This window comes from Melospiza melodia, chromosome 3 (assembly GCF_035770615.1).
Source record: "Melospiza melodia melodia isolate bMelMel2 chromosome 3, bMelMel2.pri, whole genome shotgun sequence".
NCBI classification, from domain to species: domain Eukaryota; kingdom Metazoa; phylum Chordata; class Aves; order Passeriformes; family Passerellidae; genus Melospiza; species Melospiza melodia.
The window spans coordinates 66,359,988-66,432,076 of record NC_086196.1 but is presented as its reverse complement, the minus strand read 5'-3'; the positions used below and the strand labels follow the sequence as shown (position 1 = coordinate 66,432,076).

General features: G+C 39.3%; 1 long non-coding RNA gene across 1 annotated transcript; it reads right to left on the bottom strand.

Annotated features, from left to right (window-relative positions):
- Positions 1-26,361: 26,361 nt before the first annotated feature.
- LOC134416773 (uncharacterized) lies at positions 26,362-70,584 on the bottom strand. Its single transcript, XR_010027382.1, has 3 exons — positions 70,502-70,584; positions 62,039-62,146; positions 26,362-26,391 (listed from the first exon to the last, which is right to left on the bottom strand). It is a non-coding gene; the product is annotated as an uncharacterized LOC134416773 (long non-coding RNA).
- Between the last annotated feature and the right edge of the window lie 1,505 nt (positions 70,585-72,089).

The following is a 72,089-nucleotide window of genomic DNA, read 5'->3' as shown; positions in this document are numbered from 1 at the left end:
GAAGTGTAGGTTTAGGTATTATGTAGCTGCGTGTCAGTTTTATGGACATAATCCCTCAGTTTTAACTGAGCTTTTTAATTTCGCCTAAAAAAGAAGCCAGCTGAATTCTTCCAACCCCTTTTAATTCCCATCTCTGTGTGCAGTTTCACTTAGTGTTTCTTATAACAAAAGGCTTTTAAAGTTGATAAATGGCTGCAGAGATTTTGCTTTACTTTGTTGCTTTTCTATTTATTTAACCAAGAGCAGTTCTTTTAGTCCTGACCTCAGCCTTGTCAAATAGACTGTGTTTGTCAAACTGCTCATGCTCCCATTAACTCCTAGCTGTTTCAGTTGTCAAATTTGATGAATGGCTCAAATACTGTGAGCATCATTAAAAGCAGGGATACTGAGGAAAGTATTATGCTATACTGAGTCCAAATACATGCCATAAATAGGAAAATTCCAAGCAAAGAAAATCTTTTATTGCATAAAGGAAATTGCAAGTGGTTTAAACTAATCTCTTTTAATGCCATCTTTCATATGTGCAGGAGACAAGAAAAAGCCGCTCAGGTTTCATGGTTGGTATTATCTCTTCATAGTTAAAGAACATTAGTAGCTTTATAACCTTATTTATACAGAGTTCATGGCAGTGTTTGGGTCTGCTTGGGGGAACAGGCCTGCTCAGTGGGAATAAAAGCGCCAGAGCTGTTCCCACAGTGCTCTGTGGGTGCGGAGGGTCTGTCCCTTCCCAAAACAGAGCCTGCTGTTCCTGGAACTCTGGCTTTCCCCGAGTGAAATCACAGAGCGCAGCGGCTGCGGTTTGCCCCGCAGGACTGGCCGGGCACGGCACAGCTCTGGCCCGTCTGTGCCCAGGGCAGGGAGCGCCGGATCCCGGCTGTGCCCAGGAGAGGGAGCGCCGGGTCCCGGCTGTGCCCAGGGAAGGGAGAGCCGGATCCCGGCTGTGCCCAGGGAAGGGAGAGCCGGATCCCGGCTGTGCCCAGGGTAGGGAGCACAGCCCAGCTCTATCCCGGGAGCTGCCCGGGCAGGCAGCACAGGCCCCGACCCGGCCGGAGCGCGGCTCCGGTTCTGCTCCAGGAGCCTCGGAGCTGATCCCGCTCCGGTTCTGCTCCAGGAGCCTCGGAGCTGATCCCGCTCCGGTTCTGCTTCAGGAGCCTCGGAGCTGATCCCGCTCCGGTTCTGCTTCAGGAGCCTCGGAGCTGATCCCGCTCCGGTTCTGCTCCAGGAGCCTCGGAGCTGATCCCGGCCGCGGCTCCGTCTGCCCTTTGACGTACTTACAGCACAGCGAGGCTCAGCGTTAGTGCTGGGAAGTTGGGCAATGGCTTCAGCACAAAGAATAACTGTTGTTTTTGTGGGGGTTGTGGTGTTGTTCTAGATTCTGGGCTATTTTTAACTGTTGAAGTCCACCTAAAGGCCAAAGAACTGCTCTTTGACTTGTTGTTTTTTCTTTTTTGTTTGTTTGGTTTTTTTGCTTTCTTGAAGCAGATAAAATTCTTCAGATGAATATTTATACAGAGATACATATATATTTATATATTTAGATATGAAAGTTATACACTTCTAGACTGGTGACACTCTTCTTCTTATTAAGGTCAAGACAGAGTTACTGGGGTATTTTTTAAATTATTTTCGTTTTTAAAATTTGTAATCTAAGTGCATATGCATACAGGCTAGTTCTAATATTCCTGAGTGTTACTCATGTGGTATTTTCATCATGAAGAAGGACACTGCTGCAGTAGATTTTTCCTGGGCACTGGTACAAACCATTACAATAAGGAGAGCCGGCAAACCATTACAGCAATTCTGAAACAGAATCAGAAGTAGGTCATCAAAGTTTATATTTTCCTAAACTACAGCAGCATCAATTTTTTTTTTCTTATTATTAGAAGATAGAAATTATTTCTTGATCTCAGGTTTTTAGGAAACACAGGAAGCAAGTATTGCAGTTGTGAAACTGCATCAGCTAGGGTTTGCCTTCAGTGAGTGTAACTCTTCCTGGCTGCTTGAGTGCAAGCAATGGCAGAAATCCTCTCTCTGCTATTGCAGCTAACTCTATTGCATCTAACTCAAACTTTAGTTTTGATGCAGGATGTTGGTTACTGAACACAAGGCACCATTACTCTAAATCAAAGATTTGCATTACAGCCACAGCATAAATCCAAAGATGTTGAGGGAAGCATTGACAGTTAATCAGTTCATGTCAGTAATCTTTCCCTTGCCTTGATGCCATCAGTGGCAGAGTGCAGAGCTGAGCTCTGGGCTTCCATGACTGCCAGGGAGGGTGCACGGGTGGGCAGTGAGAAACCTTCTCCTGCCTGCTGTCTGCACCAGGGATATCCAGACTACCCCATGAACTCAGTGGCTGAGTGATGAGAGCATTTATTATTTCCTCCCAGGTGAAAAGGTGCTGCTTTTTGTTTGGACTAGATTTCTAGGTTTGCCTTTATTCAAATCACAGGAACTAGATGTGGAAAATATAAACTTAATTAATTTCATCCAGACAAGCCATGAAATGGTATCATTGTTTATAATCATGAATGTGTGTTACTATGCTAGGGTGTAGCTGCTGTTTGTTGCCTAGTGCCCTAAATATATATTTGGTTTTCTGAATAGTTCTGGGGTTTCTTTAAATCAATGGAGTTCAGAGTTCTTTTGTTATTCACTGGGTGGTAATACTATTAGCAAGCAAAGTACTTTCATTAGGACAAATGCTTTTTTTAAGCCTCAACTTATTCTTATTTCTGCCTGTAGCAGAAATTAAATATTTATTAGGCAAAACAAAGTAGGAAAGCTGCAATCATTCCCTACTGAGGCTTCCTGCACTTTTAATCATGATTTGTTGGTGTCTCTGGATTTCTGTTACTCTCAGGAGTACTGACTTTATATGATTAGCCACATTCAAAGTGAGTCTATAGCAACAGGCTCTGTATTTATTATTGCATTCTATTGGACAGAATTATAACCATCAGGATAGCTGCATCTCTGAATTGTATATAAATATGTACATACACACATGGGTACCAAGCCCCCAGCTCACACATGCTCTCCCACTGAGATCAGTGAGACCAGCATTTATGAGAAAATAGAGTTCTGCAGGTTCCGGTGGTCTCTAATGAAACATGACCTTGACCTGGGAAAGTGGGATTGGAGATGTCAGTATCTACACACTTGTTAAAGCAGTGAAATGAGGAATTCATAGTTCACTGAAAAGGCATCAGCAAGGTTAAAGCAAAACATAAGGAAAAAGCTTGTTTGCTGTGCCCCCTTGTTCAGCAAATAAATGATACTGTCAGGAGTTTTGAAGCAGCCTGTTTCTGGAAAGCACTGCTAGCGAGAAAAATAATTTTCAGTAGAACTCAAGAACTGCAAGGAAAACCATTGTATAAATCAGTAACTAGTTGGCCCCCCAGGCAGCCAAGCTAGAGAGGACTCATTTCCTAGGGATTTCTGCCTCTCCTGCCCCACTGTCTGCTTCCCAGCTCTCATCCACCATCAGCCCTGTCCTTGGTGCCTGCAGCACCTGGCAGGGAGCTCTGTGCCCATGGCCAGGGTGGCACTGCTGTGTGTGCAGCCATCAGCTGTCCCCTGCTTGCACAGGACTTGTCACAACCTGACTCACTGAGACCTCTGCCCTTCTGTAAAAGGGAGTTAAAACTGGGGGGAAAGAGCAAGCAGATGACAGGCAAACATTCACATGACACAATTATGTTGAAACCTCGTTTCCCTGAGGAACTGTGTACTTTTTAGTAGTCAGTATTTTTAGAGATTGGATATTTTGCTTATTTTGGAAAGCAAGTAGAAAGATGCATAGAAACAATCACAGAGATGGCACCATGTTTTCTCTGAGTAAATACCCACAAAGATGTTCCAGATTATCATATTCCACCACACGTATCCTAAGCCTGCTGCTTATACCCCTTGGATTAAGCTGCACCCCAGACACTGAGGACGTGAGGTGCAGAAGCCCCATATCAAACCAGCCTGCCCCCCTTGTTTGGCAGTGTCCTACATTTATGTCATCTAGATATGTTAAGGTTTGGAAGAGAATTGGAACTTTAGCAAACGACTCCTACTCAACAGAACAAAAGAACAACACCAATTTCTCCTTGACAGTGATGGTGGTGGTGTCAGTAGGATTGCAGGATGTTAATTTATCCCAGCATTTCTGAGTTGGGGGTTTCTCTTTAATAATTGTCATTGTAATGATGGATTAATTGTAGGACTAACTCAATGCAGCTATGATACCCTCAGTACCCTGCAGTAGAATTGTCAGAGCAAGTGCACACTTTTCATTTTCTTTCCTCTGTTTTGTTTGCTTGCTTGTCACTTCAGTTTGCCTCTGAGTGTTTGTCTTGTGCTGTTGCCACTCAGAAAATGCTAGGGCTGGGCAGTAAATAAGGGACAAAGATAGTATCAATTTAGATAACAAGGAGGGTTTGTGGGGGGAGGGGGGGTTTAAGAAAGATACTTTGAAGAAATTTTGCATCACCTGAAATTTTCTAGCTTTTATTATGCAATAAAAATTGTATATTTTCATTTATATAATGATCAATTAAGCTATAACTAGGGGGGGATTTTTGCTTAGTTTTGAAATTCATAAAGGTGTGACAGAAAGGAATTATTTTCCCTGACATTAAAATATTAAATCATCATCAGAACTTGCCTCTGGACTCGCAGACAACAATTTATGTATCTCCTGTTCTTTATTTTACTTTTGTCTCTCAGGCATAATGTAAGAGCCCTAATTTTCTCACAGAATGTTCATCTCCAGTAGTTTGTATGTTGAACAAACCTAGCTAATAAGTTTGGGCAATATGGGCAACAAATCCTTGCTGGTTAGAGAGCTCTTGTTATTTCTCCTTTCATTCTCCCTATCCCATATATACATTCTACAAAGCTTGAAAGCTTTGGAAAGTACTAGATGTAACTTAATAATTAACTAATAATTTAGAAATGTTTACTTGGACCTAAATTTTGTTCATCCCTTTCTCTTTCTTTTTGTAATTTCAGGATGAAGAAAAGTATTTCTAGCAGTGGCAAAAATATTGGCATTGTCCTCCAGTGCCCAGAAACCATGTCACTGCAAATGGTAAATTAAGTTTAGTCATGTGGTATGATCTCCAGCTCCCTGAGTCTCTCACCAAAGTGAGTGAGGCTGAAATTCCCTTATGTTATATCTCTCTGTTATAAGTTGTGGTATTGTCTCTTTGCTACAGAAGTTTTAATTTTATTCTCTAACACTACTTCTTTCTTGTCTTTTAGGTTTGTTGTCCTTCTAGTTGTTTGAATTTTCAGCCCACCCAACACTTTTCTGAGGTACCTGGTACTTGCATCTTTTGCTTCAGCATCCTAGAAATTCAAGGATCTTCTTGACTTCTACATTATGGGAGTTATTGCACTCAGATAAACTGCAGTTCTAAGGAATAATCAGCTGCTTGCAAGAATATTTCAGCTGACATCCCTGTGATTGTGTGTTCTTGTTTTGTTTTACTATTTCTAAATATTCTGTTAGGTTTCAGCTCCTACAAACTATTCAGAAGCATCCTCCAGACTGGACCATTGTCCATATTTTAAAATGATAGTTTGCATGTGTTGCATGAGATCACTGCTTTTTAGGATGAAGACTCACTGAAGACTTAAGTGAGGCAGAGAACCTGACTAACTCACAAAGCTAAAGGTATCCAAATTGTTATGGTCTAACTCATAACTGTCCTAAGAAGGAGTTAAGTATAACAAAGAAGTGGGAATTTCCAGGCCTGAGTTCCACACCAGAGTTCCTAGACTCCAAATCATCATAAATGCTTGTTTTTCCCAAAACACAAACACCCTTCTGACCTCTCTGATTTTCTGACATAAACTAAGAAGCTTTTTCATGATAATCAGTCAAGTATCAGTTCCAAAAAGCCATTGCTGTGCATTATAGGCACTTATGCACATTAGAAAACAAAACAAAACAAGCAGTCTACCACTTTCCGGGATTAATGCTATGAAGGATCTTATGGGTGGTCCATAAGTGGACAGAATGTTGCACTAATGTGTGACTGCATGGCAATTAAGCTTAATTAGGGAAGGTTTTGAAAAAGACAAATGAAAGTAAATTATGGGAATGAAAGCAACTGTGCTTTTGGGGACCACACTCTGGCACACTGGTTCAGTGAAGTGTTGCTAAAAATGTCCCCCTTCTGTCAGGTTCTGACACACATCCAGCACTTTGTCAAACCAAGCCTTTTTCTGGGGAAGGGGGGATCTCTCAGGAGCACATTCTTTACCCAGTCTCTGCTGAACTCCAAGGTTTCATGAGGAGACAGCTGTGCTTCCAGAGTGAGAGCAGCAGCAGATGACCCTGAATCCATGGCCATCCGGGTTAGTTCAGCATTGCCTCTTTTCTGCATGGAGTAACAAAGGTAACCATCAATGTGGGGTTTCATGTGTGCTCTGGGGACATTTTTTACAATTTTCTGTTTTCAGTGCTTTCTCAGATTTACAGCTGAGCACCTCATATGGAACATCTGATGCTGGTTGAAGTGATTTTCTCTGGTGAGAAGCCCTCAGTAGGCAGACCTGGAGCAGTTTCCAGGCTTCCACAGTGCATGGTTTGAGGGCATTCCATAAAACAAGCTCTTTCAGAGCAGAGCACTTCAGGGTTTCTGTGCTTGCACTGTTTCAGAGCTAGTTGCCCTTCTTCAAGAAATTTTTAAAGGAAACAAAATTCAAAATGCTGAAATCCTCAATGGAATAGATTTGCTTTTTTCTGCTCTGGACTAAGTGGTTTTTACTGCAGGCACTGTTATAGTATTCTATGTTATATTGGATTTTATTAAATTATGGAAAATAATTAAATAGAAAAGCAGAGGGAAAGTGCTACAGAATCTGCAGGCAGATCTTTTTTTAGCTTGAATAGTGTCTGGTATTGCTTTCCACCAGGACATGGGGATGCTTTTTTTTCCCTAATGAACTTTTTACATCCGAAATGAAATACTGATTCTGTGGACAATTTATTAAGCAAAGCACCAGTTTCATGTGAGGAGTTTTCAGTCCAACAGGGAATTTATATGTGGAAATCATATATGGGTATAGGGAAACACCTCATAAAAAGAATGGCTACATGGTCAGCAGCTGTAATTTATGTTCATTCTCTTTTAATAAAAAAATATGTGTTCAGAATGATCTTTTATTTCTTTATTGCAGCTCAGCAAGGTACCCTCAACTGTAGCTGTTTAACCTCCTGACTTTCTTTGGTTTGTTTTTGCAAAAAACAAACTTAAACCTCGTAATTGTGTTTTCAGTTACCAAGTTTATTCATTTGTGAAAGGTGTGACAGGGACTCTTTACTCCACTGAAGAATATTGAAGTAAGTGTTGATAGAAACATCACACATAAAAGAGTGTTAAAATGAAAACAGAGACAAGAGTATGCTAAATAGAGAAAAGAAGCTGGATCTGGGATTTGATGGCTGACCATGAACAGCTGTGCACAGGTAATCCAGATACATGTCCTAATGCCTAAGCTCTCCAGGTTAGGTGGATATTTACCTGAACTACTCAGATAAAAATTTGCAAATGAGATATGTGTCCATAAATCACAATCTTCTTCAGGTCAAATGTTGTGGAAATCTGTCAGATTAAAAATTATATTCCTAGAAAGGATGCTTCAACAAAACCTCTAGATGGGATCTAATATTTAGCATAGTGTTGTTTGTATCTGAAGAGAGATCCCCTTAGCTGCAGAACCCCTACCCCTCAGATCCCCTTCTTGCTTCTATCTCTGTGTCTGGAAAGTGAAGACACTTCTAAAGAGTTCCTGGCGTGTGAGGTAATGAGAAATTCCAGGGTCTGGCTTAGGATCTGTGGTGACACCACTTGTGAGGGGAGCTGGCCCAATCTCCTTGGCAGAGTTGTTACCCAGCTCTCCAAAGACTCACTCTGTAGTGGTGGTGATCAGATTTTGGTGGAAGTCTGATGCAGGCTGTGAAGCAGCAGGTGAAAAGCCATTTCTTCACTAAAAGCCTAAACCCAGCATTTATTACTTCCTCTTAGGTCACAGAAACATCACTCATCTTTCAGTTTGACAATAACCACACCCTTTTAATCTTCATCTGTCCTACATCTCTTTTGCACATGCTGTAAATGCCTCTCCTCCAGCAGTATTTCTGCTGTGCTCCTTGCTGGCACCTTCTGCAGCAGCCAGACCTCTGGGCATTCCCGGGACAGACTCAGAGGGAATTTTCTGAGTCAAATTAGCAAGGGCAAAGGTCAGTATTGCTCAGTTAATAACAAGAAAAATTCACTTGGATTAGTACTGGCTATTTAATAGGAACCAACAGAGCATCAAGATTTGGCCTTCTATGATTTGGATACTTTCTAAATTATATTTTTATGTCAGAATGCTGCCGTGTTGCTTGCTGGGAGACTAGGGAAAAGCAAATTTTTACAGTTTGAGGAGAGCTGCAACAGCAGCTGGAGCTATTCTGCCTCCTCCTTCTACACATTGCAAAGCTTTAAAGCCAGAGAAAGTGAGCTGCCAAAGAAAATACACTAACAAAGCAGATGAATCCATTATTCCCAGTTTTCTAGGAGATATGTTTCAGTCTGTGAGTTCTGTATTTCTGCAAGAAATGTTTAATATTTAGAGGTGAAGGAACTCAGGCTTGCTGGTATTTTCAGATTCCTTTCTAACCGGCTTTCATTTTTTTCTCCCCACCTCCTTCCCTTTTTTGTGGCTTTCCAGTGTAAGTGGCTGCAGCAAACCCCTGTTCAGGATCCAGGAGGAATCCTTCACTGCCAGCCTCAGGAGAATGTTGGTGACAGCCGCCGAAACGCCTTGATCACACACTCCCAGCACCCTGCCCTGCCAGCAGCAGAAGGAAAGGCCAGTTTCTGTTAATAAGGTGCAGAGAGTGGCCAAAATATTTTGTGAATTTTCTGGCTCAAAAGGGTAATGAAGCTACCTCTGTCTCAGTGTACTGGCACAGGAGAAAACTAAACAACTGGGAAACATGTTTCAGAGGAGAAATACAGAGCACATATTTCTTGGATTTCACACTTCCACTGGAGGCTGAGCTTTGCCTCTTTCTACCTATTTTCTACTTTTTTTCAGGCTGGCTGAACCCTTTTGCACAAAAAGTGGGAGGGATGGGGGAGGGCAAGCAGGCTTTTCTGCAGATTAGCTTCAGGCAGCTCTTGCCAGACTAAAAGTTACATTGGAAAGCATTTCTTAGTTTATACCAAAACAATTGATTGTTTAATATGTAAAGTAAAACCAGAAAGTTATTCCCATAAATTTGGTTTAAAATCTACCTTTCTATTAGCTTTGAGCAAAAGAAACCTCCACGCTGCTGGGAGCACAGTCAGATTCTTTGGGCTCTCTTCAAAAAGCTCTTTTTGTCATTCCTCTCTGACCTCCTCCCTGCTAGTCCCAGGATGAAAAGCAAGCCAGAGATCTGCTGAGAAATGGGCCGAGCCACTGCTGACCTTTGCAAATCCAATTTCTTCAAAGCGAGAGCTAATCGACGTGTTCCCACGCTGTGTATTGCTGAAACTTACGATGCAATTCAAGGAATGAATTCACCATGGTGCAATCTCATTTTGAATCCAGTTTTCTTGTTATGTGTCAGAGGGTGAAGGAGGCAGAGTGTGGTACAAGTTACAGAGAGCAGTCGCAACCAAGTTTCACAGAGTGTGTAAGTCTGCCTTTGAAAGATTTTGCACTTTGGATGGGCTCTTTCAGTTAAAATCTAAAATACATTGGTGTCCCCCCCACCTCCTCCTACCTTCCTCCCCCTCAAAAACAGAGAGGCATTTTGCAGTTATTTAAAACAAAAATAAGGTAATGAGAGTTTGCACTGAGCATTCTCCAAACAGAAAATAAATAGGCTGTGAGGGTACTATCTGATGTGTAACTGATGGGGAGATTTTTCTGGGGGGGAGATTTGTGTGCACAGGAGCTGTAGGTGAATGAGATTGTGCTACAGGAGAGCTTCAAAATTCATATTCAGAATTCATATTCTCTCACTTTGCATATCTGATCTGGTATGAGCACTATTCTGATTTTACAGCAGCCAAAGCGATCCACTCCGTGAGAAGTTTTGCAAACTCCCCTAGGTACCGCAGCTGTGCCGGCAGGATCCGTGCAGGAAAAAGCACATTGGCATTCTCAACCTAAATCTTATAATCTTGTTTCAACAGGTGCCTGGAGAGTTGCCCCCTCCCTGTTTCCCAGAAGGTGCTGCCGTTTGTTTCCCACTCCACTGGCCAAGCCTTGGCTGAGCACAGCCCTGGGCAGCCACTGGACCCAGCGGGAGCGGCGGCAGCGCTCCCATCCTGCTGGCACGCTCCGGGCAGGGCGGCTTTGCGCAACGCTGCAACTCCTTGTCTGGGGCAAAAGGGACACGAGGGGACTCTCATTCCTCGTTCAGCTACTGTGGGGCATATGTCATGGGTGGCACATCCCAAAGAGATGCTTTCAGCAGCCAAAGGGATCAGTTATGTCATTGCCAGCGGGGTTGGGCTTGGTGCGCCTCCCTGGGGATGTCACCTCGCCAGCTGGGAAGTCCTGGCATGGCAGGTAGCAGCCAAGCTGCTCCACTTTTGGTGCCTGACCACAGACCTTGGGGTTCCTGGCCAGTTTGGCCATCCAGTAGAACCAGAGATATCGTCATTTATTTTTTTAGCTCATTACCACCTTCATTGCACAAGTGTCATTCCACCATGGCTGATGTAATGGCAAGTCAAGTCCTTGGGCTAATGGACTGAACTGTGCCTTGGCTGTAAACTGCAGACTTCCAGAGGAGGCATCAAAGCTCTCATTTTGTATTTGTTCCCTGGGAAAGCAAATGAAAATATATCATTGTTCTCAAGATTGCTGAAAGAAGCAAGTCCTTTTTTTTAATTTTATTTCTGCAGCCATGAATAGTAAATTTCCTCCATTCATGACTGGTTTATAAAAGAGCTTGCGAACTAACCAGATCTGAAGAACTTTCTCTCTCACCAAGTATTGCAGTAATTGTTTGTGTTTTTTATTACTTTCTCAATATTTTTGTTATCCTCTTTTCCAGGACACTATTAGATTTTCCAGTCTTCTGGACATCAAAGATTTTGGAGAAGAGATTGTATAAACTGGATAGGTAACAGCTGTTACCAGATGGATTTACTGGTGGAAAGGGGAGAGAGCTAATTTGTTTTATGTGTTTCCTCCCGCTGCTGGCCCTTTTCACTGTGGCACACTGTTGCAGTCCTGTGACAGGGAGTGTCCTTGCACAGAGGGAGTCCTTGTCCACAGGATTGCACCTAACTTTGGGTTTCACTGTTGGTTATAAGTGACTTTTCCAAGTACCTTCTTCAGAGCTCTTTTAGCTGACTGTCCACATTGGCATGAATCCTCTTTAATTTTTCATCTAATATAAAATTCCTTGTGCAAGGAATTCCTCTTTTAGATTGCTGACTGTTTAAGAAAGGTCATAGAGGGGAAATGGTGATTTGTAATATTGCAAAGCGCCAACTGGTAAAGGAGACTGTGCATGTATAACATGATGTTTGCATATTGCTGTACCAACAATACCTGATCCCATTCAGTAAAGCAGCCTACAGCTTAGACCAGGTTCAAAGAAACTCACACTTCTGCCTGTTCTTTTCTTTCTTATTTTAGTTTTGATCTACTTGCTTTCACATTTGCATGTTGTGTTTTGAAGCACCTACCCTCATGTTTTTCAAGCTTCAGCAAGGGAGAGCACTTTCAATATATATCATCTGCAAAAGTGTCCCATGTACTATGAATATGCTGACATTCAATGTGATCAAAAATTTGAGAGGGACTGGCATTTTCTCAATCTAGTTTCTTTCTTCCTGAGGTAGCCTAGATTAATACTTTGATCCTTTCCTTCTCTGAGCAACTTCAGAATCCATTGCCATTGCAGCAGAGGAGACTCTGTCTTCATCCAGTGTGTGAGGATCCTTGGACCTTTGCAAAATGCTCAAATTCTCGCAGATTTTAACTCTTCTCTGCAGGTGACCTGGGAGTTAGCTGGGAGAATATCACTGGAGCAGATAGTCCATGTCAATGGCTGCTGGATTGCTGTCGGGAGAATGGATCCTGTCTGGAGAGGGACAGAACAGAATCCATATCCAGAAAATCATCTCTAATCTGATTTTAGGCTTTAGGCCTTAATTAATTTCAAACTGTTTTCCTGCATCTCTTTCATTCACTCCTTAAGTTCTGCTCCATATAGTTAAAGCAAATGAGCAAGAAAAGAGAGGGAGTTTATCTAAAAGAGCAACTGAGCATCTCTGTAACTCTCAGAGTATTTTTCTTCTGCATAACTAGTGGAGAAATTGGAACAGCTCTGCCAGTTTCAAGACAAAAGTTTCAAGTTCATCTTTAGTGACCATTTGGATGCCAAAAATGATCAAACTACAAAGCCAATAACAAAAATGTGGAGGAGGCTCAAGAGTAGCTCAGTAATTTGCTGCATGGTGAAGTCCTTGATTTTTCTTTGAAGATAACAAGTTTTCTGTGTGCAGTTCATACAAACAGGGAGAGAAAGAGGTGTCTGACTAATAGTGAGAGGTATGGTGAAATCCAGGTTGTGGTCCCTGTTTTACAGACAGCCCTTTCTGTATGCCAAGGCAGGAGCCATGCAGGTGAATTAATGTCACCCTGTTATCTCTGGGTCCCTGGGCTGGGTGCAAGCATATATGGAATTAATGTAATGGAATTACATTTAATGTTCATGCAGTGACAAAAACTGGTGTCAATCACAGCCTTTTAAAGGAGTGTTTAACAGGACAGTCTCTCTCATCCAGAAGAGGGGATCTTCCTGGCAAGTCTAAGAATCAGCAGGAGCTTGTACAAGTGGTCATAACAAATGGTTGCCAAGCTATGAAAGCAACGGCTAATTCAGGTGTGGTATCTCACAGCCTGCTGTTATCTTTAAAGTGAGATTTGTGAGCCTGTGTGCAGGCTTGTGCAGGTATCCCATGCCAAGTTAAAGCTACATTTCAATAAATCACAGAATCACAGAATGATTTCTGCTGGAAGGGACCTTAAATATCAACTTGTTCCAATGCCCCTGCCATGTGCAGGGACACCTTCCACTAGACCAGGTTTCTCAAAGCCCCTTGCAGGGATGGAGCACAGGGTTTTTTTACTTTTCTCCACACGCTGTTTGCACAGGATCTGAAGGGCTGTTTTCAGTGCACTATGGATAGACACTGCTGTTGTTATTTTTACTACTTCCTTATCATGTATTTCAGGCTCTGCAGTGACTGTGAGGGTTAAATAAAAAATAAGAAATCATTAGCTTGACTAAGTATTTTCCACAAAGGAACATTTATTTATGGTGACAGAGAAATATCATAGCAATGCTCTGAAGCAGTACAGAAACTGTGAATTTTAATGTATGTAGCCAACAGGAGATTAAAGGTCTTTGGCTCAAGAGCTTTTACTATGAAGACATAACAATACTTTTCTCTTCATGTAGTTGCATCTTCATAAAAATCTGTTAAACTGCAGCTTGCAGAGGAAGTGTAAAGCACAAGGCAAATTAAAGTACAATAACCCGAAAGGACAAAGTGATCCAAGCAGTAATGTAGTACTTACAGGAAAAAGAATTGAGATTACTGATGGCTCAGTGCACAGAAGCAGCATTTATTATGATAGAAAAGTGTATACTGTGAATTAATTCTGTCAGTTTTGTGCTGGCCTGTTTCTCATTTTACATGGCAAATACTTTGATCCACGTTATAATGTAGGTACTTTTTACAACCCTGGGAAATTTGCTGCCCCAATCTACAGATGAAATAATTGAATCATAAGTATTTCACCAGACATTTTTCAAAACAATTTAATTAGGTTTCATTGTTTACAGACTTTGAGTATAGCATCCAGAGATAATTTAGGAGCACAACCTGCTTGTCAACTTGAAAGAAAATGAAAAATTGGTTAGCTGTTATTATTTAAAACTCCAAAGTGTTCAAGCTGGAATATCTACAGGTTTTTTTCCTTTGAAATAATTTTTAAATTGATTTCTCTCTGTAATCTTGCCATTCCTGAGTCTGTAAATACATATATTCTCTTGTAGTTTAGGAAGGAATTATGGCATTGCAGTGATTTTGGATGGATTTTGAGCTCTGCTATATTCCTATAACATTTCAGAATTTCCAGGGGCCTCAGAAGGGTTGTTCCAGATTTATGGTTGTATAACACCAGCAGAATTCTATCCCTTTTTATTTGCATTCAGAACTAATGCATTAGTCATCCAGGTCCCTAAACAGGTTAATTATCCAGTCCAGTTCTTCAGTACTGTTTTAACTGTTGCATTTATAACTTTTAATAATTTCATATAACATTAGATGATGGTAAATAGGTTCAAAGATAAGCTGAACTTTTAAAGATGTAAACTGCTGATATTTTTTACTAATTTCTAGATCTGTTGTATTACCAGTACTCTTTGGGAAAGTTCTGATTCACAAAATATGACCTCACGGGATGTTTTATCTTATTGGCTGCTTGCCATGTTGCCAGAATGCAGTGTATTCAGTCAGAGGCACCCAAAGTGCATGCTTCAGCAGGCAGAGAAAGAGTGCAAAGCTGGCTTTCATTTTCTACAAACAGATCCTAGGAACAGTGCTCCTCCTGCTGAATGGCTTTTTATTGTTGATTTTATGCTTTTGATTGAGTTATGTGAGTTTATGTTTTTGAGACATGTACCATATATTCACAGGAAAAGTCCAAGTTTCAGAAGTTTTCTTAAAGTGGATTCAATGCTTTTGAAACCTTTACTGAAAACCATCATTCTCTGCCTGTTCTCAAATACAGCATTTATCTATAGCTCTGCCTGCACAACTCAGGAGAGATCCCTTACAAAACATACCTTTCCACCCTTTCTTAGAAGGTGCTACTCTAGAATAGAAAAGATAACTGGTTTGGTATTATACTGAGTTTTTAAAATTGCCAAAAAATCTATTTAAGAAAGTTCATCTTAAGAAATGCTATCTTGAAAATACTAACCTAGGAAATAACACCTTCTCAGTAACCCCTATGAAGAATTTTTGGTTTTCAAGCATCTGTGTTGTCCAGTTGAACTGTTCATTCCCCTTCCATTAGTAATTTAATATCTGTGTTTTTCATAGAGCAGCTCAGCAGTGTGCCAAATGTTATTAGCAGAAGGGCAAAGCAAAAAAAGATTCTGATCAGAAATCAGAACTGCTTCAGTAAAAGCCTGGTTCAAATATGCACTGAATGGAGATCAAGTTGGCAGTTTCACTTGTGGACAGTTCATGTGAGATCATTTAAAATGATCAGGGAAAAGGTCTAAAGATCAGCTCCTCAGTGATCTCTGCTTGTATCTTGTGCAATAATGTATTTTTCTCCTCGTCTTCTTTTCATCTTTATTCATGTAGCTGTATCTATAAAATTAATAATTAGTAATACATGAATACAGATGCAATAATTTCTTTTTCCCACTCCCCTTTCCTTTATATTTTTGTTCTCTTTCTCTCCCATAGCTTACTTGATTAGTATTTTAGCTTTGTTGGAGGAACATAAATACTGTTCCACTTACTTGGATAATTTTTCAAACCAACAACGTTTGAATGACTATAAATTTAAAACCTATTTTTGTCGAACTTCTGGTGAGGCACATTCTTCTTATTTGCATTTAGGTCCCTGTGATAATATTATGGTAAGATCTGAGATAGAATTGTCATTGCCAAGGACTAGGCAGGTTTCTGAAACTGACAGTGGAACACCCAGTACAACTTGGGTGACAAGGTAGCACTCAGTGAAATAGCAAGCAGCATTTAACAGCTTTGCAGAAAGGATTATTTCCATGAAAGTGTTCAACCCAGATAGAACCAGGGAGTTTAGAAATTGTGTAGAAAGTCATGCCCTCACAAGATTTGGTCACTGTCTAGGTCAAGAGTTAGATGAGTTTTAGACAATGTTCATGTCCTGATGCTTTGCCATCCATAGTGAAAAACTTTATATGAATTTGAACATCTGATTATGCAGCTGGTGCCCAATTAATTTGTTGTTATCCTCTTTAAGTACTGCATTTTAGAAATCTCATATTTTTCAGCTTGAATGGTGTTTCTCTGGTGTTTCTCACTTTTTATGGGATTTTGGAGCTGTGACCAACAAATAGTTTTGTTCTTGTTTCTGTAACATTTTCTGCATTTTCTGCCAAGGCATTGACATATGTGAAGAATTGTGCATTTTTTTAAAACTCTGTGGTTATTTTAATTTTGTAGGATTTATTCAATAACCATCAAGTACTGAGATAAAGTGATATTCCCTGGAAGAAGCACAGTATAGTCAAGTGCATTGGAAGATGAAAAGATGATATACAGAAATTCTCTAGGGAATTCTAGCAGTGTCAGTTTTGGAGTTCTTTCACAAGCTGGCATAGGAGGTGGTTTGCTTTATGTAACAGGTTCAATGCTCAGTCTTACCTCAGGAGTGATTCCCCTGAGCGCAGCTGACTCCACTTAATTTGAGGACAGTGATGGGGGTGTTATGCATGTAGAGCACACCAGCAAAGCAGTCTCTGCACCCACACAAAGTTTAGCAGAAAGAGGCTGAATCTGGCAACTTGTGTCCATCCCTCTAACTTTCATTTATAAAACCATTTAATAAAAAATACTTAGGTCCCCTCAGTTTGATAGTGATGGTTAACCTCCTAAACAGCTTGCCTTCAATGATAATATCCCATTTAGAGTCTAATTCGTTCAGTACTCAGGCAATGTATGTTTCATGAACTGCCCTGCTGTCTGAGGAAGTTTCAGCTATTTTTTCTTCCAAAAAGATATTTAGCCTTACTTCCTCAGCTGGACAAAGCCAGTGATGAATAATCACTCTTATCACTTTTCTGAAATATCAAAGTTGTCTCTCCTCATGGCAGAGAATTCCAAACTGTCCTGGAGAAAGCAGGTCGTGTGAATATCCTTGCTGTATCCCTAATTGTTTGCTCTGGCAGTTCCCAGTGAAGCAACTGGTTGTCTTTGGAAAGCTATGCTTGTTGTTTTGGGTTTGAACATCATGTGTCTTTAATTTTCAGCACTAGCCACAGGGATAAGTATCACAAATATCTGCTTGAAGGCCTTTTGCCCTTGGGAACCCAATATATACTTGGCAGCCTCTCTGACAGTGGGACTGAGGGGAGAATCAAAGTTGACTCATTGCCTTATATCCCCTCAGGGTAAAGAAAGAATAAAAATGGCAATTGCTGCTTCATTCAGTTGCCTGAGGCAAGTCTTTCCTGTTTTGTAGAGAATAAACTGTAATTTCTAAAGAAATCTTCCTTCCCCCTGTATGAAAAAATAATTCCATGCAGTATCATACAGTAATTCTGAGGCTTGGCTTCCTCACATCCCACTGTGGTCCTGAGTGGATTTCAGAATTCCATAAACCTGCACATAACCAGAAATGGACATTCACATCTTCCATCCAGTGCCTACCTCCAACAGAATCTACTGTCATGTTCTTCAGCTCAGCATACAGTAAGCTCTAATGAAAATGGGTTTGTACAATGCTGAAAATGGTGCTGCACAGTGAAAATGGGTTGAAGCCTGCAGGTGGAGAGAAGGTGGATTGTGCTTTATTTATTGTGCCCAAGCTGTTCACAGACTCTGATTTCCTACTGCACTATCATGACCAGCCTGAATGAGCATCTTTACTCTGCCTGTGGATAGAACTTCCCAAGTATTCCCCACTTTCTATGCCACACTGAAGTGGAACAACCATTAGTGTTGGTAACATCATGTTGCAAAGGGGAAGCCTGAGCTCCAGTGTGTGCATTAGCTAAAGATTACACAGGGTGCCAGTTGAGCTCTGATTCTGTGAAATGTGGCTCGGCAGAGCTCCAGGCTCACACCAAGTGATGCCAAGACATTTGCTCATGTCTCCATTGCCCCTTATCTCAATTCCTGAAACTGCCAGAAATAATTTTCCTTAATGGAAAAACAACATGCATTTTGCATGTTGCTCTTTTTCAAGTGAAACTGATTAGTTTATGATTTCAATTTGAAAATAGAATTCAACTCTTGTATTTTCGATCTGAAAAAAATCATCTTTCTTTAGGACGGCTTTTCCATCTTTCTAGGAAACTCATTCCTTTTATTTTATAATCAGCTCAACTCAGCGCAAGAATCTTATGGAAGATGGTGGCAATTATCATCTCTGCAAGTCAAGCATTTTATTTTCCAGTCTCCAAGTTTTGTTGTTAGTCCTGAAATTCAGCGCTATTCTAGGGAATATGTTTTTGAGTTCATGAGGGATTTGTGATACTACTTAAAAACAAAAGAGAATTTTAGCCGGGGAAGAAACTCTCAACGATGAATGGATGTATTAGCTTAACATGGATCTGAACTTTGTCTTGCAAAACACTGCACAGGCTTTCAGGGATACAGATCCCATTGGAATCAGCTGTTGTCTAACAGCTGAAAATAATAGGGCTCAAAATGGTTCCAATTATTCCTGATTTGAAAGGTAAGTTGGTATGGCTTTTTTGATGCTTCATTTGAAATATGCTTGTATATTGCTTAATTATATCAATATATGTATTTAATCACAGTGTCCAACACAGGGAATATGAACTTGATCTGTAAGCAAGACCCTGTCTTCACACTTGCAGGAGTGTGTGCCTGGAACTGATTGTACAATTAGCATTGGTTTTGCTTTGTAACAATTTCCTTAGGTTATAAGCACTTTAATTTTCATTAAAGCATTTTTTATGTCTGCTTCCAGTAATTTATTGGCATGCAAGAAGCAAAGCTCCTAAATCAGTGTTGTGTATTTTATACAGAAGAGCCAGACAGAGGTGTGGCACAAGGTAAAGTTCTTCTATTTCTCCTTCCTTCTTCCTTTTAGCTCTGCTGTACACTGGGGTATGGAAACCATCTTGCACAACATTACACAGACGTAAGAAGGCACCCTGTACTTGAGAAAGGACTGAAGTGAGAAAAACAAGTGTGATGTTAAGAGCAAAGCACAGCAGAAAATACTTTAGGAGGATCTATAAAAAGTTTAAATTGGTAAAGCATGTATGTGGGTGGGTTAGAAAGAATAAAGCATAATTAAGTTACTGAAGCCTCAGCAGGACTCTGAACATTGTTCAGAGTGCATTGCAGTTTGCTTTAAAGAAATGTCAAGAATACCCACAACCTTAGAATGGGGACTTTTTTTGTAGTGCAGCATTATTTTCACCAAATGCAGGAGGGCTGCCCTTTCCTGGGCTTTGCGTCACTGTGCTGCAGGGTACTGAGCATGTTACAGGAACACGTGAAGGCAAAAGTGCCACCTTCTGCAGGCTGTGACAGAGCAGAGCTGTCCATATTAGGCACAGCTGAAAGTCAGGGGAAACTTTGCCATCCTGCATGACAAAGGGTGCTGGGTCCCATCTTCTCCCCACAGTGGGTATAGCCCCATCTGGGTGCTCCTGCCTGCACACTGGTACCAGGAGAAGGGTGGATGGATGAGAAAGTATCTTTGCCCTCTCTCCCTCTGAAGTATCAGGGAGCAGAGAATAGCGTGACAAGCACAGAAAAGTCTCCTTGCAGCTGCTGAATGGCATTTCTAATTGCTCTGTGATGTGAGCCGCTTAGGCCCGATGCCCTTGTGCCATGAGTGACACAGACACTGCTCTCTTCTGCTCCTCACCCATTCCTGCTTGCCCTTCTCTTTCCCTGGAGCTTCCTGGGGTGACCCTCAGTGGCCACCATGACAGAAGATCCAGGCTTCTTCTTTTCCAAAGCCTGTGTTGTGCCTGAGGCTGACAGAAGAAAGCACCACCATGGGCTTCATAAAGCGTTTTGTTGGATGACAGCACTTCTGGAGACCTTGGAGCAGATCAGATCTGAGCCCAACCATGTGAGTGGCCTGAGGCACACAGTGCAGGACAGGTGGGTATCAAAACTGAAGCCAGATGGAGACTTTGGTCCCCAATTCAATAGGTAGCCTTTCATTAACACTTCTTCTCACAGTTCCCAAAGCCTCTGGGAGTTGGTTCTGCCCCTTGTCCAGGCCCATGTCCTCCCCAAAACACCCTCACAGGAACACTCAGCAGGCCCTGTCGTGGTGGGAGACTCCTGCACTGGCAGATTAGTGCAGCATTGTGGCTGGAAAGGTCATGTACAGCAGCCATAATTGTGAAATCATGAAGAGTAATGAGGATTTTAGCTGTTATTTTGCTCATAAATACACATTCTAATGTGCAGAAAAAACCACAGTGTTGAATGAAAGTATTGTGATCTTCAGGGAAAAAAAAGATATTAGCCAGAAGGGTTGTGCCTTTCCATATGGTCCACCTAAAAAAAAAAAAACGACCTTTTTTAAGGTGGCTGCCAGCCAACATTTCAGAAATATTTTCTTTGTGTTTCTGTTCAAAGTGATTTATGTCCAAGTAGTCTCTAGCTGGTTCTCAAATTGCAGTAATGATTTTGATTGTTTGTTTATAGTTGTATGTGAACATTTCAGCCTGCCATGTCATCTGTTCTGACCAGCATCAGTGTCATTTATAGGCAACTGCTGTGCCCATGTGGAGTCCATTGTTCTGTCTTGTTTCTGACTGTTGACATGTACTGGATATAAGTTTTTGGAAAGAAGAGAGAGAAAAAGGACAGTGTTCTCACCTTGTTGCCCAAGAAAACAAGCTTTTAAGGAAATTTTTCTGACAGATGCGTAGGGAAGTCAGGATACTTGGGCCAAGTGGCATTTTTTTCCACAGGAAAAGTTGAAATACTTTCTCATGAAAGAGGTGAGTCCAGAGCTGCGTGTCATCAACCCAGAAGCTGTGAGGCAATTGGACTGTGAGGGAAATGCAGTTGGGCCCAGCTGTGGAAAACAAGGTCATTGTGTAGGACACTGCATGGGGAACGTGCTCCAAGACTCCAGGATTGCCTACACGATGTCACAGAGGAGATTTAGCTGAGATGTTTGAGCTGAAAAGTCCGTCTGCACACCAGGCAGCTTGCTCTGCTCAGTTGAGACCCACGTGCACATTAATGGCTTGGATGTCCTTTAGGCAATTTTGCATGGCAACAGAGGGAAGGGAGAACAAATTTAAAGCAGGAAAAGAAAAGGGGGAGAAAGAGGAATTGACAGTATAGCAAAGCAGTATATTTATTGAATCAAAATTCAAGAACACAATGTATTTCCTATCAATATAAACATCCATATGACAAATTCAGCTGTCTGTTTCAGTGAAACAACACTTTTTTTTTTTTTTATAAAAAGCTCCAACACATACTCCAGTGTTTTGAGAGAAACTGAAAATGTCCACCATCATTATGATAAAACAAAATAGTTATCTATGTGGGTAGTCTTTTGCTTCTGTTTTTACCTTGTGGAAACAAGAGAAAAGCAGTTAAGGGACAATGAAGAAATTTTATGGTTCAAAGAGAAAAACACATAGTATGCAAAGACTTTGGTTGTTGGTTTGGGGTTATTTTCTGCAGAAAGTACCTTTTCTTTAAGTGCAGCTATTTATCTTTTTGAAAGACATCAGAGAGATTAAAACTAAAAAATATCTTATTCTTTTCTTTAGCTGGGATTCCTACAGATTCATACACATTACCCAACATTCTGTTGTGATCACTGTCTCATCTGACTCAAATAAATCAGCTTCTATAATTTCACTCAGCAATTCCTTTACCAAGCTTATAACAAGATACAATTAAAAGGTTGTGATCTGATAGTGTTTCCACTTATGCTGAGTTCCAATAACTTTAAAAGAATTAATTGCACCCACATTAGAGATTAAAACATCACATTAAACTGTAATGATACCAAAATTATGATGAACCTACTGCTGTCACACATTCTGAGTAAGGAATCCACCTTTTTGTGGAAGTTTTTGTGCTGGAAGGAGGGTTTTGGAGGTGAAGGCATGGTTCTTTGCTTCCCCCCTTCTGCAGCCCTCAGTCTGCCAATAGACAGCCCTCAGGAGATCCCCACAGGTTGTTGCACAGAGAATTGTGTAACATGGAGTGTGTGGCTTTTAAACTTAGCATCTTTGGTTTTCTTGCAAGTAATTTACCAGACATTGGAGATGCATCATGGTGAGAGAAAGAATGTGGGGGTTTTTCCGAACAACTGTCATCCTTCATCTTCCAGACAGCTTCTCCTTTCCAACATTACTCTGCTAAATGAAAGTCCCAAAAGCAGTTTTGCTGCTGAAGGCAGGTGTGCTCAGTGGTAAATCAAAGCCTGCACACAGCTCCAGTCCAACTTGTCTCACAAACAGAGCTCAGGAACGAGCAGGTTCAAGGAGCACCCCAGCTATCAGCAGTCAAACTCTGTATCCCACATGCTAATGTTAATTTTAACAACACAGCCCTAAAATGAAATTTTTAGAAGGCACAAAGAGTACTGGGAGTGGAAAGAACAGAAGTTTTTGATGGGAGGAAGTAACATTCACACTTTGATAAGCTCCAAAAATGCCTTTTCCAAACAGAGGTGCTTTGTATTACACCATTCCTCCTGGCTGTTTGGGGGTTTTCCATTAGATGTAGAAACTTCTTGCCACAGTAATAAAGGTCAGGCACTATTGTGCCTCTTTTATGATACTGACTAGCACAAATCATGTATACAAACTCAGGAAGTATTTATTTATGTGGAATACATACTTAAATAGTGGACTACAAATCATTTAAAGATGCCTGTGATATGAATCATGCTTCAATTTCATGGATAAGTGGAAACATTATGCAACTTAGGAGTTTTTAAAGCACTAACGAATCTGAACTATACAGCAGACTGGAGCTGGACCTTTTCACCCCTTCTAATATAAGCTGTGGCTATTTAATATTCCTCACTAGGGAATAATGCTGACCTACAAGTCAGCAATATATTAGGCACCAGAGCCATGAACCTAGTGAGAACATAAACTAAACTGATTTTCAATTTTGGTACATTACAAAAAGGGCCATTATTGTGAGGTTAGAGATGTCAAAGTTGGTGACCTGGTATAATGAAGTATTCCCTGCCACATAGTCACGCATGAAAAGTAATTGGAAGCAGTATAAACTTTTAGAGGCTTAGGACTTTTTCCCTCTTAAATTAAATATTCTTTTCCACACATTTTTTTTTAATTAAAAATACAATTTTTTTTGTGAAGCATCATAAAAGAAGAAATGATGTTCCTGTAAAGTTTGCAGTTGATGGAGAAATATGTTTAGGAATGAGGTCACATCTTAACGCTTGGGTTACTTCCATAAGGCACTGATGAAAAGCAAGTTGCTACCTGCCAGCTAGGAATGACATTAAAATATTATGGCAGCATGTGACCAGCTTTAGAGCTTAAAATCCTGAAAGGACAGAGACAATGTCCCCTTTGAAGAACATTCCTGAAGATCGCTTTACAGTTTCTGCTAAGCTTTCAAACAGAAAGTAAACTCCTTTATGTCTAAGCAGCAATGATTAAAGTTGTGCCTTCTTAGCTGCAAAGTCCACATCTGAAAACCCACCCCTAGAGTGTACACAGGTCTTTCAGCTTGTCCATCAGACATGTGTCCTAGCACTTTGTCTAGGGAATGGTCTTTTGATACTGTGGACCCCATGCTTCAGGAGTTCATTTATGGCTCCAAATCCCGACTTTCTGTGCTGGATTTGACCAACTTATTTCTGATTCCCTCTACAGCATCATGTGAGTGGGCACAGCATTTGTCCCCAGGAACTAGACTGCAGAGGGCACTCCTATATAAGAAGGAATTGCAGTTTCCAGGCTCATTTACTTTTTGCCTTGATGATTCCTTGTAATTTTTTTCTCTTTTAATAATTAATGACACTATTATTGCACTAAAAGGAAAATCTTATTATTCTTGACAATTGGTTTTGTTATGATTATTTAATTTCCCCCTCTCCCCAAGTTTATACAATTACAACAGCTGTCACTGCTCATATCATGTTCGGGTCATCAGCCTCAGAAATTAAACATACACAGAAATACAACCTATAATATTCCATCTCTAGGCATAACTTGAGCACAGCAGCACAGGGAGTGCACCGATGAGATGACCTTTGCCAGGTGCCTGGGAAGCAGGAGAAATGCTGTCTGAGGCAGATCATCCATGGAGCAATATGAAAACACCTTTCTCCTTGCCTCATCTCCAGGGCAGTTTGTTGGAAGCATTACTTTGGTCTGGATTTCACCTTTGACTGTGAGAACAGAGGCAGCCTGAGCTTCCTGAGCTCAGGGGTGGATTTCTGAGCTCAACAGCTTGAGCTCAACAGCTCCTGAGCTTCCTGCGGTGGATTTCTGCCCCCTGAACTTATTGGGAGATGGGGCTGGACAAACAGGCTTCAACTCTGCAGTTTGCTGGCACAGCGGTAGGAGTGTGTTGGATGGGAACGCTGAGTAGCAAACAGCTGAGTTAAGGCAGCCAAAATGCAAACTCCTCTCCAGAGCTGTGATACTGGGCAACTGAAACCCTGAGAAGCCCCAAGATTAGGAAGCAGTGTAGTTCCTGACAACTTCAAACACACACATACACACACGTACACACATTCCCCCCATCTTTATCAGCTAAAGCTAATATCTGCAGTGGCATCATCCAGCAACTCTGTCTTAAGGCTGAATATCTTAAACCTAACAGAAGAAACTCTAGAAGTTCAGATGGAGTCTATGGAGCTCCTACATTGCAGTTTAAATGTCCTTCCAACTTTTAGCTTTGTTTAATGAGAACAAGTCTGCACAGGCCTTGGCTCCTGCAGGGGATACAGCTCACGTATCACCCAGCTGACAGCAGAAGGGTCATTTTGTTTCCTGTGGGTAGTGGAAAGTGATCTTCCTTTTCACACTTGCTTCTGGAAGCCTGTCCCAGGGAAAGTGTAAGATCAGGCTAATGCTATGCAAAAGGCTGCCTGAGCAAGGAGAGTGGGCCCTGGCTGTGGGAGCAGCACACACTTCCCAGCTGAGCCTTGAATCATGCTTATCTTCAAGCCAAAGGCCTCAAGTTTCAAGTGAGAGGTTTGCTCAGTAAAATGGATGCATTTCATATTTCATTACCACATGCTGTATGTCTCATACAGTGGTTAAGAAATGAAAGAGTGTGGAAAGGACAGTTATTCAGGGGGGCTGTAACCTTAAAGATTCCATTGAATGGGATTTTCCCTTGTTCCAAACTGTTATCTCACTAGATAAAAACATTGTGCTTTATGATTAAGCTGATTGTGTTGGACAAGCCAGTCTAGCCCTAGATGCCTGGATTTTCAAATGTGCTGAGCACTGGCAGCTACAACCAAAATCAGAGGGGACATTTAAAGTGCAAATAATGCAGAGTTCTTTAAAAATCCAGGCCGAGGCTGTCTGTGAAATGGCAGTAGAGATGCTACCTTGCCTCACAGGGGTGCTGTGAACATTTGTGGCCCAGCTGCTTACACTAGTGAGAAATTACACTGAAAAGTCCAATGAAAAAAGCATTTGTTTTTTCAGATCAGGATTTGATTATAAATATTAAATGGGGCCTCAAGCCACAGAGTGAAGAGGAAACAAATAGGTAGATTGAATGGATAATAGATCATACCCCTCCCTCCCAAAATAGGTCAAAAATAGTGACTGAATTGAATTGAACTGAATTACTGTCATGTAGGCCTAACTCTAGAATTCCCTACAGAATTCCTCCTGAAGTAGGTATGTGGTACTTCTTTAAAACGTGCAATATAAGTATAATAAACTGCATAAACAATGTGCATTTGAGTAAAAAATCTTCATAGATAGTCCAGTAAGGAGAAAGGAAGATGGTTAAGGAACTGATGCATCTGACATGCAAAGGGAGCCTGAGAGAGGTGGGACTGCTGAGCCTGGACAAGAGCCTGGTGGGAATCCCATCAATGTGTGCAAAGCGAGGGTGTACAGGAGACGAACTCTTCTCAGTGCTATCCATTGAAAGGAAAAGAGGTGAAAGGCACAAACTGAAACACAGGAAATTCTATTTCATTTCTATCTAAAAAGCATTTAAGTAAAAGATAATTTTACTACGAGTGTGATCCAGCACTAGACAAAGCTGCCTGGTGAGATTCTGGAGATATCCCCAGAGATGTTCAAAATTCAACTGGACACAGTCTTAAGCAACCTGTTCTATTGACTCTTCTTTTAGCAGGAGGCTGGACTAGATAATCTCCAGAGGTGCTGTCCAAACTCATCCACTTTGCGATAAGTGAGGAAATGTTTTTTTTAATTTCTTCTTCATTCAATTTCTTTGCAGAATTGACAGAATAGATTAAGTTGCCTTCTGGTTTGGGTTGGGGGTTCTGCTTTCTTTTCTCCTTTATCAGCTTTATTTTTTTCTTCTTGAGGATGCTGCCCTCTAATTTTAGAGGTCATTGTAATCTTCTGCCAGGTCTGCTGATGTTGGAACCTTTATTTTTTGCACATGAAGTTTCAGAACATTACCGAGTGCCTCACTGACAAATTCAAAACAAAAAATAGACATGGATTGTAGCAGAAACTGAAAAGAAAATATTCTCCCTAATGTCACTACAGAAACTGAATTTATTTCAATGTACTTTTCAACTGAATAGGGAAAATACTTGTAACAGGTAAGGACTAATTGGCCCATAACTACCTATAAACTGAAGAACTGACCAAGAATGAGATCTGACATCCTAATTATAGTGGTAGGGTGAAATTATTATATAAGATTGGAAATTTGTAATTTAAATCTTCTGGGGGTGTGGTTTTAAGGAAATGGAAATACCAAAGTTGATTACCCATAAAAACAATAATTAGAATTATCAGTAAATATTGCCCTGCAGCCTGCTGTTACAGCTGAGACAGTTTTGTAATGTCTTAGATGCCATGAAAGTGATTTATATGCTTCTCTTCCTAAATGTTAGGGAAAACTATATTCTGTTGCAGTAACATATTTCCTGCCTTTCCATGGATGATTGTGACTGACCTATGTAGCACTTAATATTCATTTTTGCTAGGTTTTCAAATCAGTATCTGACCATATAATGACTGGCATGACATAAACTCAGCAATGTACCTTGCCAGAGTGATGGGAGCACTTCTAAATACTGCTATATAAAGGATGGAAATACAGCAAACCATTTAAATGCTTAACACAGTTACTATTACACAGACTGGAAGAAAATTAGCGAGTCCTTCACAATGTTTTGTTACTGTAATAGTTACTTGTGTTTGGATTGTGGTAACATTCAAAAATTGTTCAACACAGCTGCAAAAAAACCCTATCAAAATCTATAATATTCACAGGCAAGCAGAGACAGTGCTGTGTCACATTGCACGAGTTAGTTATGGATGATCTTCAAATCAGATATCAATTTTTTTTTGTCACAATTTCTTCTTTTTCTCCTCTTTAACATTAGCTTTTTAACTATTTGTTCCAGTTGGCCTGCACAGCTATTTCTTTGCTGGTTTTGTTTGAGGTTTTTTTCCCTTGTAGTACTCTGAAAAATGCAACTGTCTGGTATATTTATATCATGTGAGCATGTAATGTATGATATTAGATCATCTTTTTCCTCATCCAAAAATCTAAGTAGAATGGCTCTTCTGTGCCTTATCTGTCTAGTTTAAACAATGCCCCAAGCACTGAATTTTTTATAGTGGTATCCAGGCTGATTTCCAGATTGACCAAGTTATGGTTAATGGTTGGGCTCAATATCAGAGGCCTCTTCCAACCATAATGATTCCATGGCTCTATGCTGACTGGAATCCCTCACAACTTTATTGTGCCTGTTGACCACATTATTACCTGTTGAATAAGATGAGAATGAATAAAAGTGAGGATTTCTTTAAGTGCTTTGAAGGTGGAAGACAAAATGGGGCACTGGCAGTGGAAAAGAAAGACAAAGACATCCCTTAGGGCCCAACAGAGAGACCAAGAAGCTTGAACCAATATTTTCTTCCTTTGAAGGAATCCACTGACAAGTGTTATAAACCTCATTTTCTGAATTTCCTGAGCTATAGCAAGGCTTATTGGTTTTAGTTAAAGACTGTTTCACAAACTTGTAGGAGTCACTGAGATGTTTCGCTGACTCCTTCCTGTGCCATGCTTGGCAACCCAAAACAGGATGAAAATGGCTTTTTTAGGAACAGCAGTTAAAGGATCCAAAAGACAGTTTCCATCAAACATTAGTTATTTTTATGCTCAGTTGGGGGTGTTTGAGCTATTTATGAAGTCCAGATAGCGAAATTAACATTTCTGAAATAATCTTAGAATAAATTATGAGTGGCACCATGCTGAGTTGTATACCATTTTCTTCTATAAAAATATTTTCCATTATATTTTTGGGACATTTCTAACCCAAAGGATTAATGCAAAAAGTCCAGACTATTATTACAACAGTATAGAGGGAAATGGCACAGAGCTGAATGATAACTGCATACAATAAAGTATGGATTAAAATGTAGGTAATGCCTTTGCTTGCTTCTAATTTTTGAATGAAGGCATGTAATACCACAGGGCTTATACAGTGCAAGCAAAACTGTCCAATATTTCTGTCTCTTTTCCTACTATTTTTTAAACTCACATGAGTTATAGTCAGAATGCTAAACCTGAGAGGCAGAAAATGAAGAATATATCTCTCTGTCAAAAATATGCATTCTTCTAGGTGACATTGGGGGGCACAGAGATAATATTTTCATCAACATCATCATTTGTGCTGCAAACACACTGGAGACAATGGCTGGAAGAGGGAACCTCGGGCACTGTGTAATCACATAATAAAAAGTAGTGCTTGTTCTAAAGTTTGTATTTAAAGTACCATCAGACAGCAAGGAGAAGGAGCAGGAACACCAGGATGTGGCTTGAAAGGGAGGCAGGAGAGGCTGAATACCTGGCTCAGAAAGCTGAAGCAGCAGCAGGAACTGCTCTCTCCTAAATCTTAGCCAGACCTTCCATAGCAGTCTCAAGTGAAAAGGAGAGCTGGAAGACAAATAAATTTACTAACTTTTAATCTTCCTTCCATGGCAGCTTTAACTGCTTCAATTTGAAGTTCAGATGAAGGTTGAGTCTTGTTTTATTTTATCTAAATGAGTTCATCTGTCTCATATCATGGCTTTACTCTGTTACGCATTTTAGCCTTCTGCTCTTTTTCATGTGAAGTAGTAAATACTGGCTCTTTTCAACAGCTGAAATGTCAGGACACGATCATTTTGTATGTGCTAGATAAAATCTGTGAAATGCTGCATTTCTTTTCCAGTGACCTCTGGAATGAAATCCCAGTTTGCAGGGCCAGAGGACTGGAAGTGACATCCAGGGTCACCAAACCCTGACAGAGAGCTCAGTCCAGCACGCAGGCATCACATTTATCATCTCTCTCACATAACCACAGACTGCTGAGGGTCTTTTGGGTTGGTTTGTTTTGCTTTATTTTTGAAAAGTTTGAACACTTCACTGCAAGCAGCCGCTAGATTAGGAAACAAGCTAATGCTCTTTGGTGGGGACTGAAGCCAGGATCCTCAAACAGAAAAGAGCTTGAGGGATCAATCATATTTTACATAGGTGATCTGGTGTGGGGATATTGTTGCTGGATTCTGCCTCTCCCATGGGTGGATGTGGTGGGATCCTGACTCCATTATTACTCCTCATCTCAGGGACGCTGCCCACCTTATCTTTCTGTATTTCAGTTTCCCCACTTATCCCTAGGAACACCAAACGTGGAATGCCTACAAATCTGCTGGTGAGCAGCTTTATGTAAGAGCTGCATTCAGTCTGAGGCAGGCCAGAGCAATCCAGGCATTTTCAGCTTCTGTTATTTGTGAGTACTTTACCCTAAATTAAAAAATAATCTTGATCTTGTCTTACTTATTTTATGATCAGCAGTTTAAGTTGAAAGGGTCACTCCTTTCTCTACTAGGTCAAGTTCTGTGGGTTCAAGTATTTTCAGGATTTATCATGTCATAGGATGTCAGATGCAACATTCCTCTTCACTTTTTAAATCATTGCTTCTTTATATGAGAAAGTAAAACTTTGTTAGAAACCCATTCAGGTTTACTTTCCTTTGAAAAATATGAGGCTTTTATCTTAGAAAACATTTCTTCATCCAGAGCTTACTGATATCTACCAGATCAAGTTTTAGACAAAAAGGAAATTTTTTAATAGGAATTTAGCACTCATTAAATCTGAGATACAGTTTCTCTTTTTTGTTGGAATTATGATATATTTTTCAACATGAGATCCTTTTTGAATCCAACCAGGCTCTTTTGAATGTAATGGAATAATACATAACCTTCACTATAACTTCTCAAATTCTACAATATAATGCATTTGCTTAAGTCTGGGAGAAGGAAACCAAACCAATTTATTATAGCCTGTTGATTCACACTCACATGCTGTGCAGTTCGTGTGAAGGTCCCATTTACTTTTTCACATGAACTGCCACAGCATGGTTTAAATGGATATTTCTCTAGCAGTAGTGTTAAGGTTTCTCATTAACATCATTTCTGGAGTCACTGGGCCAAGTATATCCCTAGTGCAATTCCACTGATCTCAGTGGGGTTATCCTTGAGATATATTTGGTCCATTGTTTCTACAGAATCTCTTTGTTCTTTTCTGATCTCTTAAAGAATTTTGTTACTTTGAACGTTTCTCACAAAACAAGCCATTATGCTGAAAATTTGCAACATTTCTAAGTAACTTCTCAGGTTTTCTACCTATTTTTACACAGAATTGCAACATCCTGTCCAATAACATATTGATTTTTTTTATTTTATAGCATGCACATATATCCTGTTTTCCAGGAATAACAACAAATTTTCTACAAGGTTTTTTTTTGTTTATATTTTTTTTTTTTTAGATTCCAAAATTTCATGTGACTCCCAAAAATAACCTGAGACAGGCTACAGGGATAGTTGTCATTATTTTCTGACCAACTCTGCCACCTGCAAATTTTTTAAGCAAGTAATGAGTGAATAGTGACAGTCTCATACCAATATATTTTCACACTGAAAACTGAGCTAGTCTGATGTTCTGTCTGAATACTGAATGTACCTAACTTCACTGGGGTTTTGGGGGAGTGTTATTTCTATTAGGAAAAAATGTATACAACATTAAAAAAAGTTTAATTCCATCTTTACACAAAATTTTGTATGAATTAGATTTGAAGTTAATGTCTATTCTGTACATTATATCTGTGATTTACATTAATTAACTTACACTTTTCTTCAGGAGAATAAAAGGCAGGGTTAGGGAGCACAGCATAACAAAATGTATTTCTCCCTGTCATAAATGGTTAGGTAAATGGAAAACAAATCTTCTTTTCTCAAATTCTCAAATATCTTATTCCTTGCTGTACATCACTGCAGTTTTGCACAGACATTTCGTGGCCTTAATAATGTTTATTAGTTTTCCCAGCAAATTATAAACTTAGTACAGGAACTTCTTCATTTGCCTTTGCATTCAAAAATTCTGTCAGCTATTTCAAGGATAATGCATATAATATATAAAAACTAAATCTGATTTTTGACAAATCCATAATCAGTCAGCAAAGTGACTTGAACAGGGACCCCTGGTTCCCTGAGCTCATACTTAACTTAATGTCAAGGTATTTTATTTCTCCAAACTCTTAAAATAATTAAATTCTAATTTGAGATTGAATTCTGCAGAGAACAGCCCACAGGCCTTAGAAAAATTAAACCAGTGCCAGTTAATTCGTGCTTGCACAAATAACTTTTGCATCTGATGATAACAAACAGAAGTGGAAATGCTGGCGTGGGAAGCTCTGCTGCTAACATGGCCCTTGCTCTACACACAGACACACTCCTTCAGGAAAGTGCTGCAAGAGAAGTGCACCTGGGACTGGAGCTGCTGATATTTTGCAAAATTTTCAGTCCCCTTGAATATGTTATAATTAACATTCAAAGCAGAAATGATACTGCTTCTAAGGATGTGAAAAACTCTCATTTAAAGCAAATGAGTTTGTGCTCGAAGTGCCCGCACAGGATTGGTTTATGTTTATAGAGATTCATATGTGAGACAAAATGGAAAAATGTAATTTAGTTTTATTTAATATCTCTCTCAAAATCCTAAAGACAACGTTCAGATGAATTAGGTGCTGGTGAGCACAGTGACTGTGTAGGCAAACATTAGCAGCCAAGCTTCAGTCAGTAACAGCCCTGCATGTTATATGATGTGTTAAGAAAGTGAATGTTAGCTAGAAACCTGGGGTTGTACCTGAGCTCTTCCCAAAAGTGCAGCGTGATCATTTATCTCCAAAATGCAAGAGCTCAGATAAAGAGCTGAGGGTCTCATCTGAAAGCTGAAGCCTTCAGGCAGCACCTGGTACATCACTGGAGTGTTTGTACAATTAAACGGCTCCAATCTCAGTGTGTTCCTCATGTCTTCCTGGTCTGCAGGTCACTGAGACCAAATGACAACCTGCTGAACCATATTGTAACTCTGATCTTTGCACAGAGCGGTCCATCAACAGAATAGTCAGAAAATGAGGCAATAACCTGTATTTTCTTGAGCAACTCCTTTCATTTCATTTCCTTGTATTAGCATCAATTGTTTTCACAGAGCATACATGAAGTCATGACTTTGTATCACCTAACAGCTCATCTTGTGCAACACAGCAGATCCTCCTGAGGCTCAAACACAAGAAACAGGACACAGAGTTGTGTGTGAAGGAAACACTGCTGAGTACCACACCATCCTTGGGATGTGCATCCTGCCAAGTGCAGCGGAGTCACAGAGTGGAGGTGCCATTTCGGCATTCTCAGAGTGCTCTAGGGGCCTGACTGCACCTCTTCTTCCACTGAGCCTCACTGCCAGCATGTCCTGGTTGGAGCTGTGGGACTTTTCACAGATATTAACCTTGCATGCACATCCTGGAGGGGCCCTTCCAGCTGGCAGCCATCCTTGGGTCTGTATTCTGCTCCAAAATCACTGCTAGGGGCCCTCCTTCTGAGAGCTGTGCAGCTTGGAGCTCTTCATCCCTGCTGTCACTGCAGGCTTTCAGGGAGCTCCTGAGTGCCACAGGGCCTTCACATTCCCACTGCCCTTTGGCACAAGCAGGGAACAATCCTTTGAAAGGCTTTTTAGAATCCAGGGTACTGACTTTTGTTGGTTCCCAAGATCTTCATTGCAAGGGCAAAACCAAAGTTTTAACCAAGGGAGAGCTTAAGACATGAACGACTTTCTTATAGTGGGAGCATAAGAAAACCCTATAACACCTTTTTTTCCACTCTTTCTTAGCTCAAGGGCCTGCCCTCAGAGTATAAAGCCTTGGTCAAGCCAGCTTTGTGAAGAGAAAAAACTCAAGGACTTAGGATCTCAAGGTGTATAGATGTGTACTGTGTTGTAACAAACCCATTCAGAGCACTGATAAAATCTACTTCCCCAATAAATCAAACAAAAATTAAATTAAAAGTACTTCATTGGGTTTTGTTTTTAATTTCATTTCATTTTAAAAATGCTTCAATTTGCAGAATCATGCACGACCATTTTAATAGCACTGTTAGTTGAAAGACCCAGTTCCTTGGATTATTTTGGTATTTTCAGTCAGAATCACTAACAGTGATGAGTAACTTCCTGGATAATAAGTGCATCAGGCAATGCATGTTTTTCCTCAACCCATTAAACTCATAACAGGGCAGTTCCCTTCTCTAGGGCTGCTGCTGTGCCCCAGGTTTTCATCTCTTCATGCAGATCTGTATAGTCTAGAGTCAAACTTTGAGCAATCAGTACCACCAGGGCAGTGTTTTTAATGAGAAAAGCAGTTAAATAAATGGAATGTCATTAAGACATACGACTGTTTTGGAGATGATGCCAAGAATATAACAGAAAGTTAGTTTAAAATATTACTTGCTACACATTTATTTTTAATGCATATGAAATTATAGAAACAAAGCACTTTAACTAGCCAAAGAAATAGAAACTTTCTGCACACAGTTTCAAATCCCAGTAGTATTTCAGCCTCTTAGACTTGTCTCTTGGACTGTAAAAGAGGGATCTGGACAGTCTCTTAAAGTCTCTGACTCTTAAATCCTCAAGTGACATGTATATATGCTTAAGAAATGGGTCAGCTTGCAGACAGAAATGTCCCAAACTTACCAAAAAAAAAAAAGAAAAGAAAGAGAAAAAAAAGAAATAAACAGATTGGTGGTTAGAACAGAGCTGTGAAAGCCTTTCCCCTCAGCTGGCTGTGTTTGTGCCAAGATTCAGTGTTCACTTACACATGATGTGAAAAAAAGTGATGTGGTTGAATATTCTTGTCACATGCCTCGGCTTTTTTTTCTGTTTTTGGAGAGTACTTTGTTCTCTGACTATTTAGTTCAATGCATTGAACTTGCACTTCCAAACCTGCCATGCCATTTCAGCTGCAGCAGCTAGAAGTTTAAAGATCTGTCAACCTAAGAAGAGACTGTGTTTTCCTTGGGTTTTCTCCACAGTGAACATTTCCCATTTAGAAAGGATAATTTTATAATGCCATTGAACATAGATGAAGATACAGCTGGCTTTAGCTAGTTAGGGACTTCATGCAGAACAACCCTCTTTGGGTCTTGTACCCATCCTCCTCATCTACCACCCCTTTCTTCTTTGTTGCAAATTTCCCATGTAATCAGCAGCTCAAAGCAGAGTCACAGTTTACTGAGCCAGAGGGGTTTTTAAAATCCAAGCTGTTGTTATATTCTTTCCCAGGTGAAATGCAGACCAGCCCTTTGCCTGGAAATCAACCTTTAAGGGCTAGCAGTGCACAGTTCTAAGACCACAGCTCTGCAAAACACAAGTTAGTGGTGACTGGGAGAATCACTGGAGGAACAGGAAAGTAAAAAGGGGGTTTGAACATTGGAGTCCTTAGACCTGCTCTGTTGGATTTTTCTTTGTTTCCCTGCTCTCAAGTAGGGAAGTAATTGGGCTCTGGTTTTCACAGCATGAACACCACTTACATATTTCATTTACTTCTGGAAATTTTGGAAAATGTTTTGTAAGCAGGGTAACACAGGCAACAGGACAGAATATGTTATGAGTCATCACTTTCATTCTCAGTCAAAGTTCTTTATTTTTCAGCTTCGTGGCATTCTATAAGTACCCCCCATAGGAACCACACTGATGATATAATAATTACTGTTTTCACCCAAGAAATTTATTACCCTTCTTTGAGGGGGAACCAAAAACCTTGGCAAGCAGAAACTTTACAGATATCCAAATTGTCCAAACTGTTTGGCTTTATGCAGCTGCAAGGAAGACCAGCTTCAGAGAAAGACAAAATTATTATATGACAGGTAACTTCTTATTGCATTGTAATTAAATGGAACATCTCAACCTGGAAGCAGCTCTATAAACTAGGTAATAATGGATGAAAAATATCAAATTATTATTTTCAGCCTAAATAACTAAATTCTTCAGTATCAGATTCCCATGAGGTGCTAAATGAAGTCATGTGTTAATTCATACTCATATCCTCTTCAGTTTTTGCAGTAAGTTTAAAATAACTCTACAGAGACATTTCAGAGTAAGATGGGTACAAATTTAACATTTTGCAAACACCTTCTACCTGTCCACAATAATAATTTTTGAAGGAAGAGACTTGTAGAGGCTTTCAGCCAGAATATCTTTTGGAGACTGAGGATATCTGGTGCTGAATGATTTTGCATGTTATGACACCTGCATTTAAAACAACAGTGTTCACATTAGCAGTGTCATCCACTGCAATGTAATCTATTTCTCTTTTTTAATATCAAAGATTAACCCATCATCTTATAGACCTTTGAGGAGAAAAAAAATGAAAACAATCTTCAGTGCTTTTTAACTATGAACCTGTTGAGAATATAAATGGTTCCCTGCCTTAGGGGAAAAAAAAAAAAAAGAAGAAAAACTTATTTATAGTTTTACTAGAAGATGTCTACCCAAATTCTTTGCCTCTGGAAAAATTCTTGAAGATGATAGTATGAAGGTTATTTCAGTAATCAGAAAACACCAGGAAAAAATGTAAATGGATTTTCTATATCCTGAATTTGAATCACCTCAAAGAGTGTGACTGACAAACATTGACAGGGGCAAGAATTAAATGCAGCTAAGAGTCCTGCAGAAGGTATCACACCAATTCCAATCCATAGATATACAGAGTTACAGCAAAATGTTTTCCATGTCTTGCTACAATTAGCAGAAGGATTTATTTTTCATTGAATAGGAATTAGATAAAGAATAAGAAAATAATTATAAATTAAATGCACAGAAGAAACTTCCAAATATCCCAATTCACCAGACCCTAATTAAATGCCAAGGCACATAAGACTAAGCTTTGCAAAGTCTGACACAGTGTTTAGGGAGGCACCATAGCCAGGCAACAGGAAATGCTGAGCACAAAATTCCAGGTTTCCCTAGACTTATACTGCATTCATACCCCCCACCTAAGTTTGGGTGGCACATAAAAAAACAAGCAAAGAAATGTGTGAATAGGACTTTAAAGTAAGGCTTAATTGGAAGGAAAATGCTAAAGGTCTTTTCCCTGCTTGGTTTAACATAAAATACTGAGCTATGAATCAGAGCAGTCCAAAATATTCATTTCTCCCCTTCCAAGCAAGTTCTCTAACCTCAAGGCCAACAGCTTAGCAAGTATTTAATTATTTCATTCAAAATGGAACAGTTTCCACTGAAATATTCAGAGGCTCCTCTGATTCCAGATTTCCCCAAGGCACCCTCCAGAATCTTTTGGAGAGAGATTTTTAAGCCAGAATTGTGTTGGACAAAGGGAGGGAAAAAACCCCAGGTTTTTCAAATCCCAAAGGGATGATCCAACTGCTGAGGTGCTGGGCAAAAGCACAAACACAAGAACAAAAGCCAGTGTGCTAAAAACACTCAAGAACTCCATGAATCTTCAGTTCTAAATTTTTCATGAAACACATAACTGACTGAAATATGGGGACCACAGTCCCAAAGGCTCCACTGAGACTTGTTGTGGAACAGAATTTTGAATAGAGATTGTTTTAGCTCTGCTTCCTCTTTTTTGAGGGGGAACAGGAGGGGTTGGGATTTTTTTTTGGTTTTTTGTTACTCTTTAACCATTTTTGTTTGTATCTAAGACTCTCGTCCATCACTTTGTTTTCTTCTCAGATCTTCATTTGTTACTGAACATGATTAGCATCAGATTTGTGAGTGATAATTTCCAAAATTCCTTTTAGCCTCCTGTAATGATGTTGTCTACTTTTTGAATTGTTATTTATGAATTTTTTTATGATTTGGAGACATTCTTTAAAATGTGAAAAACGGTAAAGAAATTGAGGAAAGGATTTGTGAGGGAGTTCTTGCAATACTCTTAGAGAAAAAGACAGAAGTCTTGACGTGAAAACTACCAGTGGAATTGTTTATATCCAGAACACTCCCAGCAAGTCTTTGCTTCAACTGTGTTTTAAAAATTTCTCCTGAAAGACAGTCCACAACCTGTCCAGAAGATTGCCCGAGTGACAGGGAGACTAAAAAATATGGATACTTAGGGTGTGGTTTCCAGAAGATACATATTCAGGCTTCTATAAAAATCACAGGCTTTGTTTCAGGTCCCCCTCAGCAAGAAAGTGGTTTTACAGAATTACTGGCTTTTAAATCCCAGCTGTAAAAGAGGTTCCTGCAGCAAAGATCCTTCTGTTGAGTTAGATTGCATACAGGCTACAGATGGAAAAACCACTTGTGCAAGCACCAAGTGGCAAGCAGGTGAACTGAGGGTTTGGAGCTGGCAATCAGTGTCTTCATTCCTATGATTTCTCTCTCCAGTTTCTGGCTTTTGTCAGGGCCTCATGGTGGGGCTGAAGAGGTTTCCCTCTTTCTGGCCTTTTTCAGTGGTCTTCTTGTGGTTTGATGGGAATGTCACCGAAAAAAAGGTACATTTTGAGGAGGAGGCCATGGAAGAATTCTCAGCAAAACTATAATGGATGAAAATAATGGCATCTGTGTGGCAGTAGGAGACAGGGCTTTTTTTTTTTTTTAACAGGGCACTGAAGAAGCATAGTGAAGACAAATGGACCTCAGCTGTAATCTCCATATGGCCTATAACATCCCAGCAATTGCATCACATTGCTAACCACTGTTTAACCTTTCTACCACTTATCTTCTGGCATTAGAGCAGGCACCCAATGCACCAGGAAGAGGGGAAGGCTGGAAGGAGAAGTACACAGCCAGTTCCCCTTAGTGCAGAGGGAAGTATGCCCCAGCCCCACTACTGGGGAGAGAGGAAAGGGAAGTTCTCAAAGAATCTCTTCTGGTTTTAGGTCCTTTTTTTAGGGAAAAAGAAGAATTTCTGGGAGCAGGATGCTCTCCTGAGACCAGTAAGGATCAGCAGATGCAGGTTTATGGAAAGAGGAATGAGACACAGAATTGGCAGCTTTATAAATGTAAAAAAAAAAAATAAGATTAGTAGCATGCACAAAGTAAATGGCAAAGTATGTGGAAAAGATGGAAAGGGCTTAAGAGGTCTCACAAAGCACAGGAGACTGAGTAGAGATAAAGCAGTATTGTAGGGTTCAACATGTTGTACCAAGCCCTATAAAAAATAAAAGACACAAATCTAACGGAGAAGTAGAAAGGACAGGAATTTCTAGAGCAGCTGATTTGTGTCATGGAGAAGATCAAGATCACTGGATTTCAGTTTAGGTGGTCTGGAGGTGCCTGTATTGTTACACACAGGATGATCAGCAAAGATGCTGCTGTGTGACAGCACGTGTGACAGTATTTTTGCAAGAACCATTTTCATCCTGGGTAATTTCTTATTCAGATCTTTTAAAAATCTGAGGGGAGTTACCTCATGTGTTCTTGCCTCAGTCCATGGACTTCTACAGACAACAAAAGGAGCTGCTGTAACTTGTGGGTACCAAGACAAAAATTTGGTAACTTTTTTTTTGTTTTTTTACATTGTTATGTGACAGCTTCAAGCATATGTAAAGGGCTACAGGCTGTTGTCCAGCTGGAAATTTGCTCTTCTCAGCCAAAATAAAACACCTGCTCTGCCATAGCTTGACTGTGACTTTCATGGGCTGGCAACTGGGGCAACTTGCCAGGTGCAAACAGTGTGAAAGGAAAAAACATTGTCTGCAAAAAGCATAATGTGAATTCAGTATTGTTGCTCATGGGCTCATGTTTTGAGGGAAAAATTTGTTAATGTTAAATTTGGTTATGACTCAGCAGTTCAGAGCAGCGCCAATTGCCTCCTTCACTGCATTGATACATACACATAAAATGCAATGCTTTTATGTAAAATTTATTTCAATGTCATACTGAAGTTGGAGAAGGTGAGTCAACTGCAGTTTATTTGCAAGAGTGAAAAACTGTGTGTTCTCAAGGGTTGAACTACCTGAAAGTATCAAAGAATGTTAAATTATTAAGACCATTAAATAGCATCAAGTTCCCAATATTCAAAAGCAGACTTTCCAGATACAGAGGAATGCTGGACAAAGGAAAACAACAAATATCCTGACTGCTCAGTAAAACTGAAGCATGAAAGCCATTTTGGGTTGCCTAAGCAATTGTAGGAATCAAATAGTCTGGAAAATATCATTTCATGTCTGACAAAGTTGGACAAAAAGTTCCTGTCATCCAAAGTGCTAAATCTTCAAGTACTGCATTTTTGTATGTGAGAATTACAAATGAAGATTTCTAAATGAAAAACTGTTTCCTCCACCTTCTTCACCCCAAAGAAAAAAGAGAAACAAACACAAAAAATACCAACCAAAAATCACCAAATATTTTGTCTGATCAATATTCAGGAGTTTTGCATTAACAATCAGATAAAGCATAAATGTATTTGCGAAATGCTTCAGTTCACTATGTTTAAAAAAAAACAAGTTAAAAATGCTTTTCTGTATCTACTGAAGAGCACAGCCTGTCAAATCCAGCAGAACACTTGATCATACATTTAATTTGAAAGGTGTGAGAAGGCCTACTTATTTTATTAGTCCTTGCAATTAATCAGAAGTAATTCTTAAAGCTAACACTTCATACAAAACTAAATACTGGATCTTCATTTCAGACCTACTCATGCTGTTTTCCTCCATTCAAAAAATATAACTTATTGTGATTTTCATAAGCAATTCTTCTCTTCAGCAAACAAATCTGTGGATTAAAAAATGGAACCTTGTTTAAAAAAAAAAACTAAAAGCATTTTGCTAAAGAAATATCTTGAACTTGAAATTCAAGAATCTGGCATTTTTAATAACTTTAAGGTGATTTTTCTTGGGTAAACTTAAATTAAAATTTCCAGTGGGTTCTCGGAGACAGATTTCTTTTATTTGAAGTCTTTTTCATTGTAGAATTTCTTGTTCTTAGTAAACTTTATAAATTACTATTTCTTGAAGCGTGTTTTTCAAAATAGTATGGTTAACTACAGACCAGCAAGTTCCCTTCTCAGTCCTTCACGTTGTTCCTGATAGCTACAAGCAGTCGTTTCTTGGGTGTACAAAACACAAAGTCTGTTGCAACCACTCTTGAGCAACACAAGCCATACTAAAATTGGCACTAAATATACTGACAGCACAAAAATTAAAAAAAGAAATAGAAAGAATAAAAGGAAACCAGCCATTCACCAGTAGCTTAAATCTTAATCTAGTTGTCCAGAAGAAAAATAATTATTTTGATGGTAAGATTAGTAGCTTTGAATATTTTATGGCTCAAAATGGAACAAGAAAAAATGTTTAAAGGCACTCTCTTCTGTCATTGTTTAGCTTCATCTGTTTCTGACCCCCATGGCATAATATTATATTCCAGGAAAACAGTTGTTTTCACTCTTTCCACTTGCTCCAATATTCCCATACTTCTGATATTTTGTTTCCACTGATGCAAGAAAGAAAGAAAAAATAAAAGAGGGGGGAAAAACAATTACTCACATCTAAAATTATACCAGCAAGGAACTAACAATTGAACAAGAAAAGCCTTGGTTGCCCAGCATTGAACCCTTACCTTCAGGCTGCAGGACACTTATGAGGGGGAAAAGAAAGTCTTCTGCACCCCTCTCAGAATACTGGGAGGCAAATATTTGGTTTGACACATGCACTGCAAATTCCTCTGATCCCCTGAATGCTACCCAGGCTGTCAGTCAGGCTGTGCCTCCTCTTAGGGTCTTATCCCAACCTTTTTTTAGGACTGCCATAAACATTACAAGGAAAGAGTTCCCTTGGATCTGTCTTTGGTTCAGATAGATCACGGCACAGAGATCTTAAATTACTTTAATTGCTTTAATTTTTTGAAGGAGTTGGTAGCTGGTGCTCTTTGGAGACTAGTTGCCAATTCAGTTTTAATGAGATCAGCTTAAGCCTCAAAAAAAAAAAAAAAAAAAAAAAAAAAAAAAAAAAAAAAAAAAAAATTACTATAAGTGTAAGTTAATTCTCATGCCTCCACCTTCAAAAAAAAAACCACCAAAGGAAGAAACTGACTAGAAAAGGTAAGAACATGAACGAGTGGAGGAAAATATTTTATTTGACTTATGGATTCTGCATTTTAGAGGAGCATTCCACACTACCAAATTTTCCTGCAATCACAGAATCATGACATTTGCTTTTCCATTTTAAGGAAAAATGAGATCTTGATCATTGCAGCCTAAAAACAGTCATGAGACTCAGGTGAAGCAGAACCAGAGTCACATGTGTGATAAACAACCCTTCCTCAGACAAATGGAAACTCCCAAGATCCCCACTAGAGGAGAGACAAGAAGTCTGTGTGAGCTGTGGTCTGACTGGGGAATTTGGACACAAATAGTTTGCCTTATACGAGAGGTTAATCAGAAGCTTGTTTGGGACCCTGTCACTTAAAAAACTAAATCATACAACATTCAAGTTAAAAAAAAAATAAAAAGAAAAAGAAGAGCAAAATTATGAGAGAAGTACAGAAGATGAAAACTTGTACATCTGCTCTCAGAGAACACCACTTTCCCAAGAAGATTAAACGTGCTAAACTGGGATGTTTGCTTTTAGTTTAGCTTGGTGTTGTACTTGAGGAGTAGAAAGATCAAAGTACTCTCTCTGAAGATTTTTGGCTTTCTAAAGCCTGTGCTGACATGTGGAACACCTGGAACAAGGTTGTAGTTACATGTTCAAGTAGCCTGTTTGGAACTAGAGGTATTTCAGTGTGTAATCCAGTGCTCAGGGAATTTTCCTCCATGGATAAGGGGATTGGGTTGTGAGCCCCTGTGCACCTACAAGGTATCACACAAACATTTATCCTTTCCAAATTGGACGGGTTGTTCTTTAAATAAGGCAACACCATACCTCCATATCTGTACAAAACTAATTATTTCATCAAAAGAGAATTAAATCAATCCCCTTTGATACAGCTGTACAGACAAAGCTAGTTTTTATAGATCAGCCTTACTCAAAAAGAAGCAGGGCTGAAAACACTTCAACATTTTTCAAACCAGAAATCTTCTATTTGGATTTTTTTTCTTGGATTGATTTTTGTTTTGGAACTTCTCTAAACACTATTTAACTTCAAAAATATCCTGACCAAGCTGTACCATATGACATGTTGTGAACACAGAATCTACAAGAGCTGCTTTCATTCTAAAAGTCAGGCGCTTTTATTTAGCAGGGCAGACTTACAGATGTTTCAGTAGATCTAACACTAAGGAAAAAAAGATTAGACAATGTGAGCCATGGTAAATTCTAAATAGGCTTTCTGTTTGTACCACTAATGCATAAAGCCTTGAGTTCTCACACGGCATTGAGGTACTGCTGTGCTAACAGAAAATAAACTCTGGTTTATAAACTGCACAAAACAGTGAGTGGGTATCCCCTGAGGATGTTCTTTTTTAAAAAAAAAAAAAAACAGTATTAAGCAGTAACTAATCGTAGAACAGAATTTAAACAAGGACCTATTTTCCATAAAGAGCCCAAAGAATTTTTACAGTATCATCCCTTTGTGTGGTATCAAACAAGGCAGTTCTGTTATGGTTAGCAAACATTAACCTGTCCTCTTCATAATCCTATCCATGCTTCAAGTGAAAGGGGCCCCGTGTCAAAATCTTCCAGAGAATGGTTCTGGCTAATTGCAGATTTGGGTTTGCTCACTTCCAAGGTGCTGGCATTGCTGGCATCCCCTTAACCTGCCTATGGGCAGCATCACCAAGACCCAACTACTTTTGTCCAAACTGTGTTCCAAGGTGCAAGCTCAACTCCAGAGGCTGCAGTGTGAGTGGGGAGCTCAAGGAGCTGCCTTGGCCCTGGGAAGCCTTTCCTTACATGTGTACCTGAGGTCCTGGTGCACCTTGAGATTTTTCTGTGTGTGCCATACATGGGAGCACTGTGAGCCCAGCCAGCAGCCTCCAGGTTACAGCACAGGGATAAGGAGCTGCAGAGCATCCTCTACTTTTACTTTAACCAGAACTATTTACGGAGCCAATATGCTTTGTGAAAACAATAAACCCCATGGAAAACCTTACTTCTCTGCCCCCTGTGAAATATTTCCACAGTTAGTGTCTATCAATCACACACCAGTTTTATCCAGAGGTTAAAATGGGTGGCCAGGTAGGCGGTCTTGGTTTTGTGGTATTATGAAGTTTTCACCATGTATCCACAGTGACTGTATTTATATTTTTAGAGAGGTGTAAAAATTGTTTCAGATTACTGGGGGTTTTTTCAGCTCTTTATTCTTGTCACCTACAAAGCTTCCAAGGTAATGTAATTTCCATGTTGACCCTAATCCTTCTCAGAGACCATTTGGGCTATTGCTGCCGTGCCTCACTGTTTACTCATTTTACACCCTTCTTTTTTGGGGGGCAGGGGGAATGTAGGATTATTACCCATCAGAAATTCCAGTGGTCAGTTCCTTAGGAACCCCCTGGGTTTCAGCTCTGTAATTACAAGTAGAATAAAGTATCAGGGGTATCCTTGGGTGTCGCTGAATTCTCAAAACTCAGTCACATATTGGTATGTGTCATTGAACACTTAGACATAAATCTCTTTTCAAATTTTAAACAACCATCACTGCTTATGAAATTTCAGTGCAGTTGCTTGAAAAAAACAACTCCTACCCTCTTTATCACACCATAAAAGTAACAATATTAGCTTACATATTTTTGAATCCCTGGGATACTTTAGCCAGAAGGAATTTGCCTATTTCTCCTGTGGCAGATCCAGTATCAAATTGAACATCAAAGGATTCTATCAAAAGGCTTTATTTTGTCATAGAAGTTGTATAAAGAATCAGTGAAAAATTTTCACTCTTCCATATAAATTGATGTATTTCCACTCAGTGACAGATTATCCAGTTGCCAAAGTTTTAAGCATAAATAAAACCTTTCTGAAACTGGGACATCTCGGGACTAAAATACCTGACTGATAATGAATTCTTCTTTTTAAAACAGTAAAATAGGATTTTTAATGGAAAAACTCCATTCACTAGTGCTCAGGGAAATTATGAAACACCCCCATGTTTTCTTATCCACAGCTAGTTAGATGAATACAATGATATAAAGTGCATATTTACAAAATAATTGCATTGTAAGGAGTGGGTTTTCTAACCAGCTCTATTAAAAAACTTCACAAGTTAGAAAAGGACTAGATGGGGAATAAATGATATCACCAATTTATCCTTAAGAGAAAAGATTGTTTCCCAGGAAATCTTTGTTGGAAGTCTTTGTTGTTTGCTTCAGTGGAAAGTTTATGGAAAATAAAAAAAGACACTAGATAGAATTTCCTGGGCATTAAAACACCTGATAAAATTAATTAAACTGTCCTACTTATACTAAAACCTAATACAGTCCCCATCAAAGTAGTATAAAATATTTGGGGACTTGACATAAAATATGTTTTGCATAGTTTCTTTTCAAAGGTTCTTGGATGCTATCCAGCAGACACAGCCTTATCTTTTAAATCCTGTAGGACGGTTCAAAACTTCTGTATTTTTCATTGAGTGCTACAGGGTCTTCATGATCAATGTTATTGATTTGCATCATAAATGGCCAGGTCTATATAATTCTGGTTTAAAAGACATTTTTTCACTCCCACAGGCTGTGGGGTTATGCTGTTATTATACAGGCCCAGTGGTGCTGAGTACTTGGAGATTCTTCTGAATTAATTAAAGAAGTAGGTAGAATTGGCTCCAACAAGAGTTCCATGCAGGATGCCTTGTAAATACACCTGATTAAGTTCATGATAATTAATATGCTATTGCTGCATTTGCCTATATAACTAGCTGTGTTTCTTGTGTTATGTAAAAATACCACTGGCACTCATTGGGAACTCATTATGATTCAAGTAACAGAAAAATAAACACAAGTCAAACCACACTTCCAACCAGCACTTGGTTGCCAGCACAATGTTTCTCAGGAATGCAGAGAAAATAATTTTAATAGTTTTTATCATAACTTAAACACTATTCTTAGCAGTGCTGCTTTGTCTGTAACTGGTTAACAAGTTTACCTCAAGTTGAAAATGCCAGACAATCTGCTTAGTGAAAAAAACCTCAATTTTATTTTTTGCTATTGAGTCTTTATAGGAGTTGAAGCTCCTCTACTGAATGTACATATATTTATCCTGTAACTGCATGTTATAGGCAGATATAAGAGCCTAAGATGTCCATCATTGTTGTGGACATTGTGACGCATATCTGAGTTGCACAGGGGACCATGACACAGAAGGATTTGAACTTGCTAATTCCACATGGAAAAACAGTTTGGTAGTGACAGCAGAGAGTTGTACTAAAGCTAATTATAATATTTTAAAAGCTGCAAGAGCTCTCTCCCACTTCAAGGCAAATGTACTGGACGAACTCAACCAGATGGAAGCAGTGTTTCATACATATAAATCTGCTCTGTGAAGGAAGTCCACACAGTCTCCTTTCACACCACACCTATGGACAATCTTGGTTTACAAACAGAACTCCCAAAGAATGCTGGCTGTGTTAAAAATTATGGAAATTTTGTGTGTGGGAATTTAGAGCAAATGGGTCCAATGGAGTGTTTTGTCCCTTCCTCATTCAAACAGTACCCTGTCATCACTTCTTCTCACATATAAATTTAATTTAATTTCCACTGACTGCAGTGTGATAATAAAGATAGAATGTCATCCCACTGAATTTTCATAAACATGAAAATAAAAATATCCAGTAAAAAAAATTCTAAAGTAGATTTTATGTACCTTTTTTGCCCTTTTCAGCATAGTGTTTCACTCTATTTTTTCAGGCAGAAATGAAGCCCATATTTCTTTAGGATCACAAGTCCCAGAGCATGAGTGTGAGTAATCTTTTATCATTTCAGGTTAAGATGGTTTATCAGCTACTGGGTCTGCCACTTCTTCAGTCACCTTTTCAAGGACCAGTTACTGATCCCCTATCACATCAGTGAAATTTATGAGAGGAGGAGCAGAGAAGAGTAATGCCACATCTTGAGGGAAAGGAGATGACATTTGTCTGAAAGGCTGGCTTTATTTTGGAAATGGCAGCTGTTTGGAACTGTTGACAGATTGGGAGTGTTAGAAATTGTCCCAGGCCAGATGGATTACTGATCTGGGTCCAGGTGAATAGGTCAGAGGCACTTTATAAATGATGGCATCTATTCCCACGTAGCTATCACCACTACAGGGTAGTATAGGTAACAGTTATTTTTATAACATGTAATTGAGTTATTTTGGAGCAGTCCCACACAGGTCAGAGGTATGTACTTTCTTATCATCTTCCTCCCCTTTTGCTGCAGCAATTGCAGTAACTTGAGACATTTCTAGTACTGTTCCTAATTGAATTAGGATGGGCTGAAGGCAAGATATCTAGGGAGGGGTGGTAGAGAAATAGCTCCTTCAGTAAGGAAATCACATTCAATCTTTTTCTTTCTGTTATTTCCTGTGACCTGAATACATTGATCTGTTTCATAGTCATGTTGTAAGGGATTTTTCAAGCAACAGGAATGAATCAACAAAATAAGAACTTAAAAGGGTTAGAAAATAAGAATTTCATCTACTCGTGAGAACTTGAAACTTTCACTTCTTGCACTCTTTCTCATGCATTTTATTTGTATTGTCATGCATTTTTCCAGAGAACAAGCAAATTTTAATTTAATTATAAATGGAAATGGCCTTCTAACTTTAATTTAGTCAATTGAATATATTATAGAAATAAAAATAGTTGAAGATGTGAGTTTCTGACAGTGCTTGGATTGAATGAATGCCCCTCAGCTCTGTGAAAACTGCAAAGCCTTGTTTTGTCCTACAGTGTCCCTCAACTCCTTGATGGCCTTAAGTATATCTCAGAAGTTCAGTTTAGAGCCTCATCTCCCTCCCTGGCCTCCACTTGTGCCAAAATCCTTAGAAATGCTTGACAGAAAGCTTTGCCAAGCATTGTCTGTCTCCACACATGTAACGGAGCTTCTTTTGTGAATAGATACCTGTGTAAATTTAAAGTTGCTAATGCCAGGTTTCTACCAACAAAACTTAGATTTAAGAACCATGGGGCAAAAAAAGAAGGGCAAAAGCTTCTGATAGGAGTACAGCACTGTATTTAATGTTATGGTCCAGATCCTCTCACTAATTTGATAAAGCAGCTAGGTTAGTTTATTCATGTGTTAGTAAAGATTCTGGTCCTAAACTATTTTTTGGCAAAATGCAGAAGTTTTTTCCAGCAAGTTCTACCTAAACATCATCTAGAGAGAAAATTTACACCAGTCAAAGGTGCAGAGCAAAATAATGGTTGCAAGTACATTTGTTTGCACTGAATTGCTTCAAAGTCATGTATCTATATGTAGCGATCTTCTAGGAAGAGCTCATACATGTACTGTGGAATTGAGAAGAACTGTATTTTCACATAGCTGTAATGAACAGCTTAGAAAATTTAATTATATGCCTTAAATGCCTTTGAATCTTTATGTCTGATTTTTTTTCCTCAGCACTGTTTGAGACCAGCACAGAAAATTCTGTCATTCCAGAATTCAGTTCCAAACCATGTGTCAGCAGGAAGGCTCTAGTTTTCAAGTTTTCAGGAATATGTCCTCCACTGCTCTTACTACAAAGGTGACAAAATTGTTTAAAACCTCATCCATAATTATTCTGAGACTATGTCAAATGAGCTATGATGTAACAATTGCTATAGCAACTACTTCTTTTGGTTCAGAAGCTGAAGTAAACTGCTGACACATCATATTTCACATGCTACAGGAGACAGTTTGGGCATAATGTAGCAATATTAATATATTCTACAGAAACTGTAGTAATATTAATATATTCTATGGAATCTGAGACTACTCAAATATACATATAGCATAGAATACTTTAGGCTGAGAATAATTTTGAGAATACGGATTTAAAGTATATTAGTTACCCTCTGCTTAACTGTTATTAAGTACTATACATAATTAAGCTCAATTAATCTAATTAAACTTCCAACTGACAAGGGTTTCCAGTTGGCTGAAGTTTTGCAGAGCTCTTTTGTATATGACAGCAAACATTAACCTTTCCTTTGAGCAGCTGACCCTCAAAAAGATGTCCCACTAAGAGATCATATCATATACAATATAGTCTAACCACAGTCCTGACCGCTGAAAGGTCAATAATTTCCATCATCTTTCAATGTTAGGAATACATTAGGGAGATTTTTTCCTCTGTGTTTCTCAAGAAAAGCCATGTTTGGTGAGCTTCCTCTTCTTTGTTTCTATTTTCTGATTCTTGAGTTATTAATTGCTTATGCAGTAAAGCTGAAGGAGGTCCAAGATTTTTTGTACTTCAGGCAGGATTTAACTTCTTCCATACAGAATGTTATTCTCAAACAGAGCCAAATTCTAAGCTATTCAGGGGGAATATTCTTCAGTTGTGAAGAAGAGAATGTGTCAATGTGTAAATACACATCCAAATAATATATACACACATCTATATATGTATGTGTATATATATAGTATATATTCTAAATATATGCATATAATCCCTATGAAAGTCCATTTTAAATATCTAAGGATGTCAGAAATTGAAAACATCAGTCATTTTGTTTACCACAAACCACTCAAAATTCTCCCATGAACAGGAATTTTCAGTAATTTCTCTGTTTAAACTCTCAAACTGTTTTAGGTTAAATGGTGCTTGTGTTTCTTGTTGGAAAAGGCACATCAATGGGCTATGAAGCACTGTTGTCAAGGCACAACATTAATAGCCTGCCTAACTGCATGAAAGGACAGACTTTGCCTAAGCAGAGCTTTCAGGAATTTTAGTATCTCATACAGAAGATATACCCAGGTGCAGAAATATGATATGCACATCATGCTGAGCACTGAGCTCAGTGCCAGAAGTATGGGAGTGTCTTGCTGACTCTAAATCTGTTGTTTTGGGCAGTTTTTATCTGAGGCAGGTCATCTTCTGTACCTTGATTTCATAACTAATTTTTAATCTTTCTTGTTTATTAAGGATGTTTTTCTTTCAGTGTAAATATTATATTTAATTTCTTGTTTGAACATGTTTTTCCTGCCTCTCATTTTAACCTTTGGAATTTCATCATATTTGGTGTTGGCAGAATAAAACATGAGTGTTCTAGCATTTCCTTAATAAAAAGCCCAAGAGAACTGCTGTAGGAACGTGCAATAGCTGCAAGGTGATCATCTGCTGTGCAATGAAGTGCATGGGAACATGTTCAAAAGGCCTTAAACAGGAATCAAGTGCTAATTTAAAAAGAAAGAGGAGAGCAATGAACACTGCAATAATTTTACCCATAGACTTGAGAAAACACAGATGGACGTTCATTGAATCTGTATTTCTCAGGGCTACTACAAGCAAAGACAATACATATTTAGCCATCTTCTCAGAAGGTTGTTTAATAATAACAGACATTATGTTTCTTTACTCTGCTCCCAAGGCTCTTTTAACAGTTATATAATATGCATACATATTAGGGAGGAGTGTCTGGCATTCCTGGTTTTCTTCCTTTTCTAACCAAATGTCTGAACCTGAAGCTAGAGTCAGGTTTCTTCTTGGCCATACTCCTCCTGGCCCAAGAAGGTAGAGTTTTTGGATGCACTTCAAGAGAAAGGGTGGAGAACAAGTTAACCAGAATACCTCATGGCCCCAGCACTTCACTAACGTGACAAATACGGGTTCAAGCATTCCTTGTTTGAAGAAAGCATAAAACTCCTAATTGCTGGATGAATTAGTGGAATATCATGCAAAAGGGTGGAAACTGAAGCATCTGAGTGCTTGTTTGTTGTCACATATAACTGCATATAAGATAAAGGTGGAATTTTTATGGCACTCTGCCTAAACTTGAACTACAAGACAGTACTGTGCAGGATATAGCACAGGATTGAAGCTCCTGCCAAAATAACAGCTCTTTCCACCATGCAGGCAGCTTCCAGGCAAAGCACAAAGATAATATATACATATATCAGACTAGGTTTATTTATTCCATGCATAAAAGAATATCAGTTACAGGAGATACTATAGTAATGATGGCCTATGATTGATTATGGTTATTTCAGAGGATTGAATAACCTGAGATTTTCATTGTTATTCTATTTTTGAAGTAATGGAACAATACTTCAGAAAGTGAAGGGCTTTGGACAAATAAAATGTTTAAAGAGTGTGGCTTTCTGATTATTTATTTTCATCTCACCTTCAATTATTTCAGAAATATTTCACCTCTACAAAATCTACCAAGTGTATCATTGTACAACTGACACAGTTCTACTCCTTCTGCAGCCAAATAAAACAAAGAAAAGCATTTGTACAAATGCAGCCAATTTCCCTAGAAATACTTTCAATCTTTTGTCATGATCAGTACAGGATTAAAGTCGTCTCATGACCAGATAGATAAAATACCAAGGACCCAGTTCTGCTACAGTCACATAGAGCAGTGGTTTGCTCTGGAGGAACAAACTGGAGTGTCATGGAACTGTCATTATACTTAAGTCAAGCACATTTTCAAATCAGACCTCTTGGACGTGAAGGTGAGAGGTGCTACAGACACTTCTGCATTTTCAGCATCTAATTTAGCTCTGTTCCTGTGGTCTTAAAATCCTGAAACCATAATAGAAATAAAAGACTGCTGGCAGGCTCTGCTGGAAATATAAGTAGGGTGTCCAAAGGCTTACTATTTATTTATACACCTAAACATAAATAATCCCCTCATGTACCACTTTTACCCATAGGCTAAAACACATAGTTTTACATGAAGGTCATACTTGTCCTCATGTTTTGGAAACATAATCTGTCTTTTAAGGTTTGCAATTCTTGTTCCAACTGTGGATTTATAAATCCCACCACTTTCAAAGAATTAAATAATTCTTAAGGCTTAAGGTTGTTTTCATTTGGATGGGGCAAGAATTAAAAGAAAGTGCACTAGAGTGTCAATATATACATATAGAGATGCACATATTTCTCATGAATATTTGAGAAAGTGTACTGGGTATCTGAAAGGCCAAGATAATAGAAAAAAAATGGTCAACATAAACTCTTATTTTTCTGAACACAGCTCAGAGGTGTCTCACCTTGACATGCAGCACTGGGAAGAGTTTTGAATTAATAATGATAGTTGTGTTGAAATTCAGTATCAGAAACGCATTAAAAAGTGAAATTGACTAAAAAACTGTTTGTTTCAGTGTAGGTCTCCTCCTTTTCATGTTCCTCTTCCAGTCCAACACCAGAATGCTGCAGGAAGTCCAAGTCTGTCTAAATGATTTCTAAGGAGAAGCTGATGTACTATGGGCTATATCTGGGTGTGCAGTCAGGCTGCTGGACATTTCATCTATATAGGGATCTGATCCTAGCCTATGGTAGAAATATTTTTTGCCTTACTTCAGTTGTTGAGGGTTATAAGGCTGATTTCAAGAAAATCTTAGGGGCTTTTCTTGGGGTGAAGTCCAAAGGGGTGTCCCTGGTGCTGCAGGAGGGGAAGCTGAGACATTTCCACAAGGAGCTTCTCCTCTGTATGAGGGATGCAATAAAGCTTGACATGGTCTCAGAAGGCTGTGCAAGTCCTTGTTCATACTTTTCAAAAATCTTACTGAACAGCCCAAAAAAGGTAAAAAAATACCTTTTATTAATTTGAAGAACTATTCCCCAAAAAATTTTATATATTCTAGATAGACTTCTGCCTGGAAAGAAAATACTATTTAGAGAGAAGATTCAGCTCTGAACAAAAATCTCAGGATTACCAAAATTATTTTACTAAATTGATTGCTATAATCTAGAATAATCTTCCCTAAAGCGAAACATTTATAAACTTCAGATGATCCTGACATTTGAGGAGTCTAGCCCAATGCTTCAGTTTCTGTTGTTTATGACCCAAGTATAGAACTAAAGTTTTACAAATTAAATGTGTATGAAAGCAGAATTAAGCCCAGAAATTGTTTGTTTGTTCCCTATTCTTCCACAGTCTTCCCAAATAAATTTGGTAAATTGTTTACAGTCTACTCCCATGTCTGAGGCCCTCAGTGGATCAAATGTCTGTTTCATTTTGCCCTGTCTGGTTTAGACTGTAGGCTCTCTGGGCTGTGGACTGCCTTTTCTGATAAATCTCTACACAGCACACAGTACAATGGAATATGATTACTTGTCTGGAGATCTTAATATAAAAGGATCTAATATAATGCAAACATTAGGAGACATAATACTATGTCATATCATATCAATGACAGGAGATAAACGGAGTCAGCCTACAGCACTCTGTATGGAGAGCCTGCAGAGACCCTGCAGTGAAGAGGGAATATAGAAATGGAAAACAGTTTTAGGTTTTCCAGAGCTACAGGTTAATTCCTTCTCCAGTAACCAGGATGAATAGGATGAAGGCCATTAAACATGACTGCCCTTCTTAATTGGAAAACAGGCAGTAAACGAGCTGCCCCTTTAGGATCAAAGACACTATTAAAAATGAAAGATATTATTACAGTTATTGTAAGGTTTTAATAGTAGCATTTATCAATAGCCCTTCTCACTGGGGAAATTGCTATAAATACCCAGCTGACTTACAAGCAACTATATTGTTCATAACATCAAATGGCTGGCCAAGCATTACCTTCTGATTTTCCTTTTCTATTTCATTTTATATCCTTGAACCTAGGCTCTAGAAAACACATTTTTAAACAAGTAGTTCATTCTCTGATATATGGGTGAGGTAGCTGCAGAGCTGCTAATCTTAGGTAAAATTTACCTCTGTAAAAAATTGAGATGTCACTTATTCATTCCTCTCACTGTTTCCTTTCAAGGGCTAAATAAACATGAAAATTTGTCCCCTGAATGTCTGAGATATAATAACAGGCTGCATCTCTTTTTCCCACCCCATCAGTAGGCTATATTTGGTAGAATTATGTCAGATGCCTCTGGGTTCATGTTAGTTATTCAGCAAAATTGAAAGAGACAAACTAAGAGAAAACTGTTAGACAGTATAATCCCAGGGACAGCCTTAAGATCAAAACAAAACAGTATGTTAAAAATAACTTGCATTTTGTAATCTTTCACATTTTCTTTATAGGAAAAACAGATTTAGTGTCATCAAGGTATTAATATCCACATTTCTGAGGAAAAAAATATTTTCCAAATGTCTGTTCACACTTTGCTTGGGTGGAAATCTTCTATTCCTTTCCCTTCTGGTAGTGTGGGGATTGTGGCAGAACTTCCCTGTGCTCTTGGGACTGTGCTATTACTGAGGTGCTCCAGCTTGGCAGCTATTTTGCAAGGAGATTGTCTTGTGTGCTCACCCTGCTGGGTAGAACCTCCTACGCTTTTTCTTTTATGATGCAGAGGTTAAGAGACAGAATGATGAAATGAGGGCATATTTCTCCTGATGTGAACCCCCTCCTTTGTCTTTCCAACTCTTGGTTTTTTCTCCCTCTTAATCATAGAACTAGAGGATAATTAAGCTGCAAGGGACCTCAGGAGGTCTCTAGTCCAAGCTTCTACTCAGAGGCTCAGCTTTAAGATCAGTTCATGTTATTTGGTTCTTTACTCAGACAGGAATTCAAAACCTCCAAGGATAGAGATTTCATCTTTTCCATATTGCATTCAGTATTTAGATGAAGGCTCACAATGCTAAGTAAAGGACTTCTTTCCCTTTCCTTGATCTACTGTCTGTGTTCCTGGTGCTGCAGCTCAGAACATTATTTGTCTCCTTTGCTGTCAGAGCACACTACCAGCTCATGTCCAGCCAGCCCCTCAAGTCCTGCAGAGATGCCCCTCAGCCAGGCAGTCAATGGCCTGTACTGCCACAGGAGTTCATTTGTTCCCACATGCAGCATTCAGCATTTTTCCTTTCTGAGTTTCAGAAGGTTCCTGTTGGCTCATTCCTCCATTTGTCTTGGTCTTTCTGGATACGAGCTGTGCCCTAGGTCTGCCCAGTCTGGTGTCATTTGCAAACCCAATAACCACACACTCCATCCCCCCAAAAAGGCCTTGGTAAAGATGCTAAACAGGTTGGGGCAGACCCATGCACTCATCATCAGCCTACAGGCAGCTTGGTCCACTTCCTTCACAACCTGATTAATTAACCCTTTTTTCACCCATCTTATGATCATTTTCCTTGTCCAGCCTTTTATTAATGGTAAAGGCTACTCTTTTTTCTGTTTGAGTTTTGTCTCATCTTTGCACACTAGCTCCTTCATGAGTTTTCTGCTTGGACAATCTGATATCCTGCTACATGTCCTTGCTTTTCTGTGTATGGGGAAGGACCATTCCTGTACTTGGAGGATATTGTCATTAAGGATCTGCAAACTGATTCTGAGCGCCTTTCCTCTTTAAAGCTCCCTCTCATGGTCTATCATCTAGAATTTTCCAGAATAACCTTAAATCTGTTTTCCTTCCTCAGGATCTTCAATTCCTATTTCATAGTGACTATAACCAAGGCAACAAAACCAACTAGTTACCAACCAACCAACCATTACAAAGCAGCTAGTCCCATCTTGTTAAGTGAGTAGCAGATGCAGCTATGTGCCATCCCTTTTTGGTATAGCACCTACACCTGACCATGTACGTTGTTGCCCTTCCAGCAGATAACAGAGAAAATAAAGTTCTCCAAAAGAACTGGGGTCTGGGTACAGAGACTTCCTGAGTTGTTTAATCAAGGCTTCATCCACTCCCTCATCCTAAGGAGACAGTCTGTAACACAGTTCTCTTTGTTCTGAATGCTGTGTATCCCTCCACAACAACCTCTCAGCTGTCCCACCACAGTAACTAACCCCAGGGCTGATGCAGTTTGGTGACCACAAGCAGAGCTCTAGTTCCTCCTGCCTTTATCTTTGGTAGTGGGTATTTGTGTGCACAGTCTGGAGATGGGCCTTCTTTTCCCTGTTTTCCTCACTCCTAAGGTCTGCCCTGTACATATCACCCTATTGTGTCATCTTATCTTTAAAACTGAGTATGGTGGATAAGGAAAACTAAGAAAAATAGATTAGATACAGATACACATACAAATAGGTAGATTTGGATGTTAGACCTTAGAATGGTGAATTAACACATTCTGAAGACGTGTCAAAGGCTAGTGCAGCTGAGAACTCTCTGAATGTGCAGATATTCCAAAATGTGCTGAGGAAAATAACTGGAAAACCACAATGCAAATCATGCAAGAGAAGGCTGATATCTTCTTATACAATTCCCCAGTTAGCAGATGGTTTTTGAATAATCCTAATCTCTACACTCCCTAAAATAAATTCCCGTTAGATAGTTTGATGTGACACAGAAAAATCTCTTTTAAATCATAAATGTAAACCAGGCCTCTTCATGATATATCAGTTTCCTACTGCAGATGCTTTTTCATTATTTCCTCCTCTCTACCATACAAATTCCACAAAGGCCGTCGACAGCTTTTTCTCTCTTAATTAAATAGCTACACAATCCCATGTCATTAGTTATGAAAATTTTCCATGTTTTAAACTAAGACCAGCATTGTTAAAAATGTATTGATGCATTGTAATTATTGCAGCTTTCTAAAAATAATCTATTAAAATAGATTTATGAAATGTCATTATCCTGCCATAACTGTATTTAATTGGTCTATATCCCCAGCTTTATATTTAACTGTGCATTTAAAATTTATGCATTTACTTCTTTGTCAGGTACCTGTAGTTGGTTTTGGTTGGCTAATAGTGTGGGTTTGTGTGCAAGACTTGGCACAGTGAGTACAGTTTGCTCTACTAAAACTTTTACCTTAAAATTTTTTAAGGGCACTGCTTATCTTATCAGGCAAGAAGAGAAGACAGCTCCTGGCAGTTAGATCAAAAGTGTCATTTAGAAAACTTAGGGGTCAGCTAAATTTACTTATTTTGCACTTGGGACTAAGGTGTGATATTGAATGACAGAAGATGGGGTATTAATATATGATCTTTTGAGATCATACCCTCTATTTTATGAAGTTTATGAGTTTTATGAAGTGCAAATACTGGGCACTCATTAAAACTAATAATAATTTAGTGGCATCTCTTTAGTTTGATAGTATAACCTGTCTTTTCTACACTAAAATCACAAGGTGATCAAACATGAAAACTTTGCAGGCAGTGAAAGAGCTTGTAATCTTCTACTTGCAGCTCTGGGTTTGCTAAGTTTCACTGTTTTGTATTTTACAATGCTCTTCAAATCCAAACAAACTGAAAGCATTCTTTTTTCCATCTGTCCTTACTGTTCTCACAAGGAAATCACTAACCATGAAATTAAGTCTGCAAGTGAAGTTCCAGAGCAGTGTTAGCAACATGAATAATGCATTGCTCATAACTTAAATTGAGTCAAGTGCACTGGCTATAGATATGATTGCAAAAAAAGAAGGAATAAGAAATTCTCACCATGGCCAAGTTCACTGTTAATGGAATTAAAAGTGTCATCAGACACAGTAGATTCATAATAGATTCATTTCTGAGTTATTCCCATTCCAGAATAATGCCTGTAAACTCAACATTAAGCATTATTGAAGCATTTATCCTTTTCATGAGAATGAATAGTATTATTATTCAGTATTACAGCAGACTGGTATGAATGCCAAATGCTTTTAAAGTTTCCCACATAATTTGTAACTAAACCTCCACCAAAGTGATGACTTTCTCTGTTCAGCCTCATCATCTCAGCAACTGAAGAAAGAAAATAATTTTTCAGCCTACCCACGAAATAGGTGCCAATGGCTAGGATTCAGAGTCACAGAATGGTTTGGGTTGGAAGGGACCTTGCAGATCACCTCATTCAAACTCCCCTTTCCATGGGCAGGGACACCTTCCACAAGAGCAGGGTGCACAAGGGCTCATCCAACCCTGTCTCAGACATTTCCAGGGATGGGGCATCCACAGCTTCTCTGGGCAACCTGTGCCAGGGCTCACCACCCTCACAGCCTAGTGTCAATCTACTCTCTTTCTGTTTGCAGCCATTACCTTCTGTCCTGCCACTTGATGCCCTTGTGAAACGCCCCTCTCCCTCCACTGAGCTGGACCCCTCTGGGTACTGGAAGGTGCTCCAAGGGGTTCCCAAAGCCTTCACTTCTCCAGGCTGAGCAACACAAACTCTCTCAACCTGCCTTCATGGAGAGGTGCTCCAGCCCTTTGAGCATCTTCTTGACCCTCTTCTAGACTCAATCCAGCAGGTTTCCAACAGGAAACTGTTTTGACAATGCACAGGTGAACCAAGATAATTAATACACAAATTAAAACATATCCTTATATATATATGAATATTCTTTGCTATCATTCAAAACACAATGAAGTTTACTGAGGATCAAAAAATGTTTCACAAAATTAAAAAAGACAGAGTGATTATTGAAACTTTTCAGTGCCTATTCCAGCCACGGGACAACAGAGTTCTTGGAACAAAAAGTGTATCATCTCATATATCATAAAACTGTCAGCACAGTCAGGTACCACTCCTGACCACTGTGCATGATTAAAGTATAAATAGATAAGGATAAAAACGGTAACAGCAATTGTTAGAAGCCAATTCTGAAATTCTTTCCACTCCTACTTTGTAAACTAGGACTTCTGGGCATGCAATGCAGAAGTGGGAAGAAGCAAGAAATACTGGTATCTTGCCATCATTATCTTCTCTATTTATCATAAGCAAATTATACAGAAATAATTTTTGTATGCAGACCACACATGCTATATTCTGATCCTGCTTTGATTCATTATTTTGTTCCAAATAAGGACTATTGCTTTGGATATTCCGTTGTTGGACACAATTAGAAAATGTCCATATCCTATATTCATGCTGAGTAGCCGTGTTTCTTTTCTCACTAGTGGAGTGCTGTCTGTCATGTCTTTGGCTCTGTTGTCTTAAATGACCTCTACCCTGTTTGCAAATGCCAGAAAAAGATTAATAGAAGAGGAGTCTGGTTTAAAACTCAGACCTGTGCTATGACATGGTCTCTTAGCATTACACCATTAACACAAGGTTCAGTCTCCATTTGCTACACGTCTTTGATATTATCCTGTGGATCACAAGGTCTTTGTTGTAGGCACCATCCTGAGAATATTTCCAAGTGGCAATAGGAACTCCCAAGGCTGCAAACACGTGCTCAGACTGGAGGCCAAAGGCTTAAGCCTGAAAATGGCATATTGCTGTTTGTCTACCAGTAACCACAGTAGCACTTTTCCCTTCATGGCTTTTTAATTCTCATTTACTTTAAAAAGTTTCATGTTGGAAGGTAGAAGACACCTCCACAAAATTGGTGCAAAAGACCAGATTCCCTAATGAAATGCTAAAAAAGATACGGAAATGGAAAATATTGAGATAGATAAAATAGCCTTCTTCCTCAAACAGTGTCTGTATTTCTAATTACAGTCCTTCACCCTATTCTAACCCTTTTTGCAACACAAAATTAAACACTTTTCATGCAGCCTCTGCCTGACCCTAAGATGGATGCTTTTTTAGCACTGATGTAATACCTTTTTCATATACAGCTTGAAAAGCTTTTAAAAAACATAGCAATTACAAAGCTGTGTAAATGTGAGCTGGGATTACAAGTAATAGTACAGTAAGATCTTAATTCATCTCTTTTTGTTACAGCTATTTCATGGAAAAAGGAACTCGATAGGCTGTGTTGTACAAAAACAAATGGGAAGCAACAAAGAGATTGACTGGTGTTCCTTATCTGAAGATTGAGTTTCAAGTGCTAAATAGATTGAAGCTTAGAGAAAGGGCTTGAGAATAATCAGAATTTAAATTTTTTTCTATCTTTCAATTTGATCCCAAATTTCTGGTCTTTTAGATTATTTGAAATAAGAAAACCAAAACCTAATACCATGGTAGTTTCTTGGATAAAAAAATAATCCGAACATAATAGGGTAAAGAAAAGCAAGGCATCTGGGGAAATGTAGCTTATCTTAGCACATGCTTTGAAGTTAGAAGTTTCTGTTTCCTGCTGGAACAGGTTGTGTAAAAATGAGGAGTCCTGAGCACTAAGATGGTTCCTTTCTTAAAAAAAATAAAAAAGGTAGTAGTAAAGTTAACATGTTCTGGACTGAGAAAACAGAAACTTTTATGCTTTGATTTTAGTATTAAACATTCTAATGGGTGGGAGATAAAACAAATAGGTTATAATAACCTATTAAAATATAGATTTTCATATTTTTGTAAATGTTGACCTTCTTTTATATTGCCTTGCACTGATGGGACATCAGCTGATCTGTGATGTTTAATGTTTAAATTCATACCATTCAAGCATAGGAAAGTACATTTTCTTCAAAATACCCCATCTGTATGTGTGCATGACCACGTAGAGGTAAAGTCAGTCTCTGCAGAATATGATATTACAGGGACACCAAACAGATACATAGCATTCCCAGACCATATTATGAACCTCCTGGAAAACAACCTAGAAAAACTGCTTCTTCCATTTTGCCTCCTGTGAATTTTGTCATTAGCAGTTTTATGAATCTTTGGCTATGAAAAGCTGGTACATTAGTGATCCAGTTTAAGAAATACTTTAAAAAATTTCAAAAACCAAACAAACAAAAAGCACCCCAACCAACAAAAAAAAAGAAAAATCACAGTATATATGTACATATCTTCCTCCTCTCCCTAGCATTAGGCAGGAATTTGTGTGGATGATTTGGAATAGGTGCAATGAGTTGAAAGGGAAACATAAGATGAAAGTGTATTCCCAGTGCACAGAAAAGTGGGCCCTTCTCTGCTCTGTGTGTGTAGAAATCAAATTGCCAGTAGGTATCCAGCCTGAAAAAAATCCATCCTTCAGCAGGCTGACTGCTTAAATGGGCCTTAGCTTTCTTAGTATTTCTCATTGCCCACCAGTGATTCAGTAAGTGCCTTTCTACTACTAAAAATCAGTCCAAGATTTTAATGAGACAGAAAAGTTGGTTCAGTGAATTCCAGCTGTGTTTTTTCTAGAGTCTGAGCAGCATTGCTGAATATGAGAGTAAGTATTGTTCCTCTGCAGGTGAGCTGCCCTCTTTTTTCCATTTTATTTTTCCCAACTAATTGCTCCCCCTCTTCCTTTTCTCTCCCCTATGACTGAAGACAGCATGTCTATCAATGCTTGCCAAAGTCATGGAGAAAATGGTGCTGGCAAAGGCCAATGCAAAGAGAACCACAAATCTCTGGCACTCTCAACGTGCACACCCAGCAGCAGCGTTGGTATCACGGCTCCCATCAGCCATTCCTTCCTATCACACCCCCCTCCACCTTCCTTTTTTTATTCCCTATGTTGTTCTCAGGCCAGCAGCTATGTGTAAACAGGATGTGGGAGCTGTAGTGAAATGTATTCAAGTCCTGTACACCTCCCTCCTCACCTCTGGCTGCAACGTGCATCCTGCCTGGAACATCTGCTTCAGATAAATACAAGGAGAGTTCAAGCTGTGCAGGGAAGGGCACAGCCTGGAGTTCTTCAGCCTACTCCTGTCACCCTCATTCTTTAACATTTAAAAAATACAGAAAAAGCATTTTAGTTCTAACTGGGGGGTAGGTTTCCTAAAAAGGTACTGTTGAATAATTATAAATACCCTTCTGCCCTGCATTTAATAACCGAAAGATATTCTAAGCTCATTAAGAATAATGCAACCTACTCTTTGTTTACATATTAGTTCTAGTAATGTTAACTGAAAGGTGCACATTCATATGCTGTTGATACTCTTGATGTAACTCAAGAGGGATGTTCATGGTTGGCAGTGCAGTTTTTAAAAATGCCTCTGGTAATATGGCTAAAATAGATCATAGAGCTTTATAGCATAGTCACTCAGAAAAGATTTCAGTACAGCTTGAAAACTGAAAGCCAGAATAATGTAAATGGTTGCCAGTTTTCAGTAGATTCCACTGCAGGCAGTCTGGGAGATCCTGGGAATTCTGCAGTCAAAAAGGGCAATTTAGGAGTCTTTAATGACCAGGTAACCCCAAGTAATATACAGCCAGTGCAGAATTGCACAGCCTCATTAGCCTTGTCAGAATTTGGGCATTTGTGTTTATGGTCATCATCACAGGCTTCTCAGTGGACAGCCTAATTTTTAATATTACATCTACTGATACAGAAAAAAAAAAACCTCAATGTCAAAATCATTCAATATAAAAAGAAAAAAAAGGTATAATATCTTTACTAATCCCAAGGGTAACAGAGAGTCCATAAATACCTGTATGGCCACACTCAGGGGGCCCAGGGACATGCACATCCAGACCCAGAGAGGTTGAAGGGCTGTCGCTGACACAGAGGAGGCCATGAGGCTGCACCTTTACTTACACTTGAAAACAGAAAGGGAACCCCTTTCCCTTCCTCTTTGTCACCAGACCCCCTCCTGTTCTGGCCTGACCTCTAACCCTTCTTGCTTGCCCGTCCATGGAGCATAAGAAATTAATTCTGTGCCCAGTCCTGAGGAGGTTTTAGGCAGTGCTGCCCCTGCACACATGTACACATATATGTGCCCATGCACAAACACTCACAAGAGAGTTAAGCAGGAACAGGGCTCTGTGCATAAGGGAGACAAAGGTCCACAAGAAGAAATCTGGTAGAAAATTACATTTACAAATCTACATTTCTACTTTGGCTGACTTAAGGAGGATTAAGGCATTTTCAGAGATATTAGAGATACTAGATACTAATGGGCTTTTGAACCAAACCTCCATTTAACTTTGCACACATCTCTTTCATTTATTTTCTGAAGCTTCTGTACAAGTATTTTGATCAATACAGCTGATCAAACGCAGCCACCTGCAATGGTACTGTCTAAATCTGGATTAACCACAAATTCCACCTTTACAATGAACTGACAGAAATAGCACTTCTGGGGTACCACTCACCTCTTGTTAAAGTAGATCTCTAATGTTCACTGAACACCCTCTTAAATAAGTTTAGCCACAAGGTGCCTGCTTTCTCCAAGGTCAAAAGTCACACCCACATAATCTTGCCTACAGAGGAAAACATTTCAAATATTTGAGATGGCTCTTACACTTAATGACACAATTAATTGAAGCAAAATTTTGAGGAAAACATTCTTAAATGAATGAAGTAAAAATGAAATCCTGTAAATTAAATTAGAAGTACCTCTTTTTTATATAGATTGTACTCACAAGAAATCTTGCAGATGCTTTGGGAATTTTTTTTTATTTTCAATCACTTTACACATATATGTATAAAGGATTGGGGGAGGGAGGCAGGGAGGTCTGTGGTTTCTTAGGTTTCTCTTTGGTTTCTTTTTTTCCCCTTTTATAGAAAAAAGATATACAAAATAAAGCACTTAGTTTTTGTTAGACATTAGATTCAAAATTGCTACAGCCCATTCATTCAAATGTCCTTTGCAATATATCACACTCACAAAAGTCTCACCTTTTTCACCATAGAGAAAAAAAATCATTAGTGGAAGGCGGACATTTCAATTAATAATTCTATCCTAAGCTGGGATCTGACTTTGGTACTTTGATTCAGCTGAACTTACTGAAAAAGTATGGATGGGAAAACAAGACTGTGATAAAGGGCATAATCTCTTCTCCAAAAGTATTTTGTCCGGAGAACTGCTAACCCTATGCAGTATGAGAATATTTCATCCCTGCAAAAGTAGGGAAACTCAGAATCCCCACTTTTGTACTCCTTTTAAACTGTACGAATATCTAACAATGTGAGCTCAGGACTTATACCACAAGGTGCTACAGAAAAGCTTAAACAAATTTAAAAATCAAAGGGAAAATGGAGCTGCAGCAGTGAGAAGTTGCTCAAGGTCACTCAACAGGTTTGTAGCAGGACTGGAAGTTGAACACTTGAGGCTCCCCCAGAATCCTCTATCTGCAAACTCTCCTCAATTCCTACTATCACTAAGCCTTTTAAATCAGGGCTGCATGCTCACCTTCCCCAAGGTAATAAAGTTATAAGTCTTCTTTTAAAAACAAGAAGCACTTTTCATTCTTTCGGGGGGAGCAGCAAGGCTCTTGAGAGTGTGATATTTCAATGCAAACAGGCTGTAGCTCTGAGGACATAAAAGACAGACTACTCACAGTAAGCAACAACAGGCCAGCACACTCTGCAATGGGAGTCAGGATTACAATTTCCTACATAGACATGAAAAACTAATGCAGATATTATTCCTTGTAATGTGATCAGGCCTGGGTCTAGGCTGTAACAGGTCCTGTTTGCCATTCTAGCTTAGTACAAGGCTCAGTACGAGAAGGAAATTTATTACAAGGCCTAGGATGCCCTAGAATTTCTTACTTCTCCCATTTTTAAGGGTAATTTCAGCCTTTTCTAGCTGTCTCACATCCATTTTGGAAAATGCTTATTTGAAAGGACTTGAAATGAAAAAGGCCAAAAAACAAAATCTACAGACATTACAAAACAGTACTTTATCATAGTATCCTTCATTGCTTTTTGCTCTCAAGTCACAGGACTTGCAAGTGCCAGCTTCTCTGCAACCACCCCAGCAGCACTAACTCAGAGCACACTTGCTGCTGAGCTGACATTCAGCTCTCCAAAATGTATGTAAAGCTTAATAAACTTCTCCTACTTCCAGCACAGAATCCTTGTTAGTCTTTTAAACCACATATATCTTCCAGGCAGAAGGTAAAGGCAACCTGTAGTGGCCACTGCTGCCCAAACGAATAGGAAAGGGACAATGTTGTTTTCTTTACGTTTCTGACATGACACATCACAAAGAAATGCCAGATCAGGGTCAAGTTACACTAAGCCACACTGTGCTTTTTGGTCTTGTGATGTGACGTAAGCTCTTAGCAAGCAATGGAAGAATTGTAATGTAAAGAAAGGCTTTTGAAAGGTCTGCTAGAAGGAATTAATTGTTGAGCATGGGAAGAAACTAAGTGGCTGGTGTTCCCCAAGAACTAAGTGCTGGCTCCAAGCTGTGCTCCAGGGTTGTGCCCTGCTGGAAAGAACAGACCAACCCACATGTCCCATGTCAGCATCAGAGGCCACCCAGTGCCACTGGAGAGTGCCAAGTGGCTGGAGGGGACTCTGTTGCCCAGCTGTTTGGTGGCAGCTGCAGTACAGAGACCATGCAGCCCACACTGTCCTCTGTCCTCTGCCCCCTGAACGTGGGTTCTCCATTTTGCTCCCCCTTTGGGTGACTCAACACTGTCCTATTCCTTACTTTTCTTATTATAACTAGTAGATTATATCTAGCCACTCAGGCCGGGCTAGCCAAAGCATGAATGCTCAGACACAGAAAAACCAGGAGAGAGGCAGCAGAACTGTGATGCTACCAGCACAGCATGAAAATAAGGAATCAAATGGAGCCCTTGCATCCTTTCCCACCCTTATATAGTTTTCTCCTCTTTACCTTCAAAGCCAAATATCTTAATCCCTGTAAATTCTAAACCCTATTACAGCTGGAGTGACTCATGAGGATTATGAGACAAGGAAATGTAAAGGAGTCAGAGAAAAGGCAGGTGAAAGACAGAAGGGCAGGAAACAAAAGTGAGGGTAAGGAGAAAAATCACAGAACAAGAAGGGACAGGATATATCAGCCCTAGTAAAGGCTTAAAAAGGAGGAATTTTATGGTAATTTCATGCACAATAAAGAGTAAGGTGAGGACCAAATGTAAATGACACTTTAACTTCGAGCAAACATCATTGCTATTGTGCAGCCCTTGTTTTAGAAGGGTCACTCTTGAGCTTCAAATCGACTCTTTCATCCCATGCAATATATAAGATTTTTTTGCTTTAATTTTTAAAGCACTCTATAAACTTCACCACTTATGGGAGGCACTTTTTAAAGCAGGGTTCAACATACAAAGGATGGTATGTCCTTTGTATGTCCTACAAGAGTACTGTGTACACAGCTCTGGAGAAGGTGATGTTTATAGCAGCCTAACTGGGGCTTTAGGTGTGGAGGCAGAAACTGAAAGAGAGAAGGGAAGAGAAAAGAAGAAGAAGAGAAAAGAATCAGAAAATCAGTGACAGAAACAGATGCAAATTAGAATGGAAAGATCTGTTAGTACAGAGCCAATCAAGAATAACACTTACTAACCCTATTCCTTGTAGTACTCAGCATGTACTAAAGTACACTTTCTCTTCTGGGATTTCAGGAAGGAAGCATTCCCAACACTCCTCATGCACGCTGGGACAGGGACAGTGATTATGGCTGGAAGTAAATGGAAGAGATTTTCTTCTGTTTGCACCTTCCATAATCTCAACAGTGGCAAATCCATATTTGGAAGCCTGTCAGGTAAGCATTTTTTAGAGTTATTTTATCTTTAGCAAACACTGCTCTCTTTCATAGAATAAAAAAAAATCATAGTTATTTCTTATATTTTTAGATTTAGTTTGTTTTGCTTTTTTAAAACAGAGGTGTTTATTTGTAACTGAGTATTCAAGGGGCCATTAGAAATACACCATATGACAGCACACTTGAACTGCACAGTCCTGCAACTCTACAGTACCAGAGACTAACACCAAACACTTCTGTTCTCCAAATTCCCCATTTTATAGATCCTTCCATTTTTCTAAGTCATATCTTACAAGTTTTCTGATAGGAAATGCTGCTGTGCCATGATGCTCCCATATTCATATTTTTTCTTTTGAATAACCACAAGTTTTCATCGAAACTATTATGAAAATGAGAATACAATTTGAAGCTAGCCAACAAAAAAGTTATGTATTATTATTGCACACTGTGGGTCTTACTGTTCAAACCTCTTCCATAACTAGTCAAGATGTCTGAGATATAGCTGAATATATTGTAATAAAGCTTTGATGCACATTCACAAGATGTGATTCACAGGGTCTGGGATGCCATTAGGTGGTAGGGACTAGTAAAATTACTTTTCTTTTCCTTTTTTTTTTTGCAGTAGTACTTGTAGAATTTTTGCTGTTTCAAGCTATCTCTCAGAACTGAATATTGACATGACAATTGCAGGTTATAACCTGCAACAGGATGTATTATTCCACTGCACTTGAGGAATAGCTCACAAATCATACACCAAATGAAATATGGAACAGAAAGAGAGTGCTGCCTCTTTCAAGTAATACATCTCTTATGAGTTCTGATTTATCCATAAACCCAACCTTCAGGTCTTCTATGGATTGCCTTCTGGCTCTTTTCAGAGTCATTCACAGCAACTGTCTGAAAAGTTCCTTTTCTTGCTAAGAAAAGTTTACACTTTTCCTCTCAAATTCACTCAAAAGAGCGAAACTGCTGAGGGAGCATCACACACCCTAACTGGGAGGCTGGAGTGTGGCCACCTCTGCTGCCCTTTACAGGCCAGGTCCTGCTCTGCCTGCTGCCCTGGAGTTCCACTGGTGCACGGAGCAGGGTGAGCTCCCTGCTGATGGTGCCTGGGCCTGCTGGGCCGGCCAGCCAACGCAGGATCCACTGGATAGGTGGTGGGGGACATGGTGACCAGCAGGGCTTCCCAGCCACTCTGTGCTGAGCCCCTTCCCTGCCTCAGCTGTGTTTCTTGAACTGCCTGGGCAGAGAAGAGTCCTGAGGCAGGGCTGAGGCCCATGGCCAGCTCGCCATGGCGTCCCTGCATGCCAGGCCTGCGCCTGGGGAGGACGGGCAAACGCAGCGCTCCGGTACGTCCCGCGTCCCGACAAACGAGTTCATTCCTGCCCACACAGCCAGATCAAACGGTGCTCAGGAAACAATCTGGGATCCATATTAGCGCTGGGTGCCGCCGCCCCAGAGCAGCGTAGCGGGGTGGGGGAGCTCTGCTTCTAGCACATTCCAATTGACAACAGCTGGAACGGCTCCGCTCCGAGCAGCTGCCTCCGCCCTGGCCCTGCCGCACTGCCTTGCTCTGTGGAAAGCTTTGTTTTGGCTAGGGACGAGTTTGTTGAGCTTTCTTGTGCTCAAGTCTCACACAGAGACTTTCCCTTTGCCCATGGCATGTGACCCTGCCAACTTACGGGCTCACATACCCAATGCAAAAAACAACAACTTTAAAAAAAAAAAAAAGGGGAGCAAAAAAAGAAAAAAAGTAAGGTTAATTAACCTTAGGTCTGTTCTCAGCAAAGCAAGGCTGCCATAGATAAGTAATAAAAATAGCTTCTCAATGGTCCTTGTGTCTGTCAGAGTCTCACTCTGTGATCTTTCAGTCAAAACCATGAAAGCGGGAGGGGGAGGAGAGGCTGATTCGCTACTGTCCTTTTCTTGTGCGTGTGTTCCCAAGGCTGCCTGGCTCTGTCCTTCAAATCATCTCCACCAGTAAATCATTTAGCTCAACCTGTCACTCTCAGCCATTGTGAGGAGACAAAAGCTACCCATTTAACCCCAACCATAGCTGATTCACGCGGTGGGGAAGGCAGCCTCACAAAGGGAGGCTAGCAGGGAAGGTGGCAGTTGGGTTGGATTTCGTGTAGACTGGTGCTGGTTTTCCCTCTATTTTTTTTCTTTTTACTTTTTTTTTCCCCTTCCCCTCTGTTATTTTAAATTAGCAGCACCTCTCATACTGGGATTGTTGTTTGAAGACCACATGTTTGTCAACAGAGCTGTTCTGCTTGAGTAATCTGACCTCAGCCTGGCTTCAAAGGTTTGAAAGGGCAAGAAACACGCATATCAGCACGCATCTATTACCCCTTTCACCTGGACAGAGTTTTGGACCATTTTAGTTTCTTAAGGGAAAAGAAAATATGGTAACAAAACAACAACATCCAATTAGTCACAGGGTACCAGAGCTATTTCAGTCAACCTGCTATTTGGGGAAATTTGCACTGCAATTATCAGGTTCATTTCACCTGAAGTACTGCACTAAACTGTCAGCTAAAACCTTGAATCATAACCTCTGCTCAAAGCCTGCACCTCAAATGGGTATGTCTTGAGCTGCAACAGGTTGTTCTCTCTGCCAAGCAATCACTCTGCCAGGTGTTTTAAAATTAAAAAGTAGTCCTTTGACGTAGAAATCAACTGTTAACACTTCTTTCCCTTAATGACTCTGGACAAAGTTAATTCTTCATGTACCTCCCACCCGTGAGCAACAAAAACCCTGAAAAATTAAACAGGCCATCAGAGACCAACAAACTAACATTGTTGATAGTATAATAAAATGCTTAAGAAACGAAGAAATAATGCAGATAGATCCAAGTTTTATTCCTTTCCCCCACCAAATTCCAGAATATCCCTGATGAACAGAAATCTGCCATAAAGCAAACTGTAATTTATGTATAAAGCATACTTGCAAATATCCACACTTTTGATTTCTAATGTTACTGGTGTTAATCCAGTAACTCAGTAGCTACCAACCAAGTGCAGTGCTAAGTTTTAAGAACCAAGCACTGAAGTTGACAAAGACTCACAAACACAAAATGTGCCATGTCTGTGCTCCTCCTGGGATATTTCTGATTTTTGTTATCCATGTGAGATCCAAGAAATGACTATGTACTATACATTTTTGTAATCTTTTTAATGTGCCTTTTAACAACAAGCAGTTCAGGATATGGTTATTGCCCAGTGTGTTAGACATGTTTATTCTCCTGTTGGGCATTTAAAATGCCTTAAGTCCTCTTTTCACTATTAATTGTGTGTCAAAATGTTGGTTTGGATATCAAATTCTCTCATAACTCTGTCATTAGGAAGAGTCTTTGTCTGACTGAGTAACTCTTTTGATTCCTTTGTTTTGTTTTTTGTGTTCCCCTGACAGGTCTATCCTACACCTTTCTATAGTAGCAGGGTAAAGCAGAGTTGGGAAAGCATGTTTTGCATTACTGAGTTTGCAGTCTCACTGTAAGCTTTCTCACAGATTCCTCTTCAGTGGAGGGTGGAGGGCTGGGGAGAAAACATGCTTTTCCCTGAGACTGCAGACTATGTGAATTGTCTTCTCTTTCAACCTATGGGGCAGTCTTCACAGATTTCAACACAAATGGAAGAAATATCTGATTTCCCATTCCATCTGGATTCAGTTTCTTTCTTCCTCTTTGTATAGTTTCTTAGAGACATTATGGAGCTCACTGGAGGGGCTGCTTACATATGACTATGGCAGCTCTGGGCACACTGCCAGAATTTCACTCCAGGAGGCTGCAACAGGAATCTTTAATTAACTTGAACCAAAACACTGAATGGCAAAGAACAAAGCCATGGGGCTGGAGAAGGAGAGGAGGAAGGGACAGAGCTGAAAATAATGTTTCCCATACTAAAATCTCCATTTTTGGTCATGGTATGACATGCTCATAATGTCACCTTATATGTATTTACAAAAGCGTAGGTAATAATTCCCAACTCCTGTCTTAACTCAGTATATTTTGCCTTTCTTTCTGCTCATGGAATTAAGATCTCTGATTGACCTTTGCTCAACTGACAGAATTCTCTTGACCCCTACATGAACATACAGTTTGATTACAAATATCCTCCATAATGTACAGCATTCGAAATGTGAGATAACTGAATCTCTCACATCATGAGCATTGCAAAACTACCCTGCAATATTGCAAGAGTGCACAGGAGTTCCAGACACTGAACAAGATCCCACTCTGCACGGCATGGTACCAGTATGGTATGTCCCTGTTCTCAAAAGTTTACATTCTAAGCATAAGCAAGAATTAGATACAGACAGATGAATACCATAACTACTTACTGAAACAGCATTGTTCATTGTTGTGAAATGTTTTCAAAACAGAATGGATAATGTTTCACACTCATTTTGCAGAAACATAGAAGATGCAAAGCAGCAGAAAATCAGGTCTGAAATACCTTTCTCACTTGAGCTCAAGGAAATGAGATGAGTGATTTCTTTGCTGTCCATTTTCTGGTTAAATATGTGTGCAGAATAATTACTCTAAATGCAAAACTAATGGTGATTTCATGCATATTCATTCAAGTGAGTTTGTGATGGAGGCTCTGGTACTGTTCTAGCTAATGAGGCACAGTTGTTCAAATATTTGTAAAAACAAACATAGAAAGGACTTGTACATGCTCAACATGAACTTATTTACGCATTCAAAGGAATATTCTAGTGTGAATTGATTTGCCAGTTGGTGGCTTGGAGTGTATTATATTTGCATCTCCTGGCTTAATGACATCCTAAAAGAATCCAGTTTGTGGTGCCTCTGATGTGAACCAGCACATGGTAGCTGGCAACAAGCATGGGAGTCCTTAAAAGCACAGCACTGACCCACACAGAAATGCTAATGTCAACGGACCCAAATTCCAAGGAATTATTTCATCCTCAGAAGCATATATACTTTTTCCTATCCTAAATTTTCAAAACAAATTAAACCCCCAAAAAATCTTTAATTTCCTGTTTTAAACTGATGTTCGGTATTGCTACCTAAATATTTATGGGAAAGAAATCACATTTCACTGCTCTGTAAAGCAATCATGTACTTACCAGGTACTGTTTGAAAACTTGACATAGAGATGACTGCCACAATCTGCTCAAAACAGAAGTTCCCACCAATGCCTGAGGTTGTGTCATGTTAGGAGCACCTGCCAAAGAATATAGGAATCTTTAAAGTGAATATAACATCTTTGATAAGACCCTGCTCAATTTTGCAGAGATCAGAGTGCCTTGGATAAAAGAACACACCTTAAAGAAGCCTCTGAATTTTTTTTGCAGCTACCTTCTTTAGAAGCCATAATACACAGTGAGCAGACCTGAGGAGCTATTTGTAATATATTTGAATTTTTTTCTTATTTTCTTCATCAATTTATTTATAACTATATCTATATTTATAACTTTTTAATGAGTGAGTTTGATTCACCCAACTTAAAATGAGCATTGCCTGAGCTGTACAAGAACTGCATTTAGACTGAGAATCCAGTTTACATAACAAAATTTCTATCTGCCAAAATACAAATTTGAGGTAGCGTAGCTTAACTACAGAATAGCTAATCCCAAAACATTCAATTAAATTTAATAGCATTAGCAGATTAATTTCTTTTCCAAATTTTCTCTCTCTAAATACATTTATATATATTTTTGTGTGTGTGTATAGATAGATATGTATGTGCACACATAGACAGAGAAACAATCTGATAGGTAACCAAAACACACCCAAAGAGAAACTGACCATGATTGTGGAAACTTGCGAAAAATGAGCATGATACAAGTGTTGTTTTCTACCTAATCATTAGTATGCTAGCTCATTCTGGATTACATATGCACTAAAATCTGTTTTCAACATTGAAAGACTATATATATATATATATATATATACAATGAAGGCATCATTAGTAATTTCTGGCCTTGTTCTGGCAGATGGATTGATTTAGCAATATAAACCAATCTCTCAAGGAATACAATCCAACTTAGAAGTTTCTGTGAAATCCTGTGTTGTTATTTACATTCCTAAAAATACCAAAATGAAGAATGGTTTCAAATCCAAAGTGACAGCAGAATAAAAGCTTCTGAAATCCCTAATCAGGATTCATTCCTCATGTGATAGGTTCCACTGACAGTAGAGACAGAGCTGAGGCAAAGTCAACTCACATTATTTTCATGTGACAAACAGCCCTGATCATTTTGTACTGACAGATTTTTAATTGTGCAGAGTGTTCATGATTAAAAGGAAAAACTACTGATGTGTATATTAACAACCTTTCACTACAAAAGTGAATATGGGCTATCCTGCTCCATTTTGTTTCACATCAACTTCCATCAGAATTTAGCAACTCCCTTTTCTAATGAAAATTAGGCCATTTTGAGTGACAAATGGCTGTTAGAAGTACTGATTACATGCAGTCACAATAAAAAATAAAGTTACCATCATTAGAAATGTAAAAGCAATAAAATGCCTTGGCTCACAAGAGATTACTTAATGGGAAGACTTTTTTACTAGCTGACATATCCCCATGCTCAGCAAGATTTCATTCCATGGGAGTTGCTCACTGGTGTGCCAGTACTGCTTTCCAGTTTGCTCGAATTCCCACTAGTTTCCGGGCATTTCTAAATGAGGCCCAGGACTTCTCTACATTAG